This window comes from Chionomys nivalis, chromosome 3 (assembly GCF_950005125.1).
Source record: "Chionomys nivalis chromosome 3, mChiNiv1.1, whole genome shotgun sequence".
Taxonomy (NCBI): Eukaryota; Metazoa; Chordata; class Mammalia; order Rodentia; family Cricetidae; genus Chionomys; species Chionomys nivalis.
Window position 1 is genome coordinate 108,163,297 of NC_080088.1, and position 72,089 is coordinate 108,235,385.

The window sequence follows — 72,089 nt, forward strand, 5'->3', positions numbered from 1 at the left end:
ATTCTTCGATTCCCAACTGCTAGAATGCCCTTCCCCTCAGAGCTGCAAAGCTTGTACTGGGGAAACCTTTACCCTCAGAACTGTAACCCTTACACCATCCTGACAAGAAGAAAGAAATTCCAAAGAGAAAGAGTTGTGTCACTGACTACCAGAAGCAACCGTCCCAAAAGAACTAGAATTTCCCCTGGAATCTTACATGGAAAGGAGAGAAAAGCTGAACTCTACTGCCAACCAGGGGAAGAACTTGTCTTCCAGGAATTGATGTCACACAGTTCTAACAACTGTCAGACTACCTTATAAGAAAGACCAGAACCTAGTGATGTTATCAATGACAGAAAGGACCACACCTTAGTGACCAAGACAGCTTAGCGATGCATATATCTATTTAAATCTAAACCATAGGTCAGAACCCCAAAGATGGACTGGGGTGGTATTTGGACCTTTATTTCTTCTTCTTCCCAAGTTGGCCAGCCATAAGTAAACCTTCTTTCTCTATTCTTCGTAACCAGTGTCTGTTTAATTAGTGTATTGAGAATGGGCAGCTGAGCCCAGTTTGTTAGGCCTTCCAGAGGGCAAATGTTTCATTTAGGGTTCTATTGCTGTGAAGAAACACCATGGCCAAAAGCAACTTGGGGAGGACAGGGCTTATTTAGTTTACATTTCTGAGCAATACCCCCCATCACCAAGAGAAGTCAAGGCAAAAACCTGGAGGCAGGAATTGAAACAGAGGCCATTGAGGAACACCGCTTATTGGCTTGCTCCCCTTGGCTTGCTCAGCCTGTTTTCCTATAGGACTTAGGACCACATTCCTGGGGGCAGCATTGTCCATAATGGTCTGTGCCCTCCCACATCCATCAATAATCAAGATAATGACCCCACAGACTTGCCTACAGTTTAAGTCCATGGAGACATGTCCTTGATTAATATTTCTTCTTCCCAGATGACCTTATCTTGTTTCGAATTGACATAAAAATTGCCAGGTCATCACGGAAAGGTTTCATCAACCTTGTCTTGATCCAGTATTTCTAAGTATACCCGAGCGCTTTGCAGGGGGAACAGTAGGATGGATGACAAGCAGAAGGAAGCAGGACAGAGCTGTACGCCAAGTGTTCTCCATCCCCCAACTCACAGACCCACTGGGCACTCAGAACCTCCTCGTTACCATCAATTGGAGTGCCTCCCCATGACCTGAACTTCACCCCAAGAGTCACCACAGGGAGTCTGCACATGAACTCAGGCATAAAATTAGAATCGAATTAAAGAAAAACTTACCTTGTAAACAAATAGCTTTTTATTTTTTATCTTTAAAATAGGCTCAAACCATGTCCATGGCTAAATGTTGCTGTTGCTCTTTAATAGAGAGGGGATAGAAATCCATTGGACACAGCTATGATCATGGTTAATACTAGACTCCTGTACCCAGAACTGGTCACTTCTCACTCACAACCGAGTCCCATCTCTGTGTTTCACAGGGTCTCTCCCACCACCAGACTCCCATGTAAACTTAATTTTGAGACATTTTGTGCAAATGAACACAAACAGAGATGGAACCAATGATTCTTGCTACTCATGAGCAGTGATGGCCAAGTTCACCAGAGAGCAAACACAATCAGAATGTTAAGAGACCAAAGTGACCACAAGGGCATAGCTCCCATCCAGCTTTGGTTTCCTGAAGTTGATGACACAGATACTGTGTACAGCCATCCATACTGAGCCACTACTCAGTCTATGTCACTAGTCACACTCATCTGGGGTTCCTACTACAGGCACCCAGCAGTGTGCCAATGACCTTCAATATTTCTCAGTAAATTTGGGACGAGTTCAGTTTTCTGTACCTTCCGTTTATTCACTTTGCTTTTAAATAGGTGTCATTTAAATAGGCTCTTTTCAAAATACCAAAATGTCTTGGTAAATGCAATGGACAACAATCTTTTCATGTTGTGAATCTTAAACTCTAGAGTGAGGAGAGAACCGCCGGTTTTTGTTTGTGTGTGTTTCTTTATTGTAAAACTAGTTTTAACTTCAAAGACTCTTTTTAAAAGACTATTATTATAATTATTATTATCATATTATTATTTTAATGGATGCATATGTCTATATGTATGCACACTTGAGTATAATAAGTTCCTGTATAGCCCAGAAAAAGGCATCAGACACCTGTAGCATGAATTACAGGCAGTTGTGAACTTTTAGACTTGTGTGCTAAGAACCAAACCCCTGTTCTCTACAGGAACACCAAAGGCTCTTTATTGCTGAGCCATCTCTCCCGCCCCTCAAAGATTCCTTTCATCTCTCCCTGCTGCCAGAGGTGAGGAGGTTTTCAGACAGAGTTTTATTGTGCATCCTAAACTTGCCTCAAACTCTTTAAAAATATTTTTATTAACTCTTTGGGTATTGATCTAGGAGGGGTTAGTAGGAGGAGAGTGCGGCTAATATGATCAAAATACACTGTATGCGTGCATAAAATGCCCAAAGGAGTAATGGAGACAATGACTTTTTAAAGCTGTAAGTGATGCATTTATTTGAATTTTATTCAAGGTTTTGTAGAAGTTGGTTTGGGGTACTTGGATTAACATGTGGAATCTCCACACTATCACTGGGTATCTAAAACCTACATGAGGAGCATCTCCCCAGCTTATTTGTTCCCGAGGCCAGATGTAGAGTAACCCAAATCAGCCTCAACCTCCCTAGGTCGCCGTATTAGTAACTTGCCAGATGCTATGATAAACACCATGACCAAGGCAACTCACAGAAGAAAGGGTTTATTGGAGCTTATGGTTCCAGGGGGATAGAGTCCATGATGCCAGTCTCTTAAAGGCTATTAGCTGAAGGAATTCCCACAACATGGAGACAGGTGGCTGGAGCAGCAATTGAGGACTTACAACTTGAACTTCAAGCACAAAGGAGAGAAACCTCATGGCCCAACCCTAGTGACACGCCTCCTCCATCAAAGCCACACCTCCTAAACCCGATCAAAGAGCACCACCAACTGGGAACCACGTATTCAAACATCTGAGCCAATGGTGCACACACTCATTCAAATCACCATCCTAGCTGACTTTGGACTCCTGTCTCTTCTGCCTCCACCATCTGAATACTGGGATTGCAAGAGTGCACCACTATGTCATTTTGATATAGTGCTGGGAGTTGAACCTAGGGCTTCCTGCATGCTATGTGAGTACTCCACCAACTGAGCCACTTCCCCAGCCACAAGCTTCTCTGTGTTAACATGTCATCCAAGCCATTTTCAATTAGACACTGAGACCTGGGTGCTTGAGAACAGTGCCCAGTGATCTCTGTCTCTGCCTAGAGACTGCATAGCTCTACGCGGATAACTGATGGAAACCTGGTAAGTCAAACCTTGCTTTCCTCGCCTGCTTTACCATCTCTCTAGAGTAGCCATCTGCATTCATTTCTGAGTAGTCTCTCCTCAGCTGGTAATGATAGCCAATACTATTCCTTCCTTTACATCTTCCTGAACATTTCCCAATTCTTCCTAAAACCTCCTAATTCTGTGTAGGAAAGAACACCATTGTGCACTGCACTAAAAGCCCATTAATTCACACACACACACACACACATACACACACACACTTTTCAATTTTTACAAAAGGCCACACTGTAAAGTGCATTCCAATACTAGATTTAATTTAAAATTAAGCAGACAACCTATGATTTTTTTTCCCAACACAGTAGTAACACACACAGCAACAAAAATGCTAAGAACATGGAGTTCTCACAAAATGTGGCAATGAGCACTAATATAATGGAACCAGGAAAAGAAATGACAAAGACCTCTGACCTACAATGAGAAGGACTGGGCTGAATCCAAGCTCTACAGCTCAGTGATTGTGACTCATGGCTTGAAGATGGACGCCAAAAAGAAACCCCATACTAGCTCAGAATTGAGTATAATAACGGGTTATTTATTTAGGGGTAGACTCAGAGATCACGGTCCTCTGCATGAACGGGGAACTGGAACCAAATTCAACAGCTGGAAGAGAGAGCAAATGCATGCTTTACGTCGGCATTTATAGTATAAGAGGCCACGCCCAAGTGGGTAACTTGAAGGCTACTACTGAGTGTAGGATTTCCTAAAGCAATGGCAGGCTGTCTAATGTATCTGAGTCTCAGTTTCCTTGTGCACGAAAAGGACCAGAATCATGGTTGTTTGGGGACTTAGCTGGTATCCTAGCTTGATTTCTGCTGCCGTGATAAACTCTGCGAACAAAAGCAACTTGGAGAGGAAAGAAATTATTTGACATACACTTTCAAGTCAAAGTCTGTCACTGAGGGAAGTCAGGCAGGAACTCAAGCAGGAACAGAGGCAGGAGCCATGGAGGCATACTGCTTACTGGCTTGCTTCCTTTGGCTTGCTCAGGTACCTTTTATATACAGCTCAGGCCCATCTGTATAGGGTTGGTAACACCCAGGGTGGGCTGGACACTCATCCATCAATTAGCAATTGAGAAAATAGCTCAAGGATGTGGCTACAGGCTAAACTGACTGACAGTTCTGCAGCTGAGGTTTTTTCATCTCAGGTGTTTCTGGGTTAGAGTCAGGTTGACAGCTGAGGTCAACTATGACAGCTGGTATTTTGAATGAGAGATGCTTAGCCAGCGTGCAGTATGTGATAAAAGATGTATAAACTCTATTTAAAAGTTCCGGGTGGTAGGGGGGAAATCCACTAACACTAAAATCAAGCCTGCCTCTAACAAGTCTAAGAAGCCACAGGGCCTGAAAGAGCAGGATATCAACCACAGAAATCAGTGCAAATGAAGAAAAGAAGATGCGTGGGAAACTCGAGAAACAATCAAAGTAGAATTTGCTAGTTGCTGTCCTGTTGCTATGACAACACACCTGATACACGCAACTTAAGGAAGAAAGGATGTATCTTGGCTCACAGTATGAGGACACAGTCCATCATGGCAGAGAAAGCACGATGATGGGACCACAAGATGACTGCTGGTTGCGTTGCATCCACAGCTGGGAAGCAGAGAAATGGATGCTGGTGTCATCCGCAGAGAAATTAGGATGGCACAGACGACAGAACAGTAAGCTAAGAGAAGATGCCTTTGACAAAGGAGAAACAAAATCAAATATGTTATAGTTTCTCTCTCACTGGTTCTGTTTTATTACAATTTTTATTACATGTACGTGTGTGTGTGTGTGTGTGTGTGTGTGTGTGTGTGTGTGTGTTCCACAGAGAGCTTGTGGAGGCTAGGGGACATTTAGAAACTGGCCTTGTCCTTCCACGGTGTGCATCAGGATCAAACTCAAATCATGAGGACTGGCAGCAAGTACCTTCACCCACTGAGCTATCTCGCCATCCCCTCATTCGTTCTCATTTTAACCATGGTCTCTCAGCGTGTCTAACTTGAGTTCAGTACAGATAATGAGCAGGTAATGTGTATCAGGGTGACAGGCTGCACTGTTGTGATTGGAGGAAGAAGACGGGCCTGGCAGCAGGTGGGTGTGGACTGTCAAATATGTCATCAGAGAAAGAATAGAAATGGTGGATGTGGAGCTTCCACTGAGTGCTGCTTTGCTCATAGCTGCTAGCCCTGGAGCACAGAGACTCCCTTTTCCTAGCACAACCCTGCTGACCACTATTCTGCTTCCACAGAGGAAGGTGTAGTTGACAGGTGGAGCAATGTACTCAACTCCCTTACAAACATTTCTGAAGCGCTCTCCCTGCCAGGCACCATGCCCAGCGCTTAGCATGTAGGTTGACCATTCATTTAATTCTCCCTGTGAAACCATGGCACAGACACTATGATTACGGTAGGTGTATTAGCATCCTGTGGCTTATAGTTAATGTTAAGATTTCTCTGCTATCCAGACAAAATGGATGCGCGCAAATTAAAAAAAAATCCAGACATCCCATAATTTGCACCTGCTTCTCTTTTGTTGATGGATAAGCATCCAGAGGATACCACTTGGCCACTTACTGCTCTGTCACCGAGAGTGCTTCTGCACTCTCTCAGGCTTCACTGTGGGCAGAGATCCACAGCTCACACAAAAGGGGCCTCACTCAGAAGCAGATGAGCTTGTTAATAAAGGGGATGGAAATTGGAGCCTTAATGAGCTACTGTATCATAAATGAGTGAAAATTACATTGTCAGTCTATTTACAATTTCACATGGCATGAAGCCTTGTAATTATGTCTATTCAATTATTGTATTCAGGGGGCTTTTCAGTATGGGCCTCTCACTGTGGCCAAAACCCACTTGGAATACCCCGTGTGCATGAATGTTAGAACCAGCTCTGCTAGGACTTGATACCCAATACCCAGAAGTTAAAATGTGGGCAAGGGAATGAGGGAGGGTTTATGTCAGAAAACATAAGCTCAAGACCCGTGAGATGGCTCGGTGGGTAAAGGTGCTTGCTGTCAAGCCTGGCAGTATGAGTTCAATCCCCAGAACCCACACAGTGGAAGAAGAGAACCAACCCCAGGCAAGTTGTCCTCTGACCTCCATACAGACACCATAGAATGCATGCATCCCTCACAGATGGACAGATTCATAGATAGATAGATAGATAGATAGATAGATAGATAGATAGATACATACATACATACATACATACATACGTACATACATACACACATACATATAGATAGATGCATAGATAGGTGATTGATAAATGATTGGTGGATGGATAGATAGATAGATAGATAGATAGATAGATAGATAGATAGGGAGGTATATAATAGATGGATACATACATACATACATACGTACACAGATTATAAGAAGGAAGGGAGAGAGGGAAGAAGGAAAACCATATGGCCACCATGTAAACTTTGAAATCTGAGAAATCAAGTCAGAAAAATCCTCCCAAGAAGAAACTCCTCGAATAGACTAAAACCAGAAGTTTCTGTGAGATTTTAAAATCCATCAGAGACAGGGTCTTTTTTTATAAATATCATTAATATTTTGGTATATTTATCTAAAAGGAACTAATTTTAAATATACTTATGCTACCATATCAGGACTTACATATTAACAGTAATTTACTTTATCAGTTCACTAATACCTAGTAAGACTGGGCACAGTGTTGGATGAATGTAACCCTAGCATACAGGAGACTGAGACAGGGGAATTGCTGTAAATTTTAGAGAAGCCTGAACTACAGAGCAAAACTACCTTTGTTTGCTTTCCATTGTTGTGACAAAATAATGACCAAATGCAACTTGGGAATGAAAGGGTTTATTTCACAATCATGATGGGAAGGAAGAGATGCAAAGCAGAGACCATGGAGGAACACTGCTTACTGGCCTGATCCCATAGCTAGCTCAACCTGCTTTCTTACAGCACCCAGTACTACCAGCCCAAGGATGACACCGCCCATATTAGGGGCTGGGCCAATTAAGAAAATATGTCAAAGACATGGACACAGACAAATCTGATCCAAACAATTCCTTAAGTGAAGATATCTCTTCCCAGGTTTGTGTCAAGTTTTGTGTCTACGTTTGTGTCATGTCAATTAAAGCAAACTGTGACAAAGACCCTGTCTCAAAGAAAAAAGAAAAGAAAGAAGGGAAGAAGAGAGGGAGGGAGGGAGGGAGGGAGGGAGGGAGGGAGGGAGGGAGGGAGGGAGGGAGGGAGGGAGGGAGAGAGAGAGAGAGAGCCAGATTACTGAGCTGGTAAAGGATCTTGCAGCCAAGTTTAATGACTTGAGTCCAATCCTCCCAACCCAGATAGTGGAAAGAAAGAACTGACTACTGACTACAGCCAACTGTCCTTATGTCCACATGAACACACACACACACACACACACACACACACACACACAAAATATTTATATGGAAAGAAAACAAAAAAGAAAAAGAAAAAAGAAACCCAGTAAGAGCCGGGCCTGGTGGCCCACACCTTTAACGCCAGTATTCCAAGGCAGAGGCAAGAGGATCTCTGTGAGTAGCCAGTCTGGTCTATCTAGTGAGCTCCATACAGACAGAACTGCATAGGGCAGTGGTTCTCTACCTTCCTAGTGCTGTGATCCTTTAATACAGTTCCTCATGTTGTGGTGACTCCGAAACACAGCATTGTTTTTGCTGCTACTACATAACTATAATTTTGCTACTGTCATTAATCATAATGTAAACATCTGAAGTGCAAGATATCAGATATGTAACACCCGTGAAAGGGTTATTTGATCCCCAAAGGGGTTGAGAGCCATGGGTTGAGAACCGCATAGAGAGATCCTGATTTGTTTTGTTTTGTTTTGTTTTTAAAAGGAGGAATGACAGAACCTTAACAAGAATCACATTCTCAAACAGGTGAGGTCACATGTGCTAGGTTGTGTCTCACCTACAGATGCTGTGAGTCTCCTCATTCCACTCTGCTTCCTTTCAGCTGAGCGCATCTCCATAATTAAGTTACCCTTTCCAAACTCCGGGTGTTCTTCATTTGAGCTCGGTTTCCTTCAAGAGTTAAATCAAGGGTCCCAACTGACAAAACAAAGTTTTGTTTGTTCTTGGGTCTGAATTCTGTCAGCAGAGAGCAAGGCCTGCAAAGCATAAGGTGGGCATTTGTTATAAGTGGGCATGAAGCTTTAGCTACTGGAATAGTGAGTGGTCCTTGGATGCAGGGAAATCTCAGTCATGGGGCTCTCTGGGTCTCTGAAATCTCTCATAGCTCAGTTATTCCCACAACACCTATGGTGTGAGACCCTGGAGAACACATCTTTGTCCCTGAACTGTCATCTGGAATTTGCTCTGCACTCTCTTAGATGCTCAGGTCCTTATGGCCTCTGTTGAAAGGATTCACAACACACAGGGAGTTGTGTAGAACATAGGCAGAGTTCACTGAGCAGGAAAGAGCACACATTTAAGGGGTGAGAGAGTAACCAAAGGAACCATCACCCTGACCTACAATCTGGATGGCTTAACGCACTATCCCAAAGTCTATAGAAAAGACCACTTTTTCTGAGGAGTGTTTTCCTTTCTAGGTGTGTTGGTGGATGCTGCTCATTCGTTTCCCAGCTGCCCGGACTCGAAATAATCATACAGAAACTGTATTATTACAACACTGCTTGGCCTATTAACTCATACTTCTTATTGGATAGTTCTTATATCTTAAATTAATCCATTTCCATTAATCTGTGTATTGCCAAATGGTTGTGGCCTACTGGTGAGGTTCTGTCTGTTGTCTGGCATCTGTCTCCTGCGGTGGCTACATGACTTCTCTTTTAACTCTACATACTCTCTCCTCCTCTATCTGCTTGGAATTTCCACCTTGCCCTATTCTGCTCTGCAATAGGCCCAAAACAGTTTCTTTATTAACTAATGGTATTCACAGCATACATAGGAGAATCCCACATCACTTCCCCTATTCTCTCTAAATAAAAAGGAAGGTTTTTACTTTAACATAGCAAGATTACATACAACAAAACAGCTATAAAACAAGAATTATAGCTATAATATTTACGTCTACTTTATATTTAACTAAGGAAAACTGTAACTATCTATTCTTCAACTCCATCAAAGACCCTAGAAGGATATAATATTACCTAAGTTAACAGGAAGTGCATTGTAATCAACATCCAAAACCCTAGAACTGACAGAGACATCTCCCCGCCTGGACAGTCACCCAAAGTTCTTCTGTTACATTGGGGCACCCATCTTCAGCCTACAGGCCCATAGTATCCAGCAGACTTTTCCATGGAGCAGGAAATTTCAAAGACAGTTTCACCTATATTGGAATTTTGTCAGTAACTTCCTTCTGTGTCCTGCATAGTGTCTGTCAGACTCTTTCATAAAGCAAGAACCCTGAAGGACCATATCACCTTCAGGCAAGTCCAGCAATTATTTTTCTGTGGGTCTTGCATGTCCAGTTCATACAGCATAACATCAAGCAGTCCAGGTAAGAGCAGTTTCTTGCCTAAATGGCTAGCAAACTCCACAAGTAGCCTTTTCGATGCCCATCTTCCTCTTGAAGTAATTGGCACTGCCAGGAGCAGATATGTCTCATTGTCATAAAAAGCCCTAAATTCTTAAAACATTTTAAATACCATATTCTGTTAGTCTTTGAAAGATTTGAAGAATATCTATCCATCTGAAATATATCTTTATATATCTAGAAAACCTAACTAACATGACTAAAAGCTTGACTATTATAGATGACTATTAACCTGCATTTCTTAATTATACATTACAGTTTTAAATAAGCTGCACAAAACAATACTTTAATCAAGAGCAGAAATATACATATAACAAAATTGACCTTAAATTTGTATCAATAAACCAAGATTCATACCAATGCAAAATATCCATCTCTATAGCATATCTCCCTTTAAATGTAAACAAACATTTATAAACAATATTTAGGAATTTGGGCATAGTTCTCTCCAAACTTCTTCCTGCTTTTTGTTGGGTGAAGTAATTTTTTTTTTTCGAAGACCTTTCAGGGAATCTTAGTCCACCAAACCACATTAGGCTGGAAAGAATCCATAGGTTCTTATTCTCTGTGGAAATAAAAGCAGAATCTCTTTTCCAAAGCAACATAGACCCAAATTTTGAAGTCAAGATACCTTTAAAATATATATGTTGGTGAAGCTTATCAGCCTGTACAATTTGAAATGTCTCTCTGTACTTAGCTCATTCACAGTCAAAAAATTTCAAAGTAAATACAATCATATACATAATCCAGACTCTCTGTATATATTCCATCTTTATGTGGTTTATTTTTCTTTACTCCTTTAATCTATGACTATCTGTAATCTTTCTCTTTAAAGACTTTACTTTTTAAAAAAGCCTTTTACTTCTTTTTATAACTATTTCTCTCTCCCAAGTCTACGTACATTTATCTAACACTGTGACACATTTAGAGCTCTTATATATCTTATTCTGTCTTTATTGCATATCTGTAATTATTTTCTGACCAAGAGCACATTTAAAAAAAAAATGCCAAGCAGGCATGACTGGGACCAACTTTGTGCTCCTGCCTGTTGGCTCTGTCCAGTCCAAGATGGCAGAGGCATGATTGCTGCCTCGGAGGGCCATGCATGCCACCCCAGCTCCAGGGTTGCAGCTGGTCTATGTCACCATTAAGCAACTATAGTGTGCTGCTCACAAACCCCATTTAAGTGACTCCTGAAAGAGTCAGAGTTCATTCTGCCAGCACAAACCAGGAAGCCACCATTTTTATGCTGAAGTCAGTAAGCTGTTTGTTAAAGGAGCCACAGTGCCCTTGCTCGCTGCCAGCAAGCACAGCCTATCTGAAAAAATGTGACTACCAAGAAACTGCATTTAACTCTTTTCTTTTGTGCCTAGAATTCTTTTCCAAGCTCTCTCAGGTTTTATGCGGCTGTAGTTGGCACACACTGGTGTGCCATTAAGCAGTTTGTCAGGTCCATTCGTATTGATCTTAATTTTTGTTGTTATTGTACATATGGGGTCATGCTGCACAGCACAAACATGGAGGTCAGAGCTCAATGTCATAGCACCACTTTTCTCCCTCCCCTTTCCAGGGATCAGGTTGTCATCAGGCTTGGGCTAGGGTTATAAACATGTGTCACCACGAGTAGTTTTTTAAGTGGATGCTGGGGCTTAAACTCAAGTCCCCATGCTTGCAAGGCAAACACTGTGTCACCAAGCTACCTTCTCAGTCTGCTTCTTAATCAGATGAGAGGTTTTCAATTATTAAGAAGTTTCAAATACCCTTTGCTCACTGGCTCAGGAGTTCTGTCTCACTGGACTTGGGAGTTAGGTTCTCCTTTCAAAGGAAGAAACTGAGGCACAGAGATGCAGAATCCTTTTGGGATCCCCCACTATTGAGAGAGCAGAAATGTGGCTCAGACCTGGTGCCTGTTTCTAGAGCGTGAGCTCTTCTCCTCTGCTCAGGTACTGCCTGGATGTTCTGCTGCTGTGACTGGGCTAAGCCACCCTCCCTCTGAAGCTTATGTTGACCCAGGGAGCACCAAAGAGATGAGAAATAGAAAGGGGTTGGCATATGTTGTAACAATCCCAGAAAGTACGAGTTAATCATACATTTGTGTCAGGCTCGGGGGCACATCTGTCCAATCCTGACCACTCCTGGTAACTTCCGAGCTTTGTGTCTTTCTCCTGTTCTACACACATCTCAATTTTCCCACGTAAAAGGGTTTCGTACCCCCACCTCACCATGTGCTGGCCAGCCAGGAAAGCCTGGGCATCCACCCATCTCCGGTACTCTTTCATTGCTGTGGCTATAGATACCTGCAGTCCCATGGTACTAGAGATCTAAACTCAAGATGTTTTGTAGCAAGCCCTTTACCCACTGAGATATCACTTCTTTATATTTGCTGCTGAGGCTGGTTGGGGACATCTGCCCTCTAAGCAGCAAGTTGAGAGTTTCTTATAGAATCCCACCCACTCCCATGGGATCCTTAAGTCAGGCTAACTGGTGACAGACTGTCACGAAAGCTATTCACTATCATGTATTAATTACAAACTTTATCTTCAGGGTGCTGGAATTCTGACTGGGGAGGCTCATAGGAGAGGAAAGTACTCTAATTTTTTATGACAATGAGGATAGTTGAAGGAAATAAAAACGACAGAAAAAAGCAATATGGCATTCAGCTTCAATATTGCCTCTCCCTGCTCCCAGTCTCCTGAAGCTGTGGCTTATGTACTTAGATTTCCTCAGCAAAGCCATCCATCCTTGGAGGTAGAGGTGTATTTTACCATCAAAAATCTCTTTCTGCTTTCCCAACGCTTATAATCCAATTCTCACCGAAGGTGGAAAAAGTGTTTCCACCAGCCCTGTCGCGGCTGATGAAGGATGGTTGGTCTCTAGTATCGATCCCCCCCTCCCACCTCGCTTCTTCAGTTCCTAGAAGCCGTGTGAGAAACAGGGCTCACGCTCTCCTCTGACAGTTCTGTGCCCGTGATGGAGTAAACAGTAAACAGTCCTGTGGAGAAGAATGGAAGTAGCTTTTAAAGCCAAGATCGCAAAAGACCCCAATGACTTAATATATCTGAGGAACAGCAGGAATCCAGTACGTTCAGAGGAGATGTAGGACTTCTTAACTACAGTCAGGCTCATCACAAAATTCTTTATTTCTTGAAAATGGAGAAGAGAATCGCCCATTATAGAAAAAGAGTTCTGTCCAACTTGGAGGGTCTTTTCTCTTTTTCTTTTTCTTATGACCAAGAAAAAACACACCAATGAGAATTCCCTGTTCATGGCAACTGTAATTGTCGTAACTCAAATGGGAACTGGTTCAGACATTTTCTACAGGGAATGGTTAAAGAAACAGTGACACAGGAGCTGGAAAGCTGGCTTAGTCAGTGTCTGCCCCACAAACAGGAGGACCTGAGATCAAACTGTCAGCATCTACACAGACCAGCATGGCCATGATGGTGTGGATTGGAAATGCAGTGGGTTGCAGAACAGGGACAGGAGATATCTGGAGCTCACTGGAAACCAGCCTCGCCAACTGGTGAGCTGAAGATTCTGTGAGGGAACAAGGGCTCAAAATATACGAGGTGAAGGGGGCCAGTGAGATGGCTCAATCTGATTATTTTGAAAGACCCTCAAAGAGTGTCTTCCCTCTGAGGAGACCCTTCCCCAAGGAACAGCGAGACCACCGGTGCGGATGCAATCAGCAAGAGGTTTATTCAGATACACGGGTACCCGGGGCGACAAAGTCTCTCGGAAGACTTGCGCGCCTCCCGGTTGGGGCAGTGGGTTTATATAGGGTTGGGGAGCAAAAAGCGCGGCTACAGAAGCGAGATGCATGGTTACAGGGTTCTGATTGGGTCATTTAAATGTGGCGAGGCTTAGACTAGGTTCGAACTGAGGACATGTTCCCCATTACATGGAAATCAGATAAGCCGCTGAGTTGGCACAGTCTAGGGGCCCTCAGTTGTTTTTCTAGGTACTTTCCGTTCCTCCCGGGACCAGATGTTCAACCACAGATATCCTGTTTTGGCGGGCTTGCCTGTCTCAGAATTGACCCTTCCAGCCCTCCTGCTATTATGAGGTTCTAGCCTTGCAAATGGCGTTACAAATGCTAGCTGTTTGGAGGATTAGCTCGGGGTGAGGGTCTTTCAATTTGTTTAGTCCCAGGAACCTGCATGGTAGAGACAAATGGATTCTGCAAATTGTTCTCCGGCCTCCACACATGAACAGTAGCACACACCTATGCATAGGTATGTGCAAACACATGCATACACATACACATGTTTTTTCAATATTTATAAACTATAAGGTGTGTGGCAATGAGAAAAAAGACACTGACCTCTGCCTTCCACGTGCATTTACACACACACATAGTATGGGAACTCGGAACTACCACCGCTACTCCTTCGCAATTTCAAAATAAATAAAGTAAATTAATAAATAAATACTTTTTTAAAAATCAATTTATCCAATAGTCCGGAATTAAATAAAAAATTGGTGCCCATTAGGGGATGAGTGGCAAAGAGCAGGCAGGGGCTAGCTTGGCTCTGGTGTGAGCGAGATTCTGTTACAGTCTTCTGTGCAAGCCATCAGCTTGTGACGTCTCCTCCCCGGGAGACTGTTTCTTTGGTTAAAGAGCAGCATCTCCGGAGACATTCAGCGAAGCTGGAAGGTAGCTTTGTGAATTAGGTGCTCGGATGGGAAGTAGAACCCTTTTAAGATGAATTTTCTTGATAGTTTCCAGTGTGAACAATGAGAAATTACGAGCTGACGTGTTCACTTGGAGCATGAAGGCCGTGCTGTGTGTTTAGCCAACAATGTTCTCAGTGTACTGCCCTCTGGCACCACTGTAATGGTTTACGAGGGAAGGAAAGTTACATCTTGCTGTCATGCATAGACGGTTCAGGACCTGAGAAGTGTGGGGGTGGGGGGATAAACAGTAATAAGGAAATATATGTGTGCTTGCTGCCTGCTGTTTTCATTAAAAACTGAGAAGGGCATGAAAGTTGTAGGGTATAATTTCAAATTACCTCAAGAACAAACCCCAAACATTTCTGGCCTACAATAAATGCACATCCTTGGAGGATCTCAGTCTACATTTAGACGGAAAGAAGCCTTCTAAAGTTTTCTGGGAAAACAGACTAAGATGAAATCATTCCCCCAGGTTTCACTGGCTTGCTTTCTTAAAAATTTATTCTTCCAAGATTTATTTTACTTTCATTTTCAGGTATGTGTACAGGAGTGCAGATGCCCAGAGGCCAGAGGAGGACATGGGATCCTCTCAAGCTGGAGTTACCTGTGAGCTGCGTGATATGGGTGCTGGGGTTTAAGCTTAGTTCCTTGGCAAGAGCAGCAAAGACTTTTCACAACTGACTTGTCTCTCCAGCCCCAAAGAAGAGGTTCTTCATGAGGAATTATCTAGCTTGGGTTGCCCCTGTGGGTATGTCTGTGTGTGGGGGAGGAATGTCTAAATGATGCAGGAAGACCCATCCCATTGTGGGCAACACCATTCCCTAGGCAGTGAATGGTGAGAGCAACAATAAATAATGTTTTCATAAGCCTCTAACTTTTAATATTCCTGGCTTTGACCCTCAGAATGACCTGAAAAGTAGTCCCTCTACCACCTTCTGGATCTCACAGAGCCCAGGTCGACTTTGAATAAACTCACTATATAACAGACAATGACCTTGAACTTCAGATCCTCCTTGCCTCCCCTCCAGAGTTCTGGGATTACAGATATGAGTCGCCACATCCAGTTTATAGGAATGAACCCAGGGCCTCAGGCATGGTGAGCGAGCACTCTATGGGATGAGCAACATTCCCAGCCCAGGATAGGAAGCACCTCTGCTGGTTTGGCTTGCTGGAAACCCCTATTGTTCTTTGAGTTTTCCATGGTGCCTCAGAGCTTGAAGAGGTCGTTTTGGGTGTGATCTTCAGTGGCACGCGATTCTTCTGGAACACGATGCTGAACTTAACATCAGCAGAAAGACCTCTGAGATAGCTTCAATTTCAGAAACACCATGGGACCCACGAGAGGGACAGAAGAGCCTTGTTGGGGAAGAAGTTACAGTGTGCACCCAAATATCAAGGCTGAGTAGCTGGAGCTTTGCTAGAGTGCTGGCCCAGATAGGGTCCTACCCAGATAAACAAACTTCCCAGAGTTCCTGAAACATGCTCCTTCAAAAATAGGCTCTTTCACTCAGGAGGCAGAGGCAGGCAGATCTCTGTGAGTTCGAGGCCAGCCTGGTCTACAAGAGCTAGTTCCAGGACAGGAACCAAAAGCTACGGAGAAACCCTGTCTCAAAAAATCCAAAAAGAAAATAAAAATAGGCTCTTTCCTCAGGGCTCTTACATTTCATTTTTAGAAACAGAAGGAATTGGAGGTAGAGCATTGGCTCTGCAATTAAGAGCACTTGCTGTTCTTGCAGAGGACCAGAGTCCAGTTCACAGCACCCACATGGTAACTCATACTGCTCCTCACTCCAGCTAGAGGGGATCCAATGCTCTTTTCTGGTCTCTGTGTATTTTGCACTCACCTGTGCACATTCCCAGGCAGACACAAATACAGAAGCATAAATAAAAATAATAAACCTTTTAATTAAAAAAATAAAATTCATCTTCATGTCTTGAACAAAGAAAATATATTCTAACTGTTAAAAATTACTATATCTCAGCCTGATCTACAAGAGCTAGTTCCAGGATGCGCACCAAAGCTACAGAGAAACCCTGTCTCAAAAAACCAAAAAAAAAAAAAAAAATACTATATCTCTAATTATTTAGCAACCAACTCTCACTTGGTTTAAATGACCAATAAATTGGTTGTCTGACTGGTAGCCTCAATTCTTCTCATGTTGACCTGATTCCTTTGCTGCGTTGGACTTTTTTTTTTTTTTGCATAAATACTAGACAATGTGAGTTTTTCTATGTCAGTTGCTAAATACTGGTGCATTCTCAGGAACACAATTTGTTCTAACGTTCATCTGTTACTGAAAATTATTTTTGATTCACTTTGGTCCTAATTTTAAAATAAATAAATCAAGCTGAACAGGAAGGATACTCATTCCAGAGTTGCATGTTCCCAACCAACCAGGGAAGACACTTCTGTGGACTCTACCAATACTAATGAGGTGAGGTTTGCTGACATACATGATGGAGGCCAGCGCTGCTCCCAGAAGCCTTTGCACCAGGCCCTGATAGAGCTCATCCTCCACTGAGGTTCTTTTCTGGGTCTCATGAGTAATTTTCTCGCGTGCATGCATTAGTGGGTACTTTCTGGTTTCCTCAGAGCTGCTCTCTTTCCAGCTCTCTCCTGTCTGCTACTTCGTCCCCCAAACTGCAGCCTCTGCGATCTTCCTGCAGCTTGTGACTCCATTTTTTTCCTGATAGATCGCATCTCTGAAGACACCCCTGAGTTTCCACCCTGTGTCTGAGCTACAAGGGGCTGCATGGTTCTGTTCATTTGAACCTTTTCTTTCTGTCCTTTGTGGATCTATTTTTGGAGTTATTACCAATGATCTTCTATATATTTTATCTATTTTTGCTGTTATTTCAAGCATGTGGCCTCCTTTTCCTGTTAGACATAATATTTTCTATGGATTATTTTTTTACTCGAGAATTCCTTCATGCACTTTTGAAAATGCTTTGATACCGTAAATGAAACACTCCCACTGAGGCCCAAATTAAAAGACACTCTGTCACTAAATCACATCAGAGATTCAACAAAAAGATTGAAAAACTCATTTTAAACTCATTACAGACTTCCCCAAGCCAGCAGGGACTGCTAACAAGTAGCAGCCTGTAGCAGCCTGTGTTCTTAATCAAAGCTGCCACTAGCTGTTTGCAAAGCAGGGTATTTTAGTGGCAGTGTCTCCACATGCACTTGAGGTTGGCTTCAAATACAAGCAAAGCCCCACTATATTCAAGCCCATCACAGGAGGGACTGTAAGAACTGATGCCATCAAGACTGGAGAGGTGGCTCAGGGGTTGAGAGCATTGGCTACTCATTCGGAATTCAGTTCCCAGCACTCATGTGGTAGCTCACACCCATACATAACTTCAGCTCCAGGGGATCTGTCGCCCTCTTCTGGCTTCCATAAGCACCTGCACTCACATGGTGTGCATACATTGTCAATAATTTATGTAAACATGAACTGATTGCCAGTGCTGAGAGCTTTGAAAGCCTTGCTCTGTCTAATTTAATAAAGGCAGTAACTTTTAGAAAAGTATCCTCTGTTTTTCCCACTAACAGAGGGGAAATTGGGGGAATAAAGAGATTAATGTTTCTAAGCAGAACATCTACATATCCCACTCCCATACCCAGAGAACATAACAGAAAAATCAGGAAGATTGTAAGACTCTGAGGGGGGTGAGAGGTAGTTATGAAAAACTGTCTTCTGGACAGGAAATGAGAAATGCATTCATGAACACATACCAGGTGAGGTTACCTAATAAGACCTGTGTGCATGCATGTGCACACACACACACACACATTATATAAGTAAGAAAAGAGGGTGCTGGAGAGATGGCTCAGAGGTTAAGAGCACTTCCTGCTTTTGTGTTCCCAGCATCCACATCAGACAGTACACAATTTCCTGTAACTCTAGCTGCAGAGGGTCTGACACTGTCTTCCAGCTTCCACATGCACCAGCACATAGATGAATACACGCAGAGAGACGGACACACACACGCATGAATAAAAGATAAATCCTTTTTTAAAAAAATAGGATGGGAAAAAAAGAAGAAAGTGTCAGCAGGAATCCAAGAAGAATAAAAGAGGATGCCCCCATTATAATTGCAATTAATAGCTGCATTGTGTACGTGTGTTGATAACAATGGCTGACTGTGTCATCCTCAGATATCAGTAACTGATGTGAGAATCCACGAAACTCTGACTGCAAGTAGCACATGAGCAGCCTCTCCTCCCTGAGTAGAGAGACCCGTAGATGTAAAAATGCTTTCCACGCCATCTTTCTCATATGCGCTGCTCTTTGAGAAAGAACGAAAGTGCTTTCCTACCTGCCTCTCAGCCACCCTGTAAGTTGCCAGTGGAAATCATGCTAAAGAGACACAAATGAGCAGTAGCAGGGCTGGCAAAATCAATATTGACTATAGATCACATGGCATAAACATCGTGGAGCATATTAGGATAAAATGTAGGCTGCTATAATCTGCACACTGTGGGGAAATTATCAAGGCACAATAGGCTCAGTAAATATTTACTGGGATGGTGTACCTGGAGCCGCGTCCAATATCCTATCTCAGCTCGTGTATTAGTCAGGGTTCTCCAGGGAAAGAGACCCAGTAGGGCTTATACAGGTCTATAAAGGGAGATTTATTATGGGAATTAGTTCATGGCATTACAGAGGCAGCGAAACCCCTACTATACGTCATACTTAAGCCAGAGAGCCAGAAAAGCACAAGGTATAATTCAGTCTCAGACCGAAATGCTGTGCCTAGGGTAAGAGATGGGAATCGGGAATGGGGACGGCAGTGTGAGTCCGGAGTGAGGACTGAGAGTGATGGAGAGATCTCATCTCCTCTTACGTTTTTTTCTCCATCAGTGAATCAGAAAGAATTTTACTCTGTACCAAAATGAGAGTTAATCTCTTCCAGAAACACATCTGGGCACCCTGCACCCAAACAAAACTGAGCCACAACTTGATGTGAAATTAACTAATTACAAGTTGACACAAAAGTCAACATGTGCTAGGTGGGTGTTGTTGTTATTATTGCTGTTGTGAGCTAAAGTTATCCACAAGAGGGAACCTCAGCTGAGAAAATGCCCCATCAGATTGGCTCATAAGCAAGTCTCTGAGGTTTCTGCCCAGGTCACTGTGGGTGGTGCTACCCTGGGCAGGTGGTCCTGGATGCTCTAAGAAAGCAGGTTGAGTCAGCCATGGGAACAAGCCAATAAGCAGCACCTTCCATGGCCTCTGCATCAGCTCCTGCCTCTAGGTTCCTGCTCTGACTTCCTTTCACAGGGGAAGTGTTGGGGATATGGAATCCAAATAAACCATTTCCTCCCCAGGTTACTTTTGGTCATGGTGTTCATCACAGCAATAGATATCTAACTAGGACAGCACATAAAATTAAACAGCCACAAGTTCACATACACACATGCACACACAAAAATCCCAATTGACACTTAAAATTAACCAACCACAAGTTGGTATATAAAGCTCATAAAGGGATGGAGAGACGGCTCAGAGGTTAAGAGCATTCCCTGCTCTTCCAAAGGTCCTGAGTTCAATTCCCAGCAACCACATGGTGGCTCACAACCACCTGTAATGAGGTCTGGTGCCCCCTTCTGGCCTGCAGTCATACACACAGACAGAATATTGTGTTCATAATAAATAAATAAATAAATAAATAAATAAATAAATAAATAAATATTAAAAAATAAAGCTCATAAAACCAAGTCATAGCTACAAACTCTAAAATTCTTTATTCAAACTCCTAAATATATAAATATAACCTGCTCAGTCTGTATGATGATCCTTTTATGTATGAGTTCGGGGTTGACCATTTGGTATTGAATAACCAATTATATGCTCCTCCCTAGGGAAGACTGTTTCTCTAACTCCCAGCATTGTGTAGTTGCCTGCAGTTCTTGTCATGGGTGCAGAGGCCAGCTTGTCTTCCCTGGCACCCAGGGTGATCCACATGCTGAGATTTTCAGCATCTTTCTATACCAAAGCATTCGACTTCAAGCAGGATATTTCCCGACACACTGGGTTGTGCTCCTAAGAACACATCTTTGAAATGCAAGGGCAATGTGCATGGAATGGCTGGGAAAGCCGCTGAGTAAATGAATCGTTCCCTTCCACCAGTCAACCACTATAAAGTCCACTGATGTTTATTACTCTCGTTCCTCATAATATGTTTTTAAGTTAAACTTTCCATCTGTCTCATACACGAGCCTTCATCAGCACAGCTGTGGTGCACGTACTTTTAGAGGGCATGATAGGTTGCTTTTCTACTTAGGCTGCAGGATAATATCCTTGGAGTGGAGTGTGTAGCTGGAGGATCTTGACTATACAAGGCTTGACAAGGGCACATAGCATCTGACATCTCAGGAGCTATCTTCCCTCACCCCATGAATTAAGAGTGTTTACTAGAGTTGACACTGTTTCTCCCACAAAACAGACAAACAAAACCCCAAAAACAATGAACTAGTCATATCCCTTCCCACCTAAAGACAAGCCTCAGCTGTTGGACGCCTCAACTATGGCAGGGAAGGACTGGATTCACAAACAAACAGAAGAACCAATTCTCTGTAATAAGGAGTGGAGAGCTAAACTATAAAGAAAGTGACTTAAAGGCTTCTTATTTTTCTGGTATACAACACAGTGACAGGGCACAAGCAGAGCATGCCTAGTGTCTTTGGCTTCAATTCCCAGCGTATACACAAAAAGGAGTTTGATTCTCTTGATCAGAGGAGGGCAGGTGGGTGTGAAGGCACACATGTCGTCCACTTGCTGTCAGTCACTGTGGTTGAAGCAGACTCGGAACCGCAGGTGACGTGCGCTGTCCCTCTTCTCTTTGTTAGACACAAATGCCACTTATTCTAGATTGGAACAGACTTCTGCTGTCTGCCTCTCATTTTAAGAATAAAATTAAGATGTCAGCTAAGAGATGTACTCCCGACAGAATGTGTGACTGACAAGCCTTTTCCTTCCGGGGGAATTAGAAGGATGTACTGCTCCAAAGATGACTGCAGAATCCTCCCAGACAGAGTGAGGCCATCTTGCCTGCAGGATAGCTGCCTGCTTTAAGTGTGCACTTGTGATTCCAATGCTGGGAAACAGGAGACAGGAAGAACCCTGGGGCTCAGGGGCCACCTCACCACCTGATCAGTGAGCCCTAGAACTGTAAGAAACCCTGCCTGAAAAACCAAGTTCCTGAAGGACGACACCAAGGGGTGGTCTCTGGCCTCCATGCACACACACAGGCACACACGGGAACTTGCAAACACAAAAATAAAGTCATAAGTAAAAAAAAAAAATAAAAGTGGACAATGCCCTTTGTTGGCTTCTGGCTCCAGGGCAGCGTGCATCTGCAGACAATGTCTAGGTTTGAGATAACATCAGTGGGATGGGTCCAGGAAGGGGTTGTGGGAAGAGGCCACTGTGTCCAAATCATAATTTTATCTTTCTGCCTCTTTGTTGTTTCCTAAGCATAGAAGATTGATAAAGGAAACAATGCTGGGCAGGGGAATGGGCTAGGTGAGCCCAAGAACATTGGGCAGCTCATAAGAGGTACTTAGGAAGGAAGGCGCTCCACAGCTTCCCAACTAAAAGAATTGTAAAGGCTTTACTTGGACTTGACAATCACTCTGACATATTTGTTACATATAGCTTTTTATCTGCATCAAATTATCACACTATACCCCATACACACACACACACACAGGATTGCTATTTGTCAGCTTAAATTTAAAAGAAAGCATTATAATAAAAATTCCTCGTTCCAGAATAAATCTTTCCACCCTGAAACATACATGCGCTGATGTATACAATAGAATATTATATGGCCTAAGAAAAGGAAGGCACACTGCCATCTGCAAGAACATGGATGAATTTGAAGGACACAACGCTAAGTGAAATAAGCCAACCACTGGAGGATGTGTTGTGTACATTCATAGAAAGAGAAGAGAATGGTGACTTCCAGAGGCTGGAGGTGGACAGAACGTCATTGTTCCACAAGTATAGTTTCCTTTGTACAAGAAAATTAATACCTACAGCTCTGCTCCATGGCTAGGGCTAGCTCACTTGACGAAGGGCTTGCCTAGTATGATGAGAATCTGTGTTCTGTCTCCCAACCCCATATAAATTATACGTGCAATCTTAACACTAGGTAGGTGGAAGCGGAAGGACAAGGAATGAAAGGCCATCCTTGGCTTCATAGCCAGCCTGGGCTACATAAGACCACATCTCATGAAGGAATGAGAAAGGGGGTTCTGTTCTATAACATCGAGAATGCTCTCAAGTAACTGTGGTGTGCTTAAAATATCAGCGTACACACCCACTGTCAAACGATCATACTATACTAAAAAATCAAGTAGCTAAAAATATGAAAAAATAAATACCTAAAACTAAAAGGGATTTCTTGATGATAGTCTCGCTTCTCCCAGGGAATGCTAGTCATTTCGGCCTGTGGTGGGATTAGTTACTGAGGGCTTTCCTCTCACTCACTTTACCCTGAAATCTGCTCTGAACCTCTTCAGTCAGAATGGCCAGACAGCTACCATAGCATCAGGTTCAAGCCAACAAGTGTTGTCAGAGATCTGATCTACGTGAAATAGGCACCTGTCGTGGTTAACATTGACTGTCAACTAGTGGAGCTCTAGTGTCACCTAGGAGACAAAGCTCTAGGTGTGTCTCTGATGGAGTGGCCAGGTTTGCTTCTCTATTGCTGAGGTAAGTACCCTAACTAAAAGCAACATGGGAGTGGAAGGGGTTATTTGGTTTAAACACCCCAATACCGTCCATCATGGAAAGATGTCAGGCCAGGAACTCAAGACAGGAGTTGATGCAGGGGCCATGGAGGGGTGTTGTTTACTGTCTTGCTCCTTATAGCTGCCTCAGCCCGCTCTTAGAGAACCTAGAACCACCTGACCGTGGTGGTGCCATTCACAATGGACTGGGCCCTTCTACATCAATTGTTAATCAAGACAGTGTCTCCACAGACTTGGCCACAGGTCAGTCTGATTGAGGCAATACCTTGGTTGAGATTGCCTCTTCCCAGGGGTGTCTAAGTTTATGTCAAGTTGATAAAAACTAGGGCAGGGAACTTCTAAACCAGGTTTTAATTAAGGAAGCTGCACACTAACTGTGGGCAGCACACATCCCAGTCAAAAGTCCTGGTCTGAATTAAAAGGAGGAAGTGAGCTGAGCACCAGCGTTCATCCCTCCCTGCTTGGGTGCAATATGACCAACTGCCTCACACCTTTGCAGCCATGCCTTCCTTCTCCACAAAGATGAAGTGTGCCTTGGCTTATAATAGAAAGTAAACCCTCCCTCCCTTAGCTTATTTTTTTCAGATACTAGGCTCCGGGCACAAGAAACATAACTAACACAGCGCACTGCAGTTCAGCCCCAAACACTGATGTCATCAAACACCCTAATGCTAACCATGCTTTTTTTCTTCCTGCCTTCTGAGTCCCTAGAACACTCACCTTATCCACGGGTTCTTAACCAATCACATCACCTCTTCTCTACCACCACCAAGAAGCATCTGACACCCCCAAGGGATATTTCCACTAGGCAACTTTAGAAGACTGCTATTAGCTATTAGGCACTTCTGTTTGACTCTAAATATCTACCCAGAAGTGCCAATTTGCCAGCAAGCTGTGGAATCTAGCCCGAGCCAGTCGTAAAGTCCCAAGTCTGAGTTGCTAACACAGCTAGCCGCGGGGCTCGGCTCTCGGCATCTGTCAAGATCGTGCATTTCCTGCCAGCAGCATCTGAGCTATTTAAGTGGGTGACAGCCTGCGCCTAGAACAGCATATATAGTGAGCTAACATCAGAGGAGCTGAATGTAAAATGTCAGGACAGCTTAGCCACAGCATGGGGGAGGCTTGGAGCTAGCACTTGCTCTCCCTACCCACATTTTAAAGATAGGAATATAGTCTGTTTCCCACACTGGCCACAGATTTGCTGTAAAGACAAAGATGACCTTGGGTTTCTGCTCCTCCAAGCTACAGTTCGAGTCACTAGTCCTGGATTACGCCTGTACTGGGGATTGAACCCAGGGCTATACATATACTAGGCAAGCGCTCTACCCACTTAGCTACATCACTGTACTCAGCATTTCTCCTTGTAAAGATCTGTTTTATTTTTATGGATGTGTGTGCACACACATCTTTCATTTCTCTCTGTATGCACACACAACTGTAAATGTATACCATGTTACTTATGCTTCCTTTATACACATATGCCCAGATACTTATTTACTTAAGCCTATCTGCAAACACGTTGTCTTTGTTTGGACTTCATTCTTCCTCAACGTTCAGACAATCACACACCAAGAGCCATGCTATCTTATTGACAGACAGGAGTCCCAGCGGATGGGTGACAGGGAAGAACAATGGAAGTACAGGACACACATGTGGCTGGTACTCACTCATATGGAAGCCCCTACCCTTCTTCTCACTGCCCGCAGAGGTTGCTTTTAGACTCTTGGTTCCGCTGGAGTCATTTGCCACTAAGTCAAAACCGAACTTCGACTCAGTTGAGTGAAGTTGCAATGCTAAGGACAGAGAATCATGACAGACAGGCTCCTAATTACCAAGGCCCTCTGCACTGGTGTCTGGGGGAGAACAGAAGTGGAAACAGCTGTAATAAAGCAGGCGAGAGCACATCAGAAGGACAGGAAAATGCCAGGGTGTCAGGCACCAGCTCCGGGAAGTATTACAGTCTGTCCTCTATTCTGGATTGTACATGTAACATGTAAGCATTTACATATGTTATAGTATTTTGTGAAATAAATGGAAATATAAATATATAGAAAATATAGTCTATAGAATACGATACAGCATAAAACACTATATTGTTATTTTTGCGCTTTGGGAGCCAAAGTACCCATGATATTTCATATACATTTAATTTAAGTTGTATATTTTTATAAACATCATATATAGCCTCATGGTGTGGCTCATTTTAATTTGTCACCATGGCAACAAAAATAATTATCTCACCAGAAAAATTTTAAGAGTAAAGTTAGCAGACATCCAGCTCTACTACCAGGCTTACCTTTAAGGCTTGCTTTGATATTCTAAATATGTATGGAGTCATTTAGTAAATCATTAATAAATGAATTTGTCTGCACTACCAACATGACATGAAAAAGAAAGATGCTCTCCACCTTAGGCTGTGTGTGTGTGTGCGTGCGTGCGTGCGTGAAAGAGAGAGAGAGAGAGAGAGAGAGAGAGTGTGTGTGTGTGTGTGTGTGTGTGTGTGTGTGAAATCAAACTAAATTTAGCCCGAAGACACCTCCATACTGAGTCCTTTCACAGCAAGCTGCAATCAAGCTCAGCAGGTAACTTCGGAGTTTACTTCCACAACAAACAAGCAGCCTCAGCCAATCACAGGAGCTGAGCCTTAGCCAGTCCTAGGTAGCCCACTAACTGAACTCTAGCTGACTGTCAAGCTTTAACCAGCTAAACTATCCACCCTTCACTGCTGTTTTCAGTTTTCTGTTGCCTGATCCTATTGCTGAACAGAGTCCACGGAACCTGCTCTGGCTTTGAGAGGTGCTCATTTTTCTATCCTTTCTTTGTAAAATAAACTACCAAGTCTGCTGATGCATTGGAAGGTTCTGGTTTCACTGCTGCTTCTGCTCTAGAATGAGAGATCCAGTCATACAAATGAAGGTCTGACTTCAGATCCATTCACAGTATGTGTGTGTGCGTGTGTGTGTGTGTGTGTTTATGTGTGCACACACGCATGTGTGTGTTCTAAGATTACTTCACTGAGGCAATGTGGTCCTGTCCTGATTCACATCCCTTTCTGAATGTTGGCCTCATATATGCTCACCCACGTGCCAATGGGCTGTGTGCCAGGGCTCAGTTTCTTGTTCCAATACATGACATGCACATCTTTATCTTTGGAAAATCAGCTACAGAGAGTGTATGTGGTGTGGACTCACCCTAAGGTAGCATGTATACTGGTGAAGGGACTCAGCTGATCTGTGATGGGGAGGCTTGTGGGCACATCTAGGGGAGAAATCAGATCCATCTTCTCTTTTGTTTTATTAAAGCCTGGGGATCGCAGACAAGGATATAGGTGTCAGGTACACTGAGCCTGACTTTCTCACTCTCTGTTGGTTTCCGTACTTAGCTCCTTTAGTTTCTCATGATAGATGATAACTAAAGGCAATATTTATACCCAATCTAGGTAGCTGCTGTAGTGAAGGGAATCATATCTCTGTCTCTCTCTCTCTCTCTTCTGCCCCCCACCACCAGACTCCTTGTGGACCTAGAGCAGGTTCTGTCTTTAATTTATATGTTTCTTTTATTTTAATAAATCTTTGTTTAACAAAAGTATCTTCTGTTTGTGTTAAAAAGCTGTTTTTTTTTTTCACATTTACTCAGAGAATTTTAAAGTTCCATGTTGTATATGTTCATGTGTTTTGCCGACCCATCCTTGAAAGAGTGAACAGGACTAACATTTTGTCTCTCTGTGTGCACATATATGTGTATCTTCAGAGACCAGAAGAGGGCATCAATTGCCTGGAGCAGGAGTTGCAGACAGTGTGAGCCACCCGATGAGGGTACTGGAAACCACACTCCTATCCTCTGCTAGGACAGCAAGTGCCCTTAACCTTGCTACAGCTCCCTCTGCTAACACTGATACATGTATATATCCCAAATCTCATAACTCTTCTTATTGCCTTATTAGATTTATCCAGAGACACAGAACCATTAAATAGGGTGTGTGAGGGGTGGGTGTGGATGGAGAGGTGGGGGTGATCCCAACCAGTCATCTAGTATTTCATTATGATTCTCTCTGGCCACCTTAAACACAGAAGGGTGGAAGAACTTTCCTATCCAATCAAGTCTCCCATCTTCTGGTCATCACTGGTTGCCAGGTGCTGGTTGGGTACCAAGCAGAATCTTGGTTCCATCACAGAGATCCGTGTGACCTGTGAAAGTCCGGGCAAGGAGGTAGCAACCAGAAGCTAATCTGTAGGGTCAGACTAACCCCATCCAGGGAGCTCATCCTGTAAGAGCCAAGCAAGTGGCATTGGCTGAGGACAACAGCCAACACTAGGGAGTTCTGGTTCTCTTGAGAGATAGAGTGGTTATTTTCACAGTACATGGCTGGTTGGGATGCCACAAGAGCTGGCCAAAAGGTTTCTACTTGAGTAACAGAATAGACCTACAACAGTCTCAACCTATTTCTCACAGCACAGGCATCCTGAGTCACCAGCCGTAGAGACCCGCACTTTCAATATGTTATAAATTTTTCACATCTATGTTTGTTTGTACTTTGAGAATTTCACACATGGATACAATGAATCTTGTTCATATGCATCCTGTTCCCCTACCCAATCTCCTCATAGATACCCGCACATCCTCCTCACACTTTAGTGCCTTTGTTTTATTTTAATGTAATTTTAATTACTAATTTTAACTGATTCCAGTTTGTGCTTCACCATCCATCCACCAGTGTGGTTCTATCCACTGGAGCATGGCCAGCTTACCAGGGACCACATTCCTGTGGAAAACTGACTCCACAGTTGGCCTTCAAGTTCTAGTAATTCCTCAACTAGGGATGGGATCTGGTAAGCCCTTTCCTCAACTTCCCTGTTGGTTGGCTTGATCATGTATGTGTTTAGGCCGTGTGCAGGCAACCCTGGCTGCTGTGAGCTGCTGAATGCTGTGGTCCTGTTACACCCAGAATGTTTTGCTCCTGTCCTCCCCGACTTCTGGCTCTCACGACCTAACTTTAACCTTAGCAGCAAGTTTGGCCGACTCCACCTCTGTTGTGGAGGACAAAACAAAGCATCTTAAGCTAACTAGAAAGAGCAACCTTTGAAGTTTATTTGGAACATGTTTTCAACTGATATTTAAGAGCGATTAGCAACACCAGACAGCAAAGTAAATGCTCAAATACCGAATGCTTGAGCTAAACAATAAGTGCTCTCGAGAAGAACAGAGAACCACTTAATTAATTAATTAGATAATTAAGCTAATGCAAAGTGTGCATGAAAAAGCTCAGGAAAGGACTGGAGATGTAACTTAGTACCCACGAGCACGGGCTGCTCTTCCAGAGGACCCAGGCTTGATCCCCAGCACTCTCATGACAGCTCACAACTATCTGTAACCCTGATTCTAGGGGAACTTTTACCTTCTGTTGACCTCTGAGGGCACCCAGCAACATTCAAGTAGAGCACAGTCATTCATGCAGACAAAAGACAGATACACATAAAATAATAATAACAAAAAATTACTATAAAAGCTCAGGGAAAGTCTAAAAAAGGTTACTGGGATTAAAAGTGGAAGGAAAAGTGTGAAGGATTGGAACCAAGAGGAAACATGTTTTTGTCTGGATGAGAAGGGATTCAGTGATTTCCGCAGAGGGAGGCACATTTGCGGGGTCTTTCCAGATGGAGCTGTGGGTGGCCACAACAGGGAGTAAGTGGATTGCAGAGAGGCCACCACCTGAAGAAGGACACAAGGAGTTTTTTTCAGCTACTGAACGCTGCTCTAAATTTACTGCCTCCTTAAATATCCGAGGAGAAGAAGAAAGGCAGGAGATGCATAAGACAGCTGAAAAGAGGCAAATAATTGAAGCAATGTGAGTTCAAATTAACAATTTCCAAATAGAGCAAAGGCATCATCCTGGTCAGGAACTGCGCCATCAAAAAAAAAAAGCAAACCAGAAATCTTCAGCAAATCTGAAATATACTGGGAAATACATAAGAAAACTCCCTAAAAAGTTACCAGAGAATGACTTTGCCACATTCCAAAGGAGAAGTTATTCTCTAAGGACATGAAAAGCATCAATCAGGAGGAGGGAGGAGGCAGCTGGAGAGATGGCTCAGGAGCTAAAAGCATTTGCTGCTCTTCCAAAGGCCCAGAGTTCAACTCCCAGCATCCACTCTGGATGTAAAGTCTAAGATTAAATACTCCTTCCTTCCTCGGGTTGCTCTGGTCAGAGTCTTTCTGTCACAGCAGCATCCTCTCCTGCCTCCGGTCTCTGCAGGAATCCATGCTTCTCGGGGTGTACAGCTGATATCTCCCTGCCTTTTGGATTTCTAATGCAGACACTCTTTTCAGAGGAGAGGTCTTGCCTACTACTCAGCTAAAGAAGCACTCAAGTCCTAGTTTACAAAACTGATTTTGTCTTATCTGTATAGCTCCTAGAATCAGCTGACATTTCCCTGCTTTTTATGGATTTGATGTCTTTGTCTTACCTCTGAAATTTATGCTCCACACAAGCAGAGTCTCAGCAACATTCACTGCTCTTCCCTCTAGCCAAGTGCACTGCAGAAGGAGGAATCGGGTCATGCCAGCACCGTGCACCACGTTCTGCGTGGACCCCAGTGTGCAACCATGGAAACAGAGACAGAACACTGAAGGATTGGCACAAGTGGAGAAGATGACAGAGTTGGGGTCTGAACCAAGGATGATTTCACACATCAGCAGAACCATCTGCCTGCGCCGTGAATCCTGCATCCTGTCCAGTTTCAGAAGAGGCATCTACCAGGGCAAGCCAGCCTGAGTTTTATCAATTCAGTAAGACATACCTACAAAACCAGATAACACACACCTACCTATACAGGGTACAAAATCATATTTCCTTTAGCACACACATATTTTTAAAATAATATTTGTACTTATTCTTTGAAATCTTTATCCATGTACAAATAAATTTGATAATACTCACCCTCCACTACCTCCCTCCAACTCCTCTAGCGTCTCCCCAGCCCATTTCCTTCCCAATTTCATGTTCCTTTTAAAAATATTATTATTAATAATTTCCTGAATCTCATTAGTGTTAACCATATGTGCATGGGTATAGAGGTATAGGGAGTAATACTATTAATATAATGATATGGAAATTCCTGAATGTTAACACAATTATAAATGATTTTTGCTGCGTTGAGTAATATTTTGTTATATATGTATGTAACCATTTTAAAGACTTTTTTTAAAATTATGTGTATCATATATGTGGGTATATGTATTATCTGTGTGCAATGCTTACAGTCACCAGAAGAGGGTGCTGGAACTGGAGTTACAGATGCTTGTGAGCCACCATGTGAGTTTTGGAAATCAAACCCACCTCCTCTGCAAGAGATTCTTAACTTCTACAAGTGTTCTTAATCACTAAGCTCTCTCCAGTCTGTAGGGGAGTATTAGTGTTGCGGCTCTGGAGCTGCAAAGATATCCTGACTTATCAGGAAGTCAGGCTATACTTAGAGCCACAGTAGGACAGCTCTGGAGGGGTAGAGCCACAATAGGGCAACTGTAGAGGGATAGAGCCACGGCAGGACAGCTGTAGAGGCTGGAGCCCAGGAGGGAAAGGTGTCCTGACTTGTTGAAATGTCAGGCTACCTGAAGCTGGGGTGCAGTGGAGAATGATCTCCCCACAGGATGTAGCAATCCCACTCTTCTCCTCAAGAGCCGCTACAGCTGAGCTCTGTTCTGTTTCCCTAAGGGTATGTCCTAGCCTGGCTATCAGCTTCTTCTTCCTCTTCTTCTTCTTCTTCTTCTTCTTCTTCTTCTTCTTCTTCTTCTTCTTCTTCTTCTTCTTCTTCTTCCTTTCTTCCTTCCTTCCTTCCTTTCTTTCTTTCTTTCTTTCTTTCTTTCTTTCTTTCTTTTCCTCTTCCTTTTTCTCATCTTCTTCCCAAGATGACACTTCTCTTGCTAACACTCAGCTAAAGGGGGATACCTCTACAGAAATGTAGCAGTATCCTCTGGCTCCACAAAAAGTTGTTACATTTTCTGTTCAGCCTTACCTAACACCCCTAAGGGAGCATCTCAGCAAGGTTTTTCAGCTCAGCCTCCTAAGAGGCATCCTATCCAGGTTCTTCTGTGCCAGCAAATGAAGTTCATCACCAAAGACTCTTTTGAACAAGAGATTTATTTGGGAAAGAGGAGTCCAGGAGAATGGCTGCTGGTGTAGGAGGTCCTTCTGTCTTTGTGTTGCTTTCATTGGTTAATAAAGAAACTGCTTTGGGCCCTTGATAGGGCAGAACTTAGGTAGATGGAGAAAATTAAACAGAATGCTAGGAGGAAGAAAGCAGGGACAGGGAGAGCCGCCATGGAGCTGCCAGAGTCAGACATGCTGAGTCTTTCCTGGTAAGTTACTGCCACGTGGTGATATACAGATTAATAGAAATGGGTTAAATCAAGATGTGAGAGTTAGCCAATAAGAGGCTAGAGCTAATGGGACAAGCAGTAACTTAATTAATACAGTTTCTGTGTTATTTCGGGGTTAAGTGATGGGCAGGCAGGACAAACAAGCGGGCCCTTCTCCAACAGGTTGCCTCTGCCAGGGTGGTGAAGGACAACCTCCAACTGAACAGGCAAGAGGCTTTTATAGGGCTTCTTAGGGACAGAGTTTTCTCAGGTAGAAGAGGGATTAGTTAGTTTTCCCTGCTCAGGATTGGTTAGTTTAGTTGGTCAGGGGCAAAGATGGCTTTGATTTCAGGGTCAAACTGTTTCTTTAACTGATCCTTTTTAGCCTTTTGGGTCTAATTTTAGGGCCAGGGCATATTTCTTTCACTGGCTCTGATTCTAGGGACAAAGTGTGTTTCTTTGGCACTGATTTCAGAGTCAGGGCATGTTTCTTTAGTCCTGGGTTCAGGGATAAAGATGTTTCTTTTCCTAAATCAGGTCTCAAAACCAGGGTGTGTTTCTTTTTTTTTTTTTTTTTATTTTCGAGACAGGGTTTCTCGGTAGCTTTTTGGTTCCTGTCCTGGAACTAGCTCTTGTAGACCAGGCTGCCCTCGAACTCAAAGAGATCCGCCTGCCTCTGCCTCCCGAGTGCTGGGATTAAAGGTGTGTGTTACCACCGCCCGGCAGGGTGTGTTTCTTTCACTGGCTCTAGGTTCAGAGTCAGGGTGTTCAGTGATTGGTTGGTTCCTGCTCCAGTTGGCCCTTTTACCCTACACAGTCCCTATATAACATTTTGAGTATCTTCCCTTAAGCTATCACCGTATACCTGGCTCATTGGAGAGACAGGATGTTTCTCTGCTGTTTTGATTCTTTCTCAGTCCTAAGTAGAGTCTGTACCCTCAGGATATTGGTGTTGAGTTTCATAGGTCCTTTCTCCAGCAATGACAGTTGGACCCTGTCTTCTGCAACTGGAATCTTGTCAACGTGCCTTCCTGTCCCTCCTGGAAAAAGTTCTACCTATCTCTGCCATCAGCAATGGGTGCATGGCCTGGGAATGGAAGAGTTGGAGGGAGGGGGCATGTGAGGGGTTGGAGAGGGAAAGAGTGGGAGAAAAGATGTAATTATATTTTAATTAATATAAGTTAATCAGTTAAAATAAATCTGTTTTTCATTAACAGATAAATGAATAAAGGAAATTTGGATAAAGAAAATATGTAGAGAGATACATACTCCAGCTCTAAAGAAATTACAAAATTTGTTGGAAAACTTGTGGACTTGGAACACATATAAATAAATAAATTGCAGACTCTAGCCAGTAATTTATGTACATATGTAGTCAAACATATGGGCACAGTGTGACGTGTAGAAAAGAGAGCAGAAGAGGAGAAACACTAGAACATGAGAAAGAACTGGATATTGGAAATGGACATGGGGATACAAAGCTGATTGTTCTTCTAGTTCTAATTCTGCCATGGATTTTTTCCTTTCCTTCCTTCTTCTTCTTCTTTTTTATTTTATTTTATTTTTTTTTTGAGGTAGCTTTGGAGCCTGTCCTGGAACTAGCTCTTGAAGACCAGGTTGATCTCAAACTCACAGAGATCCACCAACCTCTGCCTCCCGAGTGTTGGGATTAAAGGTGTGCACCATCACAGCCAAGCCAGGATTTTTCATTTTTAGTTATGGGTAAAATTTATTCTATAGTGGAAGTGAAGGCCTACAGCACCAGAACAGTTATTCTACAACAAACATCTACAACAAGTTCATCTACAACAAACAACTTCACATTGATATCATCTTGCAGCACCTGCAGAAGACTGGTTCCAGAATGTTCTATGGATAACAAACCCTGAGGGTGCTCAAGTTCCAGATATGAAGTGGCATGATAATTGCATGTAACCTGTGACTATTCTGCTACAAAGTTAAGTCACTGCTAGACCACTTCAAATTGAGATGATGGAGGAAGGTCATTGGTTAAAAATTAAGAAACTGCTTGACCCTCATAGGTTAGAACATAGGTGGGTGGAGTAAACAGAACAGAATGCTGGGAGGAAGAGGAAGTGAGCTCAGACTCGATAGCTCTCCTCTCTGGAGCAGACACGATGAAGCTCCAACCCAGGATGGATGTAGGCTAGAATCTTCCCGGTAAGCGCACCTTGGGGTGCTACACAGATTATTAGAAATGGGCTAAATTAATACGTGAGAATTAGCCAAGAAGAGGCTAGATATAATGGGCCAAGCAGTGTTTAAAAGAATATAGTTTCCGTGTAATTATTTCAGGGTATAAGCTAGCTGGTGGCCGGGAGCTGGGGTGGCAGGAACGCAGCCTGCAGCTCTTACTACATTGAGATATATGGACTGCAGATGTGATGTTTATTTTGCTTGTAAATTTTTAAAATAAAGTTTATAAAAAGAAAAATATGTAAGGCATTTTTTATTAAAAAAAAAAGACAAAAATTTAATGAGGTAATATGGAGCACACATTGGTGCTCCAGGAAACATGTGTGACTTTCTTCCTTGTGCTTGGAGCACACTAAAGCTTGTGCCCAGTCAATCCTCAGTCACTCATCATAAGTGGAATACATATTCCTACCACCTGTATGATGACCACCTCTTCATCCCATAATCTGGCAAAGGTCAAACACCCTTGTGTCCTGTATCCTTTTGAAGGGCCCAGCCCTTCTCTGCAGCTCAGTGGACCTTGTGGCCTTGAAACATCAGCTCTGTAATGAATACAAGAACGGTTCTACCTCTAAAAAGATGACCCAAGTCTCGTACAGATGCTGAAGTCTACAAATTTCAAATTTCAAATCTTGGACTACAACAGTGAGGAGAATATTATTTTACAACATGTAGTAGCCACGCAGTACTGTGTTAATCTATGCCTAGAAGATTCTTTTCACGTATTCACTATAGATTTATAAAATTCAAGCTCAAAGTATAATGAACACCAACAAACCAAAATTAAAAGAGCAAAGGGCATAAAAAGATGATGCATCAAAAATGGAATACAAACTAAGGAGCATGTAAAGATGACTCAGAGAGTAAGAGCACCGAACGCTCCTGGCATCTGCTTCATTAGGTTCACAGCCATCTGTAATTCCACCTTCAGAGGATCTGATGCCGTCTTCCCACCTCCAAGGGCACCACATTCACGTGGCACACATAAACACACGCAGACACACATCTATACGTCATTTAAAATAAAAGAAGCATTTAAAATAGTTTAAAGAAAATACAAATCAAAGGACACTAATGAAACTTTTGAAGTTCGGCTACGACAGCTTCTAGTTGGTATCCTTTCACAGCACCTATGGAAGAATATTCTATGGAAAACAGATCAGGGCGGAGGGGGCGTGGTCCAGATCCTTACATGAAGCGGTACAGCAATTCAGAGCAACCTGTGACTATCCTGCTGTGTGGCTAAACTACTTCAGTCACCTAAAATCCTCTGCAGTGTGATTGCTGTACAAACTTACGTGCACCGCACCGTTTAGAGAATTAAGTCCAAAAAAATACTTGTGTGCACTCCATGGGGATGCAACTAAAAATATATTCTGAGAGGGCTAGATAGGCATCTCAGTCAGTAAAGTGGTTGCCGTACAAGCGTGATGACCAGAGTTCAACCCCCAAAGCTAATGTTTAGAAAGTTGGGTGTGATGACTCATGATTGTATGCTCAGCAGTGAGGAGGGAAGATAAATGGACTCTGTGGTGTCTAGGCAGCCTTGTCTAATCAGCGAGCCCCAGGTCCCAGTGAAAGACCCTGACTCAAAGTACAAGATAACCCACGCTTAGGAATGACACCCAACGTTGACCTCTGGTGTACACATGCATGTACATATAAAGAGGTGTGCACCCCACACACATTCATATACATGCACACACGTGCACACACACAGATACTGAGGGAGAGATAGCCATTTTTCTTTGGTATTGAGGCTTATAGTATGTCGCCCATACCCCAGTGATGGCCCCATACCATAAGCTTCAATACCAAAGTGTTGTACGTATGGGCGACACTGATGTGACTCAAAAGACGTGAAACTAGGAGGGGACCTGTTGGAAAATTCAGATAGGAGAGGGAGGGAGGGAGGGAGGGAGGGAGGGAGGGAGGGAGGGAGGGAAGGTGGGAGGGAGAGAAGGAGGGTACGTATGGTCAAAATATATACTTGTGTGAAATTTTCAAAAAATAAATAAAAATTTATTTATGGGCTAGGTACAGTGATATACATTCTTAATCTAAGCACTTAGGAGACAGAGGCAGGGGAATCTCTGAGTAGGATGCTATCCTGGTCTACACAGTGAGAATTTTTCTCAAAAATAATATATAATAAAAATATTTTTTTTAATTTTTATTTAAAAAAATTTGTTTTCACTGAGCAGTGGTGGCTCATGCCTTTAATCCCAACACTCGGGAGGCAGAGGCAGGCAGATCTCTGTAAGTTCGAGGACAGCCTGGTCTACAGAGCAAGTTCCAGGACAGGTTCCAAAGCTACTCAGAGAAACACTGTTTTGAAAAAATTATTTTCATACAATATATTCTAGTCATACTTTCTCCCCCTCTCAACTTCTCCCAGATCCTCCTCATCTCCTACCCACTCAATTCCATGCCCTCTCTTTCTTTCTCACTAAAAAAAAAGAAGGAAAAAAAATCAAGACCAAAACAAACAAGAAAAGAAAGACACACATACATGAATAACAGCAACAACATCAAAAACCCACAAAAAGGGGAAACAAAATATACAAGTAAGCAACCAAAAGAACCAAAAAATGCCAAAACAAATTAGTATGTGGGAAAAAAAATAACAACAAAAGTACTACTGACCTCATATTGTGTTGGTTGTCTGCTCCTGGTCATGAGGCTGATACTTAAGCATGGTTTATATACTCTATTGGTTAGCATTTTTATTGCCAATGGGTATCAGCTGTAGCTAACTACTTGGTTAGGTATGGGAGACACTGTCTGCTTCTCTCTCTCAGTGCTGGGACCCTTGAACATATGCAGGTCCTATGCATTCTACCACGTTCAAAGAAAGTCCCTAGATTCAGAGGTATAGAGGGTGACTATCCACACATAAAAATATACTTTATCTTAATGTATTTTCCTTCGATGAATATGAAATGTCCCTCTCCATCTCATTTCATTATTTTGAGTTTGAAATCTGCTTTGTTGGACTTTGGGATAGGAACCCATTCCCCAGCCGGGCGGTGGCGCACGCCTTTAATCCCAGCACTCGGAAGGCAGAGGCAGGCGGATCTCTGTGAGTTCGAGACCAGCCTGGTCTACAAGAGCTAGTTTCAGGACAGGCTCCAAAACCACAGAGAAACCCTGTCTCGAAAAACCAAAAAAAAAAAAAAAAAAAAAAAAAAGGAACCCATTCCCCATGCTGGATGACCTCTCGCTTTCTTTATACGAGGGAGGAGCTTCATCCTACCTCAACTTGATGTGCCATGGTTTGTTCAAGCCCATGGGAGGCCTGTCCCTTTCTGAATAGAGACAGAGAAGGAGTGGATGGGAGGGAGATAGATGTGGGAGTCAGGGGGGAGAACAAGAAGAGGGGAGAGAAGGTAAACTGTATGTAAAATAAATGAAAAACTGCTAATTAAGTAAGATAAAATTTAAAAAGAGAATTTTTAAAAAATCAAAATACTAAGTACACTGGTGAAAATTTAAATATCTATATCAAAATGGATAGCTTAAACTGAGATAGTTAGAAAGAGACAGGGAATTTTATAGACTCTGAAGGCTCACCAAGTAATGTGCGTCATGAACTCAGAAAATATGCATACAAGGTTGAACCTGGGACTCAGCTGGTCCAGTGCTGTGCAGCATACACAAATCCCCGGAATTCTTTCCTCACACTGCATAAGCCAGGTGTGGCCACACACGCCTGTAGTCCCAACACTCAGGAAGTGGATGCAGAGGGTCCAAGGCTCAAGGCTATCTTTGACTATATAGCAAGCCCAAAACCAGTTTGAGCTGCTAGAGATCCTGTCACGAAAGGGGGGGGGGGGTCAGAAAAAAAATATATAACACAATCATGGGTCGCCGGTCACCCTGTGGAGTTGACCACAGGTGGTGGGTGAGTGACGCTGTAGCTCAAATGTATTCATTCACACACACTCACACACACTGAGCAGTCTACGCTCACCAAACAGAACCCATTCTAGCACACAAATGAGAAACCTCTGAGGTAAATTTCAGAAGCTTTGGATTTTAATTTGGACCACTCAGAGAGGTAAATAAGATCTGAATTAGCAACCAATAACTAAATGGGTTCTCCAGAAAGGTGCTCCTCTTTGAAGAGCAGAGGAGACTCTTAACGGTTGTGAGGGTGTGAATCTGTAATAATCATTTTAAAACACAGAGAGAAGGGCTGGGAAGATGGTTGAGCAAGTGGTCTTCTTGCAGAGGACCTACCCAAGTTCATTTCTTGGCACCAAGTTCGCACCGCCTGTAACTCCAGCTCCAATGGATCAGACGCCCTCTCCCGGCCTCCAGAGTCACCTGCACACCCATGCACATACGCACACAGACACACGGAAATCTTTAAAAGTACGAAGAGAACTTTTATTGCAACTATGCAGTAATTTACCTTTCAGAGGTCCCCAGCCACGCCTTCGCTGTGCTCGGTTTCTCATATTCTTTCCTTACCCGTCAGAGACCTGTGAGCCTCTAGATTTATGACAGCGGAACTAAATAGCCAATAATGTGGGTGTAAAATGGAACGATGAATGCCCACCAACCCATGTAACAAGAACATCTCTGGCACAGTGTGTTGTCCTTCTAGTTCATGTCCCTGTGTTATTTTTTTTATGTTGCATGAAATTATCACAAAATCAGTGATTCAAAATATGTGAGGAGCATTGCTGATCCCTCTGCTTGGCTCTCAGGATGTCTAGGCTGGATCTCATTTGAGACTGTATCCTCTAGGGTCTTTCTGGAGCTGTGGGAATAAAGTCTGGGTCTTGGCAGCCCTGATAAACCAGGCTCACTCAGGAACTCTGACTGAATATAACAATTATGGAGGCAACAACAGTGGAAACCGAGAATGGACTTATTTGACGTGGCAGCATTGGGAAGAGAAACTGAATAACAAGGTCCAGTTAACCCCAAGTTTAGTCTCCAGGTCATACCATGAGCTTTAGGTTCAAGAGAAGGCAGAAGATACATGTCACCGAGCAGACCTTGTCCAGCTGTAAACTGCCCATCATTGACCCCTCACTGTCCATGTGCCAGTCTGTGCTGCAGATTGGATTGACAAGTCAGAACTGTATGATGCCTCTTTCTATGAGCCAAGGTTTCCCTCTGAATGAGCTTAGATTCAGCATTATCCTTCTCCTAGCATAAGGCCCCCAGAAAAATTTAATTCTCTGGGGTTTCAATAGTAGTCCAAGAAAGGGGTACAGAGAGTTCTCTTTCTAATATCTTCACTCTTTGTCAGGATGATTACTTCAGACTTATGACTAATGATAGAATTCTTTCTTTGGGACCTTGTGTCTCCAAACCAAAGAACGTCTTTGGTGCACTTGTAAAAGTCTCAACTTATCAGAACCAGTGCACAGTGGGAGTTTGCTCTTTTGATTAAAGCAAGGCAGCAGTTCCAAACTTCAGCTCTAAATCCTTTTGCCTTCTGTAAGAACCCTATGCACAGATCCTCCTTACATAGAAGAGCACATCTACCAATGGATCAGGGAGGTTGACTTAGCATTTGGGTTACCAAAATCCTGTGTGAATTTTTGCAAAGAACAAACACTTGAAAAGCCATGCACTGAAATTATTACCCTGGTCTCCACTTTTCAAATCTTCTGTAGGAAGATGGACTTTTGCAGTAAGAAAAATCAAAGAGGTTATAAAGTGATAGGGCCTTGTTGGTCTGATTCAGCTCCAAGGACTCATCAAGACTGAAGCTCTAGACTTGAACATGGGCCTCTAAATTTGTCCTTAAATATTAACCATTTGGAAGGCTAGGTAGTTACCTCAGTTGGTAAAGTACTTGGCCTTAGTTCAATCCTCACACCCACATTTTCAAAAAGCCAGGCTTGACGCCATCCACTAGGGAAACAGAGACAGGAATATCCCTGGGGCTTAATGGCCAATGTAGTTCCTAATAATACAGACAAATCCCAGGACAGTGTCAAACCCTGTCTAGAACAACAAGGTAGACGGTATCTGGGGAACGACAGATAATGTTGTCCTCTGGCCTACACATGCATATGCATACATGTATGTGTCTACTGCACACACACACATGCATGTAGAAACACACAAATATGCATACACACATAAACATATGCACACATAACACAAAGACATACACACACATATACGTCTAAGTTGAGCCATTTACTCCCTTTCTCAATCAACACACACACATCACACACACAACACACACACGCATAAGCTGTGTCGTTCATTCCCTTTCTCAGTCACTCCCAGGCCTGTGCTTTTCACCCAGCATTTTTGCCACAACTACATTGTGTTTGTTTTAAAATTTGACCTATTTACCCATTTCCAAAGTGAGTAAGGTTTTACAGAGGTGGATTACGCCTGCACATATCAAGGAGGAAGAGACAGAGTAGACAGCTAGCTGGACGCAGGAAAGGGGTTGCTCCTCTGAGACTCTTATCCTGGATCTCAAAGCTCTGTGGCATTGACCAAGGTGACTCTCAATTAGGGATGAACTGCAAACAGGGCTGGGGCAATGACTTTGTTAGGGTCAGTACTATTGTGACGAAGCGCCATGACCAAAAGCAACTTGGGGAAGAATTTATTTCTCTCATATTTCCATATTCCAGTTCGTCATTGAAAGCAGAAAGGGCAAGAACCAGGACAAGACCCTGAGGCAGGAGCACTGCTTGCTCCCCACAATTCATTCAGTCTGCTTTCCTATAGAATCCAGGACCACCAGGTCAGGAGTGACCCCACCAACAATGGGCTGGGCCTACTCACTGAACCATTAATTAAGAAAATGCTCTAAGGGTTGCCTGCAGTCCCATCAAATGTAGGCATTTTCTCAGTTGGAGTTCCCTCACCTCAGATGACTCTGACTTGTGTAAAGTTGACTTAAAACTAGCTGGTAGAGGTGGGGTTACAGCATAGCTGTAGAGAAAAGGAGCTGAGACCAAGACAGACTTTTAAGCAAGGTCCTGTATTTCAGCCGAATCTGCAGGAATAAAACTGGGTTTCACAGGGGCTGATGCTAATAAACTGACTTCACGGGAAGTTTCAAAACTCAGAAGCAGGAAGTGCAAAGGTATTCAGTAGCTTGTATGTTCAGGATGGGTGTTTTTCAAGAAAAGGGGAGAGAGAGGCCAGTGACAGCTCTGCCTGCCTTCCACATGACTTCTGCTATCACAGACTTCCAATGGAGGGAGAGCTATTCTCTAAGGACTGTTCCTTCTCGGTTAAGAGGAGAGCATAGATTTTTCTTGCATGTGCAAATAATTTCTGGAGCTCCACGAAGAAAGACCTAGAGCCTTCCTTGCAGAGAAGCCTAAGGGTTGAATCGCACCATGTCCCACCTCTAATTATCAACACCACAATGGGCTTTCCTCAGGTCTGAAAAACCTGGTGCCCACCGGCATCGGCTGGCATTCACCCAGAGCAAACCACAAAACCATTGCTTCTCCGACTCCTTCTCCTTTGACAATGCTTCAAATGACAGAAAAGAAGAAATTCTTAGTCAGCTCCCCTCCGTGGGCGACTGAAAATTACACCTTACAGTTTGGACAATGGATATTAATAAACAAAATATTATTTTCAAACTTTATTATTCACAAGCGAAACTTCTTTTTAATCGTCATGGTGTTGAACTGCAACCGATGAATTCATCTCTATTTTAATTAGAAAACTCTAGAGAGTTCCGGTGCCAGCAACACAGGGCTGTTGCCTGCTAGACTTTGCTGGCCACTGGCAGGTGGCAATAGCCTCATTATTCTGTGCAGGTCCCTTCACTGACTGTTTTAGAAGGAACCACTAGGTTCTTTATCCTGCTTGTCAGTGGGTTATGCTGCAGCTGCGGATTATGCTAATTCTTGCTTACTTGCAAATAGGCCTGTGTTTATTTTGTGCCTCACCAGCTGTCAACAAAGACATTTTGGAAATAATTCCCATATTTAAAAGCAGACTCTGTTCAAGGGATCCTGCTCAAGTTTTCCCAGTATCTGGACCTCTCACTGGTGGATTCTTGGACTACCTACCTCTGATGTGGGAAAACTCAGTGGGTGTGGCCCCAACCCACCACAGCCCTGTTTAGCCTCCTCTCTTCATGTTTCTCTCTCCCACGCCTGTAAATTTTGCTGGTGCCGAAGCCAGGCCTGGTTTTTCTGCAAGAAACATAAAATGTCGCTCTAACTGTTTCTCCATGGTTAGGGAGGGGGAAATTTCATTTTATGGTGGCTAGGGAGGCTGAAGATTTCATTGCTTTCAAATCAGTATTTGAGCAAACATCCTCTCAAATTGGAAACCTAACACTTCAGAGGGCCTGCCTCACTGTCCCCAAGGCTTTGCGAAGCGTTCCCACTTAACAGTCGCAATGGAAAGCAGGTGACAGTCTCTAAGCAAATAATTGTATGCCTGCTCTTACTTCGGGGTTCTGTCCTATTTACACGGCCTTTTCCAAATTTTATTTGGTTTGATTTCATGGAAGGAGCAGAAGAATGTTTAATTACTTTTTTCAACAAGTATCCCTTCAAACCCAGTCGGGGAAAGTCAGCAAATCAAAAAGCATTTAATTTCCACCAGGTGTTTTTCCACACAGCCGTTTTTTTCAGTTAGTAGGTGAATTCAGATGAAACAATCCACACATAAGAAGCACTCCTACCCACACGGCTGAGCACACGCTTCTGTTGGAGGTTTCCCAGAAGGCTTAGCTTATTGTTTCAATTTCTCTCAAGTTACATCCACAGGTGCCATCTCTGTTTCCCCCAAAACATAGTGTGAACAAAGGAAAACTCCAAGATAATAAAGATTCTTTGGAGTGGGGAGGATAAGCTCCCTAATGTCCAGCAAACACGCAGACCTGATGAGCCGCCTAGAGGTGGGAACTTAATGCTAAACAAAGTAATCCCCAAGCTGCCTCAAAGGATCCAGATGTCAGCGTGCAGTCATGCATTCATTCAGCCCTTGTTTACCCGGCAAGCTTTCTACAAAGCCTGGGTGTGAACGGAGCAAATTAGGAGGATCTGTTCCTAAAAGAAAGCAAAGTAATGCCAGTTGGCCCTTGATCTCTGGGGGTGAGGTGATGGGAGCGCCCTTCCAAGTCAGTGAGGGCAGAGGTGGGCATACTGCGGCTCAGTGTTATGTGGGCGTCACAGATGGAAATATGCCAGGGAGGGACATTCCAAAGACAGCTTGAAGATGGGTTAGAGACCCTAGATAGAAGGCTGCCATTGGTTTAAATCCCACCACTGCCTCCCATCAGCTGCATTTGTCAGTGTGTGATTGGATACGTGGTGAATTTCCAGACCATCGAGTACCACACAGTGCTCCAAAGGGATGAACCAGCAAATCATGAAAAGAAAAAACAGTATCCAGGCAGGTGAATGGATTAACTTAAGTGTCCATATTTTTAATTCTTTGCAAAGTGTGTTTTTTTTTGGTGGGGGGGGGATGGTTGAGGTAGGTTGTTCTTTGTTTTGTTTTGTTTTTTGCGCATGTGTTTGTTTGTTTGTTTGTTTTGAAATAGGGTTTCCTTGTGTAGCCCTGTGTAGTGATGAGGAGTGGCGGGCCGCTTCCCGCCACCCGGCTAGCTTTACCTGAAATAATTACACGAAAATTGTATTCTTTTGAACACTGCCTGGCCCATTAGTTCCAGCCTCTTATTGGATAACTCTCACATCTTGCTTTAACCCATTTCTAATAATGTGTGTAGCACCACGAGCTGGCTTACCAGGAAAGATCTTAACCTGCGTCTGTCTGGAGTGGGAGAATCATGGCGACTGACTGACTCTGCTTCTTTCTCCCAGCATTCTGTTCTGTCTACTCCGCCTACCTAATTTTCTGTCCTATCAGGGCCAAGGCAGTCTCTTTATTTAACCAATGAAATTAACACAAAACAGAAGACTCTCCCCCATCAGCCCTGGCTGTCCTGGAAGTCACTCTATAGACCAGGCTAGCCTCGGACTCAGAGATCTGCCTACCTCTGCCTCCTGAGTGCTGGGGTTAAAGGCATGCGCCACCACCGTTAAACACTCAACATTATTTCTCATGACTGCAGAGTTAGAATAGTGGTTTTCACTTTTTCCGTGTAGGTTTGCTCTTCAGGTGTAGACTCAGAGAACTGACCAAGTCTCTCTATAGACTGATGCTCAACCATGTTTAACACAAAGTTTCAAGTTTCCTGTGCTCGGCTGAGACAAACAGCTCAAAGGGTATGAATACACCAAATGGCAAGTGGCAGTTTCTAAGGGTCACAGCTGGATACAGCCCCCATGGATTCTGTTCTCATTTAGTTTCCTCATACATACAGAGTAATGTGACCCAGATATATTCAGGATGAAGGGGAATATGTTTGAAAAATACTCACCAAATAGTTCCTGCTACAAAACAATGGCAAGGGACAGTCTCTGGCTTCCACAGGCCATCTCTGTTCTACTCAGGGTGCATCTGCTCCTCTCCACAGCTTTCTCAGGAGCCCAGTGTCTTAATTCATTTACTACTGCTGTGATTAACACTAAGGCAAAAGCAGCTTGGGAAAGAAAGACTTTGTTCCTGCTTACAGGAAACAGTCCATCGTGGAGGAAAGCAGGGATTGTGCTCGTTTGAATATTAGCTGTCCTTCATAAACCTATTAGGAGGTGTGGCTTTGTTGGAGTAGGTGTGGCCTTGTTGGAGGAAGTATGCCACTGTGGGGTTGGGCTTTGAGGTCTCCTTTGCTCAAGCTTCTCTCAGTATGACACTCAGAGCACTATCTGCTGCCTGTGGGTCAAGATGTAGGACTCTCGGCTCCTTCTCCAGCCCCGTGTCTGCTGCCTGCCACTGTGCCTCACCGTGATAATAATGGGCTAAGCTTCTGAAATGTAAACAATTAAATGTTTTTCCTTTATGAAAGTTGCCATGGTCATGGTGTCTCTTCACAGCAATAGAAACCCTAAGACAGGAATAAAACTCGAATCAAGAATCTGGAGGCAGGGACTGGCAGAAGCTATGGATGAATGCTGCTGACTGGCTTGCCCTCCATAGCTTCCTTAGCCTGCTTTCTTATACCTTCCAGGACTATCTGTCAAAGGGTCACACTGCCCATAAGGCTGGGTCCTCAACACTTCAGTGGTTAATCAAGAAAATGCACCACAGGCCTATCTAATAGAGGCAATCCCCCACTGAGATGCCCCTCTTCTTGTGGAACCATATCCTGAGCCAAGCTAACAAAAAAACTAAACAACACACCCAGATAGGATGCTCAATTTAGAAATATTGAACTGGACTTAGAGACACTAAGAATATCCCTCAGTCCCCAAGACAAAAAGTGTTAAAAGCAGGAAAAAAAATAAACTTTTATCATAATCACTAGACAGCACTTTGACACAGTTAGATGGCATGGTTTAGTAAGGTCTATGTTCTCTTTCATCTCAAGACTATGTGAACAAATTCCATGTTATCCTGCACTAGGGGGAGCTTGTTATTCACTGGGCTGGTAGTTTTATGTCAACATGACACAAGCTAGAATCATTGGAGAAGAGGGAGCCTCAACTGAAAAAAACAGTGCCTCAATAAGACTGAGCTATAAGCAAGCCTGTAGCACATTTTTAATTAGCAATTCATGTAGGAGGGCCCAGTTCATTGTGGGTGGTGCCCCGCTGGGCTAGTGGTCCTGAGTCCTATAAGAAAGAAGGCTGAACAAGCCATGGAGAGCAAGCCAGTAAGCAGCACCCTTCCCTGGCTTCTGCATCAGTTCCTGCCTCCACGTTCCTGCCCTGTTTTGAGATCCCATCCTGACTTCCTTTAGTGATGAACAGAGCTGTGGAAGCATAAGCTGAATAAACCCTTTCCTCCAGAACTTACCTTTGGCCATGGTATTTCACCACAGCAATAGTAACCTTAAGACGTTCCCTAATTGTCATTTTATTTGTACCATGTTTCTTTAAGCTCCAACTTAGAATGGTCAGACATATTTGAAACACAGTCTTCTTTGTAACCTTATAATTATTAACAAAAGATTGGCAGTTGTCAGTATGTCATGGGAATTCTTGGCAAAGGCTTAGCTCGAATGGATTCTAGAACATAAATTTAGAAAACCAAGTCCAATTTAGAATTTATGAAGTTCACCATCTTCTTTTTAAAAATTCACTCAGCACCCCATCCCCTGACGTCTACCTCCTGGGAGGACATATGTGAGCTGTTCACAGACCACCTTGTCTTCTATGTTCAAAGAAATCTTTTCCAGTCAACCTGCTTCTCATGTTCTTCTTAACGTTTAAACTTTCTCTTGTTTAAACGGATGAGAAGCATGGCATAAATTTCGCTCGGAAGAGACCTGTAAATGAAATAAAAGAGAAAAAAAGATCGTGGTAGCCTATGAGCAAGAAAATTACAAGAGAAAATATCAAAGGGAAATTGTTGTGAACTAGAAGAGCAAAGGGTATTTGTAGCCTTGGTCCAGACACATCTGAGGGGGTGAATGTAGACTGGTGTATCCCTAAGACTTCTTCCCAGTTGTACCAGGTGAATTCCATGTACCTCAGTGGTGGGTCTATGACTGTGTCTTCATGGATCACCTGCTTTAGCCTGGTGATTGACCTCTGCCTGTTCACCAGCATCCTCCTCACACAGGGTTGTCCCCAGGCAGTTGTTAGGATCAAGCAGAGCCATAGAGGTAGTTGTTGCTATGGTTTTCAGAACTGACTCGTGCAAGGTATGAGGAGAGTCAGCTTCTCCACCACTGCCCACCCTGGGGCTCACTAAAATGGGACTGTATTCCAGTGCCTCTGGTTCCCCAGTGAGCTGGGGATCCTAGCAGCCCTCAATGTGTGAACTACATTGAAAGACTTGAGTACAATTCTTTTTATTAGTTTTCTAAGTCAGCGTACAAAGAAATGGGTTTCGCTGTGGCATTTCCATACAGTGTCACAGCTGTACCGTCAGGAGTTTGTGGCTTCAAGAATCGTAGAAAGAGGATTAGGGAAAAAAGGAGGAGGCACACCGAGTCCTCACAACCTCAGTTCAGAAGTGAAAGGCACCACTTGCATTTATAGGTCATTGGTCAGAAAAGTCACATGACCTCAAGGATTTGTGCAAAACTTAGGGGGAGTACATAGGATATTTGAGAAGTACCAATAGCCTCTCCATGCACTCAGACCTTCAAGGTGTTATCAAAACACCTTCTGATAGCTCTACTAGAGCAATCGTAAGATCTGACGAGCATTTATTAATTCTTAGCTGGGACTTTACACCTTAGCTGTCTCTGCATTTGTCCTATTAGCTTGACCATCTGAGTAGAGGAAAGCAATAAAACATCCATGGGAGAATAGACAGCATCAGAGGACGTGGGAAGTCAACCTTAAATGCTGTATTAAGCAGTTTTATATGCCCATTCCCTAGAGCTCTCCTTCCCCTCCTCCTCCTCCTCCCCCTCCTCCTCCTCTTTGTCCTTTTCAAGACAGGGTTCTTCAAGACAGCCCTCGCTGTCCTGCAACTCACTCCGTAGACCAGGCTGGCTTTGAACTCACAGAGACCCGCCTGCCTCTGCCTCCTGAGTGCTGGGCTTAAAGGTGTGTGTCACCACCATCACCCAGCAAGTTTTACTTCTAATAGGCACAGTTCTTAGTGAAGAGCTGAACTCTGGAGCCTCTAGCCACTTGTGAGCTTTAAGAGGAAAGCCAACCGTGCAACAGGCTTCCCTGACCTCAACAATTAGTAGCGTATTTGTGCACATGGCTTCCTTCACCTCCCCAGTGGCTCTTCCACTAGCCCATGTCAGATGGAGGCTGAACTCTTCCTCAGAGAGTTTAAGGGTTGGTCCGGGTGGGGAAGAGTTGGTCAGATCTTAATCCCTGCAGCACACCTCTTGTCAAAGAGCCAGGTGCTGAGTCAAAAGCCTCTCTTCTCCCCAGATCCTCATGTGACCAAGTGCAGTTGGCATCCTGGGGTGAGATGCACTTCCTACACTTGCCACAAACCCATACACATTAGTCCCCGCTGTTCCCCAGTTCTGAACCCATCTCCCACTGGTCCTTTGCTGTGGCTGTGCTGAGCAGAAAGCACCCCCTGGGGGTCCTATAGATCCATGGAATCGAATTTCTAACCTTAAGAGAACACTCAGGGAAGAGCAAAATATGATCCAGACAGCAGTCATTATAACACAGTGAGAAAAAGAAGACTAACAAGCTTCATTTCAATGCTATTAACACGAATTTAAAGTCTCGTGTTTTCTAAATATATTTAACAGCATGGAGAAATGCTTCTAGTGTGTTGGTTTTTAATAGATGAATGAACCCAATTTTCTGAAAACAATGAAATATAATCGGCTTCTGAAAGTTCCCACCCATTATTTATGAATACATTTCTTTGTTTTATGCCTAAAACAAACAAGAGAAGGAAATAAATCAACATATTAACATGGTTATTTCTACTGGAATCATAAGTGGTTTCTCTGCTTTTTATGCTTCTTAAGTTTCATTTCTGTAATAAACATCTATAGCTTCATAGCTATGATGCCTCCATTAGTATATTGGAGTTGTTAGTTTTTGTCGACTAGATACAAACTAGAGCTACCTAGGAACAGAGACCCTCAACTAAAGAATTACCCATGTTAGACTGGTCTGTAAGCAAGTCTATGGGTCATTTCCTTGACTGATAATTGAGGTGGGAGGGCCCAGCAAACTGTGGGCAGTGACAGGCTGAGCAAATCATATGAAGTAAGCCAATAAGCAGCATTCCTCCATGGCCTCTGCTACTGTTCTTGCCTCCAGGTTCCTGCTTTGAGTTCCTGCCCCGACTTTTATCCACTGATTGACAGCTGCAAGCCAAGGTAAACCCTTCCATCCTGAAGCTGTGGTCATTGTTTTATCGTTGCAACAGAAAATCAACACAGGATATAGATAAAGCAATTGATGATAGTTGACAGGGAAAGACAATGCATCTGAAAGCCTATGTCAACCATCTACACATCAGCCACAACCTGGACCTGTCGAGAAACAGCTTCCATGCAACCTCAGGACAGGGTAGAATGCAAATCTTGGTGCAGGACAATGTTCTATGTTGTCTCTAAGGTACCAACAGGCAAAATGATCACATTCCCAGGTTTTTTTTTCATTGCATTTAATTTTGGAAGAGAAAATTGGGCCTGATTTATCAGGCTCTTTTTTATTACTGATTAGCGAGGCATCCCAGGATGGAGAGGCAACCATCACATCTGCAATCGCTTCCCAAGCAGCGGCTCCGTCTCGCTGACAGCGCATTTCCTCTCCGTCCTCATCAGATGCAGCTCCAAGGTTCATCTCCGTGACACACAGATGCCAGATGCTCTTCCTGATTTGAATTTCAAGCTCCACCGCAACGGTTCCCCAACTGTGCCCATCGCTCTCCAACAGGAAGGTCTAGACCCTAACTCCATCTTAAGCTCCATGGCGGCCTTCAAGTCTGACCTCCACAGCTACTAGCCTGGCCAACCACCACTTGGGGGGTTATTTTGAGTGTCTTCTGTTGCATGTGATGATGGTATGATTATACATGTAAATTGCAACTACATAATTCAGAGACCCTGAGGGCAAGCCCTGGCAGTGTGCCTCTGTACCAGGCTTTCTTTTGGGGGCCACCACCAGCTCCCAAATCATGACATGGAGACTTATTAGTTTTGAATGCTCCGCCTAGCTTAGGCTCATTTCCTGTTTATCTACCTTTTGCCTCTGGACTTTTTACCTTTCTATCCATCCTACACTGTGTCTGTTGGCTGGCAACTGCCTGGCAGGCCCCAGGTGTCTCCCTCTCGTTCTTCCTAGTTCTCTCCTTTCTTCTTCTTCCTCTCATTCCCTTCTTTAAAACTTAGATTTTGCCTCCTTGGTATTCTCCCTGCCTGCCGGCCTCACCCATCCCTCTCCTGCCTAGCTATTGGCCACTTAGCTTTTTATTAGACCAATCAGGTTCCTGAGGCAGGCAAGGTGAAGCAAATGCAACCCATCTTTACATAATTAAATATATGCAGTGTAAACAAATGTAATACATCTTTACGTCATTAACAAGGGCAGCAGAAACAAGTATAACACACCTTTTTCAGTTAAAGTAATATTCCACACATAAATAAATGCAACACGTTATTTGCCTAGTTACAATAATATTCCACAGCACCCTTCTTGCTTGAGCCTGCCATTGTGGTTTCTCCATCAGACATAACCAGCAAGCTCACCTCCTGAGAGGAAAGTCAGACATGGAGAAGTAGAATGTCCGCTAAGGAGTCATACACAAGTGTCTGAGCCATCAAGACTTTTCGTGTGTTGACTCTCCTAGGAATAATTCATTGTTGGGATTGGATGCTCATGTTCATCCTTCCTTCAAATTGGCACATTGATACCTGACTCCAGAGTGACAGCATTTGGAGATGAGACCCATATGGAGATGATTGAGTTGAGTTTACAGTCATGAAGGGAAACTCAGTGCCCAGCCACGTACCCAGTGATGTCCCATGATCAGCCTGAGGCTCGAGAGTGAAGGCAAGTCAGAGGAGAGTCCCAGCCAGTTTTCACTTCACAAATAAAGTATCTCACAAATATTATGTTTTGCATTAATCTAATTAAACTAATTGGCCTAGCTGGTCTTAATTGTCAACTGGACACAGCCTGCAGTCATGTGAGAGGAGACGCCTCTGTTGAGGAATTGCCTGTATCAGGTTTGTCTGTGGGGGTTGTCTTCATTGTTATTGATGGATGAGGACCCAGCCCACTGTAGGTGGTGTTATTTCTCAAGCAGGTAGTCCTGAGCCATGTAAGAAAGCCAGCTAAGCCTGACCTTGAGTGACTCAGTTAGTATTGTTCTCCCGTGCTTTCTGCCTTGACTTCCCTCAACAATGAACTGTATAACCTGAGTGTATCAACCAAATAAACCCTTTCCTCCCCAAGTTGCTTTTGGACAGAGTGATTTATCCTAGCCTTTTAAAAGTGACATGAGGACCATGGAAATCTTTAAAAAAAAAAATTGTTAAAATGCAAGAGAATGCACCAGTGACTTCAGAATAACATCACCCCACTGCCCAACTACGACCAGTGATGAACACAACACAGTGAGGAGCTGTGGACTTTGGGAGGCTTCTATCCATCAGTCTGTTTACTTACTTTTTTTAATAAGTCTTATATGGTGAGAATGTTCATTAATCGTATTGTTCAGAAGACCCCCAAAGAGTAGAACACAGAAATTAAGTCATTCTAATGTCACAAAGCTGATGTGTGGCAGGGCCTGAGCTCCCACCCACTTCTTGCCACTGCAAAAGTCAATGACCTAATTCCCATGTCTTTGTCTTGCTCCCATCAGAGAGCCAAGGTCACTCAGGGACCTTCCTGCCATTCAGACCAATGGCCATCATTCTTAACCCAGCCGATGATCACAAACCACCATAAGCAAAGTAGTTTATGAATAACACAAACATATCTGTCACTGTTCTGGAAGGTGAGAAGTCTAAGGTGAAAGTGCTGGAAGATTCTGTCCACCTAGAACTGCTTCCCAGTTCCATAATACTTGTTTGCTCTATCCTCATGTATTGAAGGGGGCACAGCATCTCTAGGTTTCCTCCCGTGCTCACTCTGACCCCTATAGGCTCATGGCCTACACACCCACTTCTTAATACCTTTGTGTTGGGGCCAGCATTTAAACATATGAATTTGGAGGCTTCTGAATACCCAGCCTCATTGTACCCCAGCACCAACTGAGGCACAAATTTATCATCCACAGAAAACTAAAGGACACATAGCACTAAGGCTTGAATCACAGGAGTGATTAAGGGTCCTGGTGACATCTTGATGATACTTTCCTTCTTCCCAGACTTTAGCCACAGGATTCCAAGAACTATTAGTGAACGTGACGCTGGAGACAGAAGGGCTGAGAGACAGTGCCCAAGGGGCTGAGGAAGGCACTGCCAATTCCCCTCCTTGCACAGAACCAAACTGTCTTCCCATCTGTGCTGTACAGCCTCCCCCAAGCAAAGAAGTGAGCACAGACCCTTTGGAGTCCCATGAAGAAGCAGGAAGGATGGAAATTGAAGCCGAGCTGAACCCTGGTTCCCCTATTCCCCATGGTGATGCTCAGGTAATTTAACTTCCTGTAAAGAAGTTACATGGTTGTGAAGAGCATGAACAACCATCTCTGTCATGAACAGGACCTGAGCCCTATGGTCAGCACACGTGGCACATGGTGGGAGGGTGTCAGTATTGACTTTCTCAAGTATCCATGGTCCATCCTGTTCCCAGTGCTTCCTCTGAGAAAATGACCAAGTCCCTTGTCTTTCCAATTCTAGAACAACATGAGGCAGCCATTGACATGGGCAAAAGGACACCAGTCCACTCAGTAGAGCCTTAGAAAAAGCTGTTTGGCCCGGCGATGGTGGCTCACGCCTTTAATCCCAGCACTCGGGAGGCAGAGGCAAGTGGATCTCTGTGAGTTTGAGACCAGCCTGGTCTACAGAGATAGTTCCAAACCCTGTCTCGAAAAACAAAAAACAAAAAGAAAAGAAAAAGCTGTTTGCCTGTTAACACATGTCTGTATGTATGTGTATGTGCATATGTGAACGGATATGTAAACACATGTGTGCATGTGTGTACACGCCTGCACATATGTGTGTGAGTGCACATACATGCATGTGTGCATTTGCCAGTATACCTGTGTGCATTTGTGTATGCATGGCTGTGCACATGGATGTGTGCTCATGTACATGTACATTGGCATGTGTAGCACTTGTAAGAATCTGAAACTGAACCTTTCTTTGTTTCCGTGTTTGTTGCAGTCTCCTCTCCTACAGCACCACCATCTGACATGGCCCTGTGAGCGTTGCGGTTATTGAATGCTCAGAATGGGTCTGACCCAAATGGAGACAGCTACTGGGTTAACAAGATCCAAACTGAAAAAGAAAAAGAGTGGAATGTTATATTTATGATTGTATGCTGAAATGAAAATATTTAGCTATAGTCTAGAATTGCATATAGAAATAAAAATAATTTCACCTGTTTCTGTTTGTATTTTTCTACTTATATATGTGACTCAAGTTGAACAACACTGCCCCAAGAACATGTTTCTTGTGAAACAGAAATTGCATAGAATACTCCTGAATCTCACTTTAAATTTTCAAGGAGGCAATTCTGATTGGCTCAGCTCTGGACTAAGTATCTGTTTTAATTGGCTCATCTTTACTGCTAATTCCTCAAGACCCGAGTTCTACCCACAGTACCCACATGATAGAAGGAGAGAATAGAGTCCTGCAAGTCGCCTGACTTATAAACACACACACAATAAATACAATAAAAATATTTTTAAAAATAAAAATAAATTAATCCATAGGGCCTTCGTTTCTTGAAGAATCAGCCAAACAGACATTCTGACAGTATTGTCTACTCCCCAGCTTGTCCATCAGTCAGTCGTCTGAAAAATGGTGCCATGTTTAAAGTTAAGCAGGCTAGTGAGGGCTGGTTGGTACCTTCTAGAAATACATGCTGTCGTGTGCGTATTCTTAACAAGAGGCACTGACATGTTTGTACTAATACTTGGGCTGTTTTGATGGAGAAATTCCTAACTTTTTATTGGGCATGGATATACCCATTGTTTAAGCCCAGGACAAAATGACGGCCACTCCCTGATCTGTCACAATGACTTGAGAGGTCGTAAGAATGTGTGCTGCATCCACACCTCAGACACGTTGACGGGGGTTAGAGCTTAGAGAGAAAGAGAGGAGAGAGGGGGGGGGGGAAGCAAGAGGGAGAGAGAGGGAGAGATTATCACCCAGTGTTTGCAAGGCCCTGGGAGTGACACCCAGTACAGCAACAAAAATATTAACCAAAATTTAAGAAGTTTTATATTCATTTGACCACGCTTTGACACCCTAAGAGGTTTAGAGCCCTAATACATAATAAACCAAAAAGTATACTATACAAAGAGATTCAAGTTGGGCTACAAGTAAATATTGAAGAAACTCTGTTTTCCCAGGTGGTTAGCAACTAAGAGTCCTTCCTTCTCTTACAGAGGACCCAAGTTCTGTTTGCAGCACCCACATAATGAGGCTCACTACTGCCTGTAATTCTGGCTCAAGAGAAATCTGTCACCGGCTTCCAGCCTCTAAGGGAATCTGCAAATGCATGCGCACACATGTATACATACACATAATTAAAAATAAAACCAGAGCTTGAAAAGAAATACATACAAATATCCACAGTAAAAATTACCCCCCTTCTAGTGTGGGGATCATTAATTTTAGTACTCCATTGACGGTGGCCAGAAAAGTCCCTATTGGCCTGTGCCTAGTGAGGAGCAAGCATGTTTCCCTGTGTTCCCTGAGGCAGAATCTGGGCCATAGGCCGTCAATCACACTTTGGTAGCTGGGGTGGAAGCAGAAAAGGCCTTTTACTCTCACAGTGCAAACGCTCTCACCTCTCAGCCTTAAAGTCACTCATTTCTGTCCACGCTAATCTTTTTTTTTTTTCTGGAGTGTTTCTAAGTCTATTGTTAGATGTGCGCTTCACTGTTGCAGAGTGCCCAAGTTTGATGCGGTTATTAAAATGGTGCCGATATAAATTACCATAGCGACAAACACAAATTCACAGCCCGATTTATCCTGTGGGGGCTGAACTCTTCTACAGCTCCTAAAAGCACAAAGCACGGAGCAAATAGCTGCCGAGAGACTCGACTATCCATCAACACTGACTGCCATTCAACCCTCGGTAACGGTCAGGGGTGGACAACACGGGCCAGTTCTTCTGAATGACCCTCATCTTAAAAGGGCGGAGTGTGAGCACAGCATCTTCACCTGCGTGGCATGTGTCTTTTTTTTGGGGGGGGGGTTTCGAGACAGGGTTTCTCTGTGGTTTTGGAGCCTGTCCTGGAACTAGCTCTTGTAGACCAGGCTGGTCTCGAACTCACAGAGATCCGCCTGCCTCTGCCTCCCGAGTGCTGGGATTAAAGGCGTGCGCCACCACCGCCCGGCAATGTGTGTCTTTGTCTACCACGAGCAGGCTACATTCTGATGACCGTCTGAGAAAGAAAAGCCCCAGCGCAGCCAAGGATACTCTCTTTTATTTATAATTACGTTATGTGTAACTCACAGCCGTGGTCTCTGTCCCCAGTAATAAGCATGAATCTAAACAGTAAAAAGGGCAGACACCGAAAGAAGGACATGCCACTTGCACTAGACAGCAAATACATAGCTAAAAATAGACGAGGAAAATATATAAGTATGGGGGTGGGCAGTATCCTCCATCCTGTCCTTGCTTGACAGACACATAGATTTCTTGTAGCTCCCTCATCCAAATGCAAGAGTTAAAAATAAGAGTTAACACCTGTGTTCTTCGGCGGCGTCTTATGGTGACAACGGCTTTCAAGGGAAGAGTGTATTTTTGGTTAGGCACACTAAGACATCCTTTCAGCAAAAAATACTTAGGAGGATTTAGATTTGATTCCGACAGGGAAGCATTTGAGAGTTTCTCCTTCCTTGTATGTGACTGTGGACAGGTTATAAGACAGCTTCATCCCCTGAATGTCCTTTCCCCAAGACTTCATTCCACACTGAAGGACCATGTGCCCATAAGATTAAGTGCTCATGGATCCCAAAGCACAAAATTTTTTACTGATTTTCTAGGTGTGAATTTAGAGGGGAAAGTTCATCTTGTTCCTATCAATGTTTGGAGGAAAACATCCTATCTGTTTTTGTATGTGTGTGTGGCATGTGTGCAAGTGTGTGTGTGTTCAGGTACACATGTACATGTGTATACATGTGTGTGGAGTTCCTAGGTTTGTGTCAGGTGTTTTTCTTGATCACTTTCCACCTTATATCTTGAGGGATGGTCTCTCACTAAACCGAGAGAACACCATTTTGGTTCCTCTGGCAGCCGGCTTGCTCTGGGGACCCACTGTCTCCATTGCACCAGGGTTACAGGTGGGCCACAACACCCAAGAGGCTTTTAAGTGGGTTCTAGAGACCCAGTCTCCTGTCCTCATACACATACACTAAGTGCTTATCCACTGAGCCATCTTCCCAACCCTGGGAGAAAACAAAATTGAAGTGTTGCTTGAAGGAAACATTCTTGCATTGACTCAAAATAATCTTTGGTTCCTGATACATGTTGGTACACGTTCATACACTAGAGATTTGGAAAATCAAACAAATGAATAAATAAGTAAATAAATAAATTTTAAGAAAATTGATGTTGGAGAGATGACTCAGCAGTTAAGAACACTGGATGCTCTTTTGGAAGTCCCACCACATAGAGAGAGGGGGGAAGAGAAAGAGGAAAAGAAAAGGCAACACTGAAAAAAATATAGGATTCAAGGTGGAAGAAGGGAATAGACTCTGACAGATGCCACATAGAAAGCCCTACAGATGCCAACCCAAAAGACATAGTCATAAATTAGAGTAGTTACAATATCCAAAACCAACATATTAAAAACCATTTGTTTCTATACAGTAAAATGATCTATTGAAAAATAAAATTAAGGAAGCAATCCCATTTATCCCAAAGAGGCATAAACTTAACCAAGCATGGAGGAAACCAACACACCAAAAAGTTTAAACAGTAATGTAGTCTAAGATTTGTTTTACTCATTTGAAAAAATGGGGGACAATTTTCATTTGTTCGGAGGGCTCCGATAAAGATTTCATCAAGCACACACGTGGTGACCTTAAAAGGCTGTAGGAAGATGCTGAAGGACTACTAATAATGTAGACAGTTTTTTCAAACCAGGTCTTTCCAGCCTGCCTCCACTCTTGCTCTGAAAGGTGAGGAGGGGAGCTGGAATTATAACCAAAACAAAACCAAGAGCCTCGGGGAGGCGGCTCTGAAATAAGAGTCAGGGAGATGAGAGGATCTCATCTGCATCCGCTGAGATCAGTGAGCTCCAGTCCCTCACTAGGCATCTTGTAGGTTTTACATACACCACAATGGCCCCCCTAGAGTGATATTTTGGGGTCCATCCCTAGTCCAGGTAAGAAAAACAAGGCTTCAGCTTTCTCCTTTATAGATCAACTCAACATGAAACACCCCGATAAGCAGAGACCACATCGGTCAGAGCGTAGTAATTCTCTTTCTTGTGTAGAAGTGCCCAGTCACTTTGAAGAAAGAAATTGAAGAGGACACCAGAAAATGGAAGGATCTCCCTTGCTCTTGGATTGGGAGGATCAACATAGTAAAAATGGCAATTCTACCAAGAGCAATCTATAGATTCAACGCAATCCCGATCAAAATTCTTCACAGATCTGGAGAAGACAATAATCAACTTTATATGAAAAAACAAAAAACCCAGGATAGCCAAAACAATCTTATACAATAAAGGATCGTCTGGAGGCATTACCATCCCTGACTTCAAACTCTATTACAGAGCTACAGTATTGAAAACAGCTTGGTATTGGCATAAAAACAGAGAAGTTGACCAATGGAATCGAATAGAAGGCCCGGACTTTAACCCACAAACCTATGAACACCTGATTTTCGATAAAGGAGCTAAAAGTATACAGTGGAAAAAAGAGAGCATCTTCAACAAATTGTGCTGGCAAAACTGGATGTCAATCTGTAGAAGAATGAAAATAGATCCATATCTATCACCATGCACAAAACTCAAGTCCAAATGGATTAAAGACCTCAATATCAATCCGAACACACGGAACCTGATAGAAGAGAAAATGGGAAGTACTCTACAACACATGGGCACAGGAGACCACTTCCTACGTATAACCCCAGCAGCACAGTCATTAAGGGCATCATTGAATAAATGGGACCTCCTGAGACTGAGAAGCTTCTGTAAAGCAAAGGACACTGTCACTAAGACAAAAAGGGAACCCACTGACTGGGAGAAGATCTTCACCAACCCCGCAACTGACAAAGGTCTGATCTCCAAAATATATAAAGAACTCAAGAAACTAGACCATAAAAGGCTAATCAAACCAATTATAAAATGGGGCACTGAGCTGAACAGAGAATTCTCAACAGAAGAAGTTCAAATGGCCAAAAGACACTTAAGGTCATGCTCAACTTCCTTAGTGATCAGGGAAACGCAAATCAAGACAACATTAAGATACCATCTTACACCTGTCAAAATGGCTAAAATCAAAAACACCAATGATAGCCTTTGCTGGAGAGGTTGTGGAGAAAGGGGTACACTCATCCATTGCTGGTGGGAATGCAAACTTGTGCAACCACTTTGGAAATCAGTGTGGTGGTTTCTCAGGAAATTCGGGATCAGCCTACCTCTGGACCCAGCAATACCACTCTTGGGAATATACCCAAGAGATGCCCTATCATACAACAAAAGTATATGCTCAGCTATGTTCATAGCAGCATTGTTTGTAATAGCCAGAACCTGGAAACAACCTAGATGCCCTTCAATGGAAGAATGAATGAAGAAAGTATGGAATATATACAGATTAGAGTACTACTCAACAGTAAAAAACAATGACTTCTTGAATTTTGCATGCAAATGGACGGAAATAGAAAACACTATCCTGAGTGAGGTAAGCCAGACCCAAAAAGGGGAACATGGGATGTACTCACTCATATTTGGTTTCTAGCCATAAATAAAGGACATTGAGTCTATAATTCATGATCCTAGAGAAGCTAAATAAGAAGGTGAACCCAAAGAAAAACATATAGGCATCCTCCTGAATATTAAACTTCATCAGGCGATGAAAAGAGACAGAGACAGAGACCCACATTGGAGCACCGGACTGAAATCTCAGGGTCCAAATCAGGAGCAGAAGGAGAGAAAGCACGAGCAAGAAACTCAGGATCAGCCGGGCGATGGTGGCGCACGCCTTTAATCCCAGCACTCGGGAGGCAGAGGCAGGCGGATCTCTGTGAGTTCAAGGCCAGCCTGGTCTACAAAGGGAGTTCCAGGACAGGCTCCAAAGCTACAGAGAAACCCTATCTCGAAAAACCAAAAAAAAAAAAAAAAGAAACTCAGGATCGTGAGGGGTGCACCCACACACTGAGACAATAGGGATGTTCTATCAGGAACTCACAAGGCCAGCTGGCCTGGGTCTGAAAAAGCATGGGATAAAACCGGACCTGCTGAACATAGCAGACAATGAGGACTACTGAGAACTCAAAAACAATGACAATGGGTTTTTGATCCTACTGCACGTCCTGGCTTTGTGGGAGCCTAGGCAGTTTGGATGCTCACCTTACTAGACCTGGATGGAGGTGGGTGGTCCTTGGACTTCCCACAGGGCAGGGAACCCTGATTGCTCTTCGTGCTGAAGAGGGAGGGGAACTTGATTGGGGGAGGCGGAGGTAAATGGGAGGGGTGGCAGGGAGGAGGCAGAAATCTTTAATTAATTAATTAATTAATTAATTAAAAATTTTAAAAAAGGGGGGCTGGAGAGATGGCTCAGAGGTTAAGAGCATTGCCTGTTCTTCCAAAGGTCCTGAGTTCAAGTCCCAGCAACCATCTGTAATGGGGTCTGGTGCCCTCTTCTGGCCTGCAGAAATATACACAGACAGACTATTGTATACATAATAAATAAATAAATAAATATTTTTAAAAAATTTTAAAAAAAAAGAAATGTTAAAAAAAAAAGAAGTGCCCAGTCACATTCTTCAAGCACAGATGGAAACGCTGATGAAGAAAAGGAAAGTTCGAGAATCTTGTGAAGGAGAATGCTGCTTTTGAGGGAACATTTGTCTGCAGCTTGGAGGCAGGAGAAATGTAAGTCGTTATGGGAAAGAAAAATCGGTCTTCTTGATTTAAAGTTCCATGACTGTAGGGGCTGGAAATGTATCTCTGTAGATAGAATTATTGCCTAACATTGAGGAAGCCCTGGGTTTGGTCCCTAGCACCCTCCATACACTCCAGGCACAGTGATATAATCATGATACTAGGGAGAGGAGGCAAGAGAATCAGACTGTGTATGGTGGTACTTGCCTTTAGTCTTAGCAAAGGCAGGCAGAGCTCTGTGAGTTTGAGACCAGCTCGGTTTGTATAGGGAATTCCAGGATGGCCAGGGCTGTGTAGAGAGACCCTGTCTCTAAAGAACAAAGAGGATCCGGAGTTTAAGGTCAACCTCAGCTACATATTAAGTTTGAGGGCAGCCTGGGCTACATGAGTGTCTGTCTCAAAGAAGGAGGATGAAGAGGAGATAGCCTTGGAACTTCTAAGATAGTAATAGGCTTTTGTTAGATAAGGATAGATGGGAAATAAGCTGGAAGGTCCAAGGACTACGGGCTGGAAGATTTTAGTGAGCATTCTTCCCTTTTAAAGAGGCACGAAAATAAATAAATAAATAAATAAAATTTTAAAAATAAATCTTTAAAAAAAATAAATAAATAAAGAGGTACGAGGCAGAATTTCTCGCCTTGCTCTCATTCAGGGCCAATCCGTCACCTGGGATCTTATGTCATAATCCAATAGGGTGGCTCACCTTGATTTTAGCTTGAGGAAAAAAAAGGCTCTTCCACGCTGCCTCCCTAGAGGGGAAAATGGGTTTGAACTTGTGACACGCAAGAGAGTAGTCATCTTGCTGAGTGATGGAGAGTGGTAAAGGTTAGCGTGGGCCATCGGAGCCTGTGCTTGCATCGACTCTGCAGGGATTTTATGTTCCCTTCCAAACCTAGAGCATGGATATCCCCACCATGTAAGAATCAATATTGTGCTTCAATAGCAGCAACAGTTGGGAGTGAATGTAGGGAGGGAGACTGCAAATGCAGAAAGGGGAGCCCCTGCCTGGAAAAGCATTATCCACCTCTTTTCCTGTTGGAGGGAGGAAAACATATCTTCAGTCTAGCAAGAGTTTGCAACTCTGTGTGGAAACTGGGGAGAAACTGTACATATGTCCAGGTGCGTTATGGTTGATGCACATTGGTCAAAATTGATCAACTAGGGGCAGACATTCACAGCAGTGTGGTCAATGCCAGAAACAGAGAACTCTGAGCTTTCACTGGGTGACATTTGAGACGTTTTATTGTACCAGGGTGCTTGGAGGTTCCTCCTCAGAGACCCATTGTCTAGTTTTGCTGTCGAATTTTGGATCCAGCCACTTGGCATTCCCCCATCACCTTTCTCATTGCGTAAGAGAGCCACACAAGCTTTCTGTTGCTTGGGCCAACGAAGCTTAATGCGGACAGCATGTACATTTATCATCTGGTCAAAGGAAATAGATGCCCCATTCTCAAAGCTCATTAGATGCTTCAAGGTCCAAAGGAGGAAAAATCAGGGAAGAGAATTACCAACACGCTGTAAAACTGGCCTTAAACCTTTGAACAGCAAATATGAACAAAGCAAAGAAGCCACTTTTCTCCTGACACAATTGTTTTTTTCTGCCCAGTTCTTCTCTTCTGTAATAAGAAGTATTTGGTTTTTTGTATTGTTTTGTAATTTTATGGGAGCCCATTTCAGATTTTTAAAGAGACATTGAACTTTCAAAGTGTTGGATTCTTTAAAGGCTGTCGAACTTTTAAGTTGGGCAGTGTTTTATAACAGGATGTCAGCATGCTACTCTGGGAAACAACAAAGGATGTGTTACGATTTAACAGTGATGTGTTGGACTGAAGAGGTGGCTCAGTGGTTAAGAACACACTCTGCTCTTGCAGAGGACCCGAGTTCAATTCTCAACATTCACATTGGGTGGCTCACAACCCCAGCTCTAGGAGGATCCGACTCCTTACTTCCATGGGCAAACAGCACTCATGTATGTGCCTGCATGTGCACACACACACACACACACAGTAGAAATTAAAATAAATTCCATACAGCTATTGATCAAAAGAATAAAAGCAGGTAAAATATGGAAGACTTGGACAAGCCACAGATCTTTTATCTATCCCATGGGTTTGGGGCTCAGCAATTAACAAAAAGCAAAATGTTTGGTCCTAGGGTGTCTTCACCTGCTTAGACATTAACTCTCCAAGAAATGGCTCAGAAGCAGAGGGTCTGTGCAGTAGCTGGGTGTTAGAAGCACATGAGCAGTTACTGCCTGACCTTCAGCCTCTGGCCCCATTGATCTGTTTGGACCAGGACATCCACTGTGGGTCAAGTTCTCTGTGTGGCTCTGCTTCATCCGGGCCGAATGCACCACTCATACACAGTGGAATCACATTCATTTAAATACCACTGAGGTGAAAGGCCCAGCTTTTTCCCAAGCTCTCCTCTCTGTGGAATCCTGATATGTGAATTCTGATCAGTTCATTGCCTGGGTCTCGGCTCCTTCACCATAAGGTGGTCAGTGTGATGGCTAATCTTGGTTATCAACTTTATTGTTTCTGTGATAAAATAAGAGATGTGTCTGCTTCTGTGTGAGTATATAAGGATGTTTCCTATTGTGAGTACATCCACTCTGTTGCTGCTGCTACTGCTGCTACATCCTTGGCCAACATTGGAACCCAGTTTCTGTGGCTTTCCCATGTAGACTGAAGACCAGCATTTCGCCAGGAAATCTTTCAGACCTTCAGCCCCAGGCTTGAACTGCTGGGGCATCCAGCTTGGGTTTTCAGTCTCTCTAGTGTGCAGGTGGCTATTGTTGGATTAGTAACCCATATCATGAAAGCCAATATAATTGTGTGTGTGTGTGTGTATGCATGAGAGAGAGACAGACAGACAGACAGACAGACAGACAGACAGACAGACAGAGAAAGAGAGATTACAAAATATCTTTTCTGAAGAGTCATGAGTTATGTAACATTTCCCCCCAGGTATACAACACACACACACACATGCACACACATCTACTTACCCTGGATAGGGAAGCCATGACAAACCAAAGCAGCAGTTGAACACATGTCCAATTTGGTAAACTGAGGTCACTTACGGGAGCAGAAATGACACAAACACAGCCAGGCTAGTGAGTATCCTCTCCCAGGGGGTATTGACTGCTAGTAACACTGGAGCAGGGTCCTCTGGACTCTTGTGGGTTTCAGCTTTCCAAAACTGTGAAGTTTCTTTCCTCCTGAGGTTCAGGAGTCTCCTTGCTCCTTTCTGAAGCGTGTGTTTCACTCCAGAGGAAACTGCTCCACAGCATGGAGCCAAGCTCTGTTCAGAACATCACACTCGCTGACATCACACTCTCTGACATCACACTCACTGATGTCACACTTCTCCTGGACATCAACCTTAGAGCACACTCGTTTCTCCTGGATGTCAACCTCAGAGTACACTCACTGACATCACATTTCTCCTGAGTATCAACCTCAGAGCACACTCGCTGATGTCACACTTCTCCTGGGAGTCAACCTCAGAGCACACTCCCTGACACCACACTTGCTTCTCCTGGGTGTCGATCCCCAAGCACACTTCCTGAGTTGCAACAGAAGCATTGGTGTCTGTAGGTCCTGTTTAAAGCATCCTCTATTTCCAAAGAGGCTCTGTCCCAACACACTGTTGACTTTGTTCCACAGAAGTGTTTATTAGTTCTTTTGCCCTGACTTTAAGCTTCCGTAGTCATTGTTCTTAGTGAAATATTGTATATCGCGGCTATTATTCTTTGCTGACTACAGAGTAACGGGGGTGCCATCTATCCTCTGAGTGTCAGGAGGAAGCCCTGCCCATCCATCCTTCATTACTTCCCCTCACTGGAGACCCTGGTCACCCCGCCGGAGCAATCGATTCTCTCCTCATCACTTCATTGTGGGCTCCTCGCCCATTTCTGCACCTCTCAGGCATCCATTCTCACAGTCTCTGGTGGGCTTCCGAGAATGAAACACCTTGAAGAAAACAAAACATAAAGAATAAGAAAAATCTATGCTGGGCTTTCAGTCTTCACAATTCCCACACTTTGCCAAGAGTAAAATTATATAGATCACAACTCTAGTAACCCCTCAAAGGGCCCCAGATTCGTGTGCCTGCCATGTATATGTGTATGTGAATAGTGTCAGTGTCTGTCTGCATGTGTGTTTGTGGACAAGTTTGTGGGTGTTTGTGTGTATATATGGTATGTGTACATATCTGTGTGTATGTTAAGATTGTATATATGTGGACATACATGTATACATATATGCATGTGTTTCTTTGTGTGTGTGCATATGTATCTGAGTCTGCATGTATATGTGTGTACATGTGTATGTGAGTGTGTGTATGTGGGTCTTTGTGTGTACATGTATGTCTGCATGTGTTTATACATGTGTATTTGTATGTATGTTTGCTTGTGTGGGTGTATGGATGTGTATGTGTGCATATGAATGCATGTATGTGTGAATTCATGTGTGTATATGTGTGTGTTTGTATAAATGCTTTACTACTCTGAGAATCTGTGCTCTCAGGAGAGTGTTCTCTGCATCACTGCAGGGCTGCATCATGGGTAATGAGGCTCTTACCATTACTGTTAGCTGAAAACCTGGAACCTACTGAGTCTAAAGCAGACAAATTAAAGACCTGCTGAGTTTTCCCTCTCCGCTATCAATCCATACACTTTCACAGAAGCATGGGGTGTTCCTGGGGTGAGACGAGTGTTCACAGAAAGTCCGCATTCCTTCCCGGAGCACAAGTTCATGTTTCCTTATAAGATGCCAAGGAGAAAACAGACACTGGCTTTATAGAGGATAAAAGATTGTCAATATCTTGAGCTAAACAGAAAGAATACTGCCATGTGCCTGCTTGACCACACTGACTAAGCAGAACCAGGGGACTGGCTGTGGGGCTGGTGCTGCTGAACTCAGTGCCCTAGAAGTCTGTCATCCTAGAGGCCTCAGTGGCTTTGTCTCTAACAGCAGGGAGGCTGGGACAGAAATGTAGACCTAGGTTCACCACGCTGCTGAGAAAATAGAAATCATACCCAGGACCCCTGACTCCAAAGCTGTGGACTAATCTCTGCATTAAGCACTGGCCTCCTACAGAACCTTCTTGAGTTGCAATAATGGTAGTTAAGAAGAACTTCATTATCTCTCTTTCCCTCTTCTCCCTGTCTCTGCCCTTCTGTGTCTCTGTCTTTCTCTGACATTCCTCCTCTCTGTCTCTCCTCTGTCTCTGACTCTCCTTTTTCTTCTCTCTCCTCCCTGCCTCCCTATTTCTGCCATCAAAACAGACAATATTTTAAGCTGTGACAAGATGTTAAAATGCCAGAGTGTGCGTTGGATGGTGCTGAGCTGAGCATCACATGTGCAGGCAGGACCCTGCAGAGACATTGAGAGGAAAGGGCGAAGCAGATCTGATTGGGCTAGAAGATTTTTCTGTGGGTGACATGTCCCTCTTTTTCTTGTTCCCCACTATAGGGGCCCTCAGTGACCCTCATGAGGATGCTGCAGGCTGATGGATGGGGCATGGCCATCGTGAACTGCCAGAAAGAGAAGCAGGGGGATTCTCTAAGGTCAGCACAGACTCTCAGCTGTCCACGCAGAATATGATGCTTTAGGAGAAAGGAATTTTCCAAGGAGATTCTGATGGACAGAAATGAATATGGCTGCTCCAAGGTCAGTATTTCAGGAGGATTTCCCTTCTTGGCTGGTTGAGTATTCCTCCTTTCCCCCAGAACATCACCCTCATTGTTATTGCCAGGGGCTTCCATCACCTCAGGGATAAAGATGTTCATAGCTCATCAGCCAGTACTTCTCTGCATCCACTGAGGGCTGTGGGTGTGTGCACATGTGTGTATGTGTGCTTGTCTGCATGCATGAGTGTGGATACACTATAGAAGGCAGAGGCAGACCTGGCTGTCATGCCTCAAATCATCATCTGAATTGTTTTTAAGACAGTCTCCTCCCTCGTTGCCCTGAAACTCATCCAGTGGGCTAGGTTAGCACTTGTGACTATTGGGGACACACCTGTCTCCACCATGCCAGTGCTAGGATTATAAGCAGGCACCACTCCACCCAGTCTTTCTTGTAATGTATGTTCTTAGGGTTGAACTCAGCTTCTTTTTTTTTTCTTATAATTCTTTTTTTTATTAATTAATTTATTTATTTATTAAAGATTTCTGCCTCCTCCTTGCCACCACCTCCCATTCCCTCCCCCTCCCCCAATCAAGTCTTCCTTCCTCCTCAGCCCAAAGAGCAAGCAGGTTTCTCTGCCCTGTGGGAGGTCCAAGGACCACCCACCTCCATCCAGGTCTATTAAGGTGAGCATCCAAACTACCTGGGCTCCCACAAAGCCATTACGTGCAATAGGATCAAGAACCCATTGCCATTGTTCTTCAGTTCTCAGTAGTCCTCATTGTCCATTATGTTCAGCGAGACCGGTTTTGTCCCATGCTTTTTCAGTCCCCGGCCAGCTGGCCTTGGTGAGTTCCCGATAGAACATCCCCATTGCCTCATGTGTGGGTGCACCCCTCGCAGTCCTGAGTTCCTTGCTCGTGCTCACTCTCCTTCTGTTCCTCCTTTGGATTGTGAGACTTCAGTCCAGTGCTCCAATGTTGGTCTCTGTCTCTGTCTTCTTTCATCGCCTGATGAAGGTTATTATTCAGGGGGATGCTTATATGTATTTCTTTGGGTTCACCTTCTTATTTAGCTTCTCTAGAATCATGAATTATAGTCTCAATGTCCTTTATTTATGGCTAGAAACCAAATATGAGTGAGTACATCCCATGTTCCTCTTTTTGGGTCTGGCTTACCTCACTCAGGATAGTGTTTTCAATTTCCATCCATTTGTATGCAAAATTCAAGAAGTCATTGTTTTTTACTGCTGAGTAGTACTCTAATATGTATATATTCCATACTTTCTTCATCCATTCTTCCATTGAAGGACATCTAGGTTGTTTCCAGGTTCTGGCTATTACAAACAATGCTGCTATGAACATAGTTGAGCATATACTTTTGTTGTATGTTTGGGCATCTCTTGGGTATATTCCCAATAGTGGTATTGCTGGGTCGAGAGGTAGGTTGAACCCGACTTTCCTGAGAAACCGCCACACTGCTTTCCAAAGTGGTTGCACAAGTTTGCATTCCCACCAGCAATGGATGAGAGTGCCCCTTTCTCCACAACCTCTCCAGCAGAGGCTATCATTGGTGTTTTTGATTTTAGCCATTCTGACCAGTGTAAGATGGTATCTTAATGTTGTCTTGATTTGCATTTCCCTGATTGCTAAGAAAGTTGAGCACGATCTTAAGTGTCTTTTGGCCATTTGAACTTCTTCTGTTGAAAAGTCTCTGTTCAGCTCAGTGCCCCATTTTATAATTGGATTGATTAACCTTTTACGGTCTAATTTCTTGAGTTCTTTGTATATTTTGGATATCAGACCTTTGTCAGTTGCGGGGTTGGTGAAGATCTTCTCCCAGTCAGTGGGTTGCCTTTCTGTCTTAGTGACAGTGTCCTTTGCTTTACAGAAGCTTCTCAGTCTCAGGAGGTCCCATTTATTCAATGATGTCCTTAGTGTTTGTGCTGCTGGGGTTATACGTAGGAAGTGTTCTCCTGTGCCCATGTGTTGTAGAGTACTTCCCACTTTCTCTTCTATCAGGCTCTTCACAGATCTGGAGAAGACAATAATCAACTTTATATGGAAAAACAAAAAACCCAGGATAGCCAAAACAATCTTATACAATAAAGGATTGTCTGGAGGCATTACCATCCCTGACTTCAAACTCTATTACAGAGCTACAGTACTGAAAACGGCTTGGTACTGGCATAAAAACAGAGAAGTCGACCAATGGAATAGAATAGAAGACCCTGACTTTAGCCCACAAACCTATGAACACCTGATTTTCGATAAAGGAGCTAAAAGTATACAATGGAAAAAAGAGAGCATCTTCAACAAATTGTGCTGGCAAAAGTGGAAGTCAATCTGTAGAAGAATGAAAATAGATCCATATCTATCACCATGCACAAAACTCAAGTCCAAATGGATTAAAGACCTCAATATCAGTTCAAACACACTGAACTCAGCTTCTTGTACTTGTGAAATGTCAATCGGTTTACCCACCCATCTCTCCAGCCACCACTGGAGTCTTGATGGAGATGGGAACCAAGGATAGCACAGAGCTGTCAGGTAGATTCTAGAAGAACAAGCTCAGTTTGAGATTAGGGGATGCCCATGAACATTTCATGTTTCAAAATGTGTATATGTGTGTGTGTGCATGTGTGTGTGTGTACACATGTAGTGGCTAGAAGAAGGTGTTGGCACCTTTATTGGTCACTGGGTTATTCCTTTAAGGCAGGGTCCCTCCAAGAAGATAAGCACTTGCTGCGGTTGTAGAGGACCAAAGTTTGATTCCCAGCACCCGTGTTGGGCAGCTCACAACCACTGACTCTAGAGAGTGTGATGCCCTCTTCTGGCCTCCTCAGGTACTGCACTCATGTGGCACAAACATGAAGACACACACACCCATGAAATGGAAAAAATAAATAAATAGAAATGTTTTCCAAAGAAGAGGGAATTTTTTGCCTATATGTTAGCTTTGTAAATTGTAGTAGGTTCAAGGCCCCTCACCCATTCACTCACCCCAAATTTTCTTCTATCTATAAACTATTTGGGACAAAGATGGGTTTTTTTCCCCCTCTCTCTTTCTCTCTGTCTCCCCATCTCATATTAATAACACTGCAGAGAGTTCTTGTTCTTGCAGCATGGGACACTGTGAGCAGACAACAAATCAATATCTATATTCCAAAATGAAGAAATTGTTTATTGAACTGCTTCAACACTCCATTTTTGTAAGAGAACAAAATAGAACCAAGCCAACTATTTATCTGCTTATTTATGTGGATCCTGTGTCTTCCCTCCAGGACTTGAGTTTCTACAGCTTTCAACCCGAGTCACAATGTGACCCCAGACTACCTTCCAGTCTCATCTTCTACCCTCCATTTTCAATGTACACGTGACTCTTCCTCCTGATTCAATTGTTTCCCCATTCTTAAAGTTTCACTCTTTAATAATATCCCTTTCTTTCTCTTCGGACTCCTCTAAAGCTCTTGAAGCCCCATTTCTAGACCTGACCCATTATAATCACGCCACAGGTGCCAGAGGCCAGCCTGTGCTGTAGACCGTCATCCTTCAGGCATAACATGGCTGCCACAAGATCAGGCCCATTGACATTCACTCATATACGGGAGGAGGGCTCACCAGTGGATCATACAGCCTTTCCCCATTCTCCTAGTTAATGGAAGGGCAATTTTTTTTCTGTTAATGTTAAATGTGTTATGCTGCCCCTCCGCCCAGACTCAGGTGTTGTAACACTTGATTCCCAGCAGGTGGTGCTATTTTGAGAGGTTATTAAACCTTAAGGAGGTGGAGCCTCAGAGGCGTGGGATTTATTTTTGGTCCTGAAGATCTGGCAGCTCTCCCGTAACCCTTCTTCCAACCACAGTCTTCAGGGTCTCGCCTGTTGCTCCTCACAACCTTCCATCGGCCCCCCAGTCTCTCTCTTTATCTCTTTATTTCTGCCTCCTTTCCTCTTTCTGCCATTGCTGCCCTCAATCTTATCAGTCCCTTGCTTCCTCATTTCTCTGACCCCTTCCACAGCTCAGTGACTGCTGCCAAGACAACTTGGGTACCCAGATCAGAGGATTGGATTTCTCAGGAGCTGGAGTGTGAGCTGAGGCAACCAGGAGCCAGCTCAAGGTGCTGTGCTTATCCTAGCAACAGAAAAACAATCAACATAGCAGTCAGCCACCACCAGCTCTTCATCTGTCAAACAGTGGGTGCCAGCAATTCAACTTAAATGAGGGAATCCAGTGTTTGAGGATCAGAAACTAGAATACAAGATCCCTGCACTACAACAAACCAGATCAACACACAGAATCTGTACTGGCAGGTTTTATGTCAACTCAACACAAGCTAGAATCAACAGAGAGGAAGGAGCCTCAATTGAAAAAGTGCCCCCATATCTAACTGTAAGGCATTTTCTTAATTAGTGATCACTGGGGAAGGGTCCAGTCCATTGAAGGTGGATCCGTCCCTGAGCTGGGGGTCCTGGGGTTCTGTAATAAAGCAGGAGCAAGACATAAGGAGCAAAGCAGTAAGCAGCACCTCTCTATGGCCTCTGCATCAACTCTTGCCTCCAGATTCCTACTTTGCTTGACTTCCTTTGGTGATAGACAGCAATGTGGAAGTGTAGTCAAATAAACCCTTTTCTCCACAATTTGTTTTTTGGTGATGGTGTTTTGTTTCAGCAATAGAAACCCTACCTAGGACAATTCGGTGCCAGGAGTGGGGTGTTGCTGTGACAGACTTGACCACGTTTTGGGGAGGATTGTGGAAGAACTTTGGAACTTTGGGCTAGAAAAGCCCCTGAGAATTGAAAACTCAGGGGAATGTTCTTGAGGAACGTGAAAGAGAAGAATGTGGAGAGCAGTGCAGAGATGGAGGCCTGGCTTGTGAAATTTCAGAGAAAGATTTAAAAACTCTATCAAGGTCATTTGCTATTGTGAATTAAGATTCTGTCATTCTGGTCTCCTGGGGCTGTAGCGTCAGCCATGATTAACAAGAGACCAGCACCATTGAAGTGAAGCCTTAGTGTTGTTAGAACAATTGATGCTGGTCAGCTGAAGCTATGGAATTAGCAGTGATTAAGAAGAGACCAACATTGCTGAGGTGAAATCCTCTAGGCAGTGTTTCCTGACAGTACATAGAAGCTATGTTACTGGGGGCAGCCAAGATTGGATCTTGTGCTGGCAGCTGAACTTGGTGGTGTGTGTGAGTCACCGGGTGATACTGGTTTTGAAGACATGGAGAGAAACCAAGGCTTGGCGCTGTGAGAAGCCAGGAGAGGCTATTGATGAAGGTGCAGCTTCAGTGGCAGTTGAAGGCCCAGGGTTGAAGGGATCATGAGGAGAAGTTGAGGATGGACACCATGAAGAGACCCTATGAGAGGCTATCCTTTAAAATAACTCTAGCTGTGTCAAGCTGACATAAAACTAGCCAGCACAGACAGGGAAGTCAGAAGAGGGTTTCAGAACCCACGAAGCTGTAGTTACAGGGAGCTGTAAACCATCTGGCATGAGTGTGTGCTCTCAACCAATGAGACGTTTCTCTAGAACACTATTGTTCATATTGAACCAATCATAGCCACTTATTCTCAGCACTCACAGCCCTGCCCCTTAGAACCGGCCACCAAGTTAGTCCCTCGTACTAGAGGACGTGCGCCCCCTGCTGGCCAGGGTGGAAACGACTCACACAGGATTGTGATTTCGAAAAAAGCCTAGCCAGTCCATGTCTTTGCACAGTTGTTGTGGTGGGGAGAGCAGCTGTGGTGTGACCCACTGCTGGTATAGTGGTAGTCCCTCCAGCTGGTAGACTGCTAATTCTTCTGTCTCAAAGCAGGCCAGAGAGCAGCAACTGACAATTGGATTCACATTGCCCCATCCCCTGTGTCTTTGCTTATATATAGGAAAACAAACATCAGAAGAAATGCTTACAGGAAAAAAGTTCTTTAAGCCTTATAGGTAACACTAACAGCAATTCCACAGATTTCGACAATGCTTTCCCAATTCCTGACACCTGCCCAATGTCCTGGAGATGGGGGTCCCCTCTTCTGTCTAAGGGGGAGAATGAGGCCAAGACTGAGGCTAGATGTTTTCTTGTCACACATCCAGGACTTGGGACCTAATTACCTTCAACTAGAGGAGTTCTTATGGGTACCATCATCTTCCACGCTGCCTCGGTCTCCATGAACATCACATGTTCTTGCTGCTCACAATCTCTGCTGTACCTGCCTTTTTTTAATGCCTATCAAAGAAAGGCAAATCTTCATCCATTCTTCAGGTCAAATATTTACTTTGCCACAGGTCCCCATGGAGAGGCCAACGGATCCCCCTCCTGGAATTCCAAGTCCTCAGCAGATACCAACGAATCATTTAAGGGGTGGGAGTTGTCATTCATGACTGCAGCCTCCACAAGCTCTGACAACCCATATTTGCTCATTGTGAAGCTGCCATGCAGCTCTCTCGGGGCGGGGAGCACTTTGCTTCCTTCCAGGCCTTAGAATGTCTGTAAAACGCACTCCGCATCTCCCCCAACTCTGCTCCTCGCTTTTTCCTTTGTGACTCTGAACTATGAATTTATCAAGGGGTGGGCAGAATTCTCCTGTCTGCTGCCAGACCTGTGGGAAGGTGAGAAGCAGGATCCTCAGTGCCTTGGCAGTAGGAGCAAGAGAGAAAGCCATGCCAGAGCTCCATCTGCTCTGACTTCACCGCACTGCCATTTTTAAGAGCCTTGATGTGACCTTCTCAGGTCTTTGAGGGCAGCCATAGCTGAGAGTAAAAGGAGGAGCAGTAGTGCATTTGAAAACACTTCCCATCAGTGCCAGCCTGTGTCTTTGCATGTATCATTAACAGGGAAGCAAGCCACTAGAAAGAGAAAGAAAAGGAGGCAGCTGATATGGTCCTGA